Consider the following 72,089-nt stretch of genomic DNA (forward strand, 5'->3'; position numbering starts at 1 on the left):
AAAAATATGCTAATACATATTATTAAATACGTATTTAATTTTATTTGTCTCCTGGTATTGTAGGAGTTTTTCTCTCCCTTAATTCTTTCTCTCAACAATCTCTTTAATACATGTAGTTCAGAGGAGATGGCCTTTTGTGTTGGGATACATCTACCCACAGGTCTCTCACATTTTTGCAAGTCTTGAGAACATGGCTCTAACTGCCCTTTGTTCTGGACCACTTTTCATAGACATTTGTATTGCAAATAACCTTGAAAGATAGAGTGACTGCCTCCAGAGCAAAGGGCAGGATTCTTCCTAACCATTAGGAAAGATTCCAGTCTCCTAAGCTCATTCTTTACCTATTACAAACCCACTGCATGTGCAAGTGTTTCCTGATCTTGGTGTCACTCTGGGGAAATTGGTACTTGAGGAACCAGTGCAAAAAGAAAAAAACAAAAAAACAAACAAAAAAAACCCCTGACAGTCTGGATACTGCTTTTTTGTCAGAAGTAAACTGTCCTCAGTCTCTAGCCGAGGAATTTCGTATGTTTTGCAGCACCCTTAAAAGTGTATCTGGCTAATTTACTAGATTGCAAGTAGATAAAGTCCTTCACATTTCACAGTGTATAGGTGATTTTCACACTTAGATAGGAAGTCTTATGACAGGTAATGTATCTCAACACATCATGGGTTTCAATAACAATAATAAAACTCCAGTTTAATAAAGCAGAATGACTTCTTATTCTAGTAATATTTGACTTTAATGCAATTAAACATATTTACGTAAAGAGAAAATATCAATCTGAAGAGATAAGGAGGGAGAACTTCTCAAAAATAAACAACAGAAGACAGCCACTTTTAGAAGTAAAGTAAGCTGCAACCAAGGAGAAAATTTCAATGCGAGAGTTTATCCTGGGCAAAGAACTCAACTGCTCCCATTAGCAAGAATGTCTCTACTGCGGAGATTAGATACATTAGGATAGGTTTTTACAGGCTATTTTCTTTTATGGGTTGGCTGACACAGTCTGTTCATAGGCTATCTGAAGTCTTCAACAACTACCTTCCCCTTACCTTTTTCTTCTACAGAAGCTAGAAATCTTGCAGCCAAGTGTAACCATGTGATACAATTAAGAATAATGGAATGTATATAGAATTGCTTAGTAAGGGAGTCTTTCTAAAAAAATAAAAAGTCTTATTAAAAAGTCTTTTGTTATTAATCTTTCCATGATTTTCATGCTTAGGAAAAGGAAATGAATCATATTAGAATGTACATTTATAAGTTTAGAGTGAAAAAGCAAGAAAATAAAAAAAGTCCAAGTTGTCAATGTTACCTTTGAGCATCTGTTACATGACGATGCTGATGTCCTACAACTTTAATTACTGTTGAGGTTTTTGTTGATTGGATCCAAAGAAAATCCTGATACAAATAAACAAATAAACTAAATAATGAGAAGGCCAACAGAGTCTTCTCTTTTTTTTAAATTTTGCCTAGGAAACATATTTGGAAATGTACTATAGCCTATTTTCACCCACATCCAAACTCATACCCACAAAAACATGCATACCAAATGAAAAGCAAATCTAATATTAAAATTATAGTACGGTTATTTGAGTACATCTAGTAAAAGAATGTATTCTTAAATCTTTATTATTGTTATTTCTCCATAGATCATCACTGACTTGCATCAGCCATTGGATTTGGATTTGTGAACCTCCAACTGGGCTACCTCAGCATAAATAAATAAGATAAAATCAATATTATTTTCTTGCTGCTCGTGTAAATTTCTTTTATAGAAGAAAAAAAAGTGCTGGTCAGAAGATACATGATCTGGTCCCATTATATTTATATATTTCATTTTACAACATTATAACTATATATATATAACCATACACATATTATGTGTACATATAGAAATATATATTAGTGTACTGTGGCTGCCATAACAAATACTACAGAATGTGTGGCTCAAACAACAGAAAAATACTTTTTCACAGTTGTAGAGGTGGCAAGCCCAAGATTAACGTGCCTACAAGGTGGATTTCTTCTGAGGCCTCCCTCACCAGCTTGCAGGTGGCCACCTTCTCGTCCTATGTCCTTACATGGTCTTTCTCTTGCTCCAGCGCCTCTGGTGTCTTCCTTCTTCTTATAAGGACACCAGTCATGTTGGATTAGGGATCCACCCTAAGTCCCCTATTCTAAATCAAAGACCTATCTCTAAATACAGTGACATTCTGAGGAACTGGGGGTTAGGGTTTCAACATAAGAATTTTGGGAGGACACAGTCCAGCTCATAACAATACATATTCTTTTTTTTTTTTTTTTTCTAACCTCCAACTCTTCTAGAGGTAGTAATTCTTTCATTTTTCCTAGGTCTTATTAACTTTGAATAAATGTGAAAATTACAACATGATGCCTAAAAAGTTGAAGTACAAAGCATGGGCTATGGTGATACCCACATTGTGAGTTCTTGGAGTGTCGTCATCAAGACAGGGTGTCCCTAAAATCATCCAAATCATTCTCTTTCTACCAAAATTCTAATGTACAAATTTTAGAAAACATATAAAATTTCCATGCTACAGTGTGCCTTTGAGTAAGAAGTCCTACTGCAATCACCCTGCATAAACAAAGCAATTAGCTTTCTCCAATTTTGTTTCTCCTACCTTCAAATTAAGTTCATTTGCATTTTGTACTCCACTAATGTACGTTCATTTCAGTACTTTCCATAGTTCAGCAGCAATAGATAGAAGCAATACAGTAATATATCAACTGACTTATACAATCATTTTTTTATTTTTGTAGGACATAAGGTGACCACTAAATAACAAGTAGTTTGGTGATTACATTCCATCAAGCAGTTTTTATTTCTGTTGTCTGCTTGAATAGTCTCTTCTGTCTGAGATAAATAAGAACTATCTACTTAAAATCCCTTCCAATGACAATTGAATTGGTCACCTGGAAACTGAAAAGAAAGAAAAATAAAACATTCAATGAAAACAAGCTGTTTAGGTAGCTCAGTACCTAAAGTTTTTAAATTTTAAAAAATCGCATGTATAATAATAGTAACCCTGTTTTAAAATACATGAGGTTTTTGGTAGGAAGTATTGTAGGAGTTGCTCTTTTTCTTAAGATCTTAATACTAGGCAAAGCAATTTTATATGAATAAATGAAGACATATAGACTGAATTTTTGCAGTAGTCTCTTAAGTAGATAGTTAAGATGTCAGAAATGATTATGAACTTGAGACTTTATATATGCCTTTAATTTTTTTCATTTCTAAGATTGAGGTATGAATTTAACAACCATGAGAATAAGTGTCAACCCATGTGAACACAACTAAAAACAAAGCAGACATAAATACTGTGGAAATATTAAAATTCTTATATTTTAAAAGGGTCTAAAATAAACTGAATTCATCCAGACTTTTCGTTATCACTTGATGGTTGCTTGCCATGAATACTGGTTTACTCTACAACTATGACTAATGTATCTTTCTCCTCTGACAGAAGCAGGGTGTCATTAAACACACACACCGTATACACACAAACACTTTGAACTAAAACCAGAAGTAATTAGTTCCAGTTCTTTTTCTGTCAGTTACCTAGTCTGAAATCTTTGTCAAATCAAAAATTAACAATCATAAAGATGATAAACAAAAAACTAAGAAGCAAATAAAATAATCTGGACCTTAGTTACTTCATTTTAAAAATAATAGAGTATTCTCAGGTTATATCAAAATTCCATTCATATTCAAAATTCACAATCATAAAAGAGATACAGCAAATATTCTCTTAATACACTCCATGGCCAATTATTTTAATCCCTTCTTTGAATATACCCTAAAGGGTCTGGCTTTGTCATAGTAGCGTGCAGTATGAATCCATGCCCTGGCAGAAACAGAGCCCATCTCATGTGGCACAAGATTCTTTCACAAAGGGAATGTTTTTAGAAGTGTCTACAGGAGTAAAGAAACTAACTAAGAATGTTGAAGCAGCCAGGGTCTACCAACAGCAGAAAGCCATTTACAGCCACCTTAAGACTGAAGCAACAAAAGCAAATAGTATCACTATTTCACTTGTGAAAGTTGCATATACCAGGATAAAATTACTTATGTCAGACTCAGACAAAATAGGCCAGGAAGGCTGAAAGGAAAGGAGGTTCATGCTTGCATATCTGAGATAGGAACTGTTTCCAAGACCTTTCTAAACACCCTGTGTTCCTTCACCCCTCATCTGCATTGATAAGGTTTATCACTAGACATTCTTTAAGACCACATTAAGTCCGATAAGATGTTCTCAGAAGAACACTTGCCCAGTAGCAGCATCTCATCAATGGACTGATAACTCTGGCTTTGAATTTCTTGAACCAATGAACTTTGTTTCTAAGCACTTTATGTAAATCTCTTTTTGCTAGTAAAAGCTCCCCTTATTCTCCCCTCACCCTCTCACTGAATATGCTGGTGGCTTGCCATTCCATGCACTCTGGATTATAACTGCTATTTCTCCTTCCCAAGTAAACACAACACACTTACAGATAATTTTCTCTGGTGTCTATTTCTAGGTTGACATAATTTGTTATCAGAAGTACAATTACCTTTGTAGGATGTTGGCGACTCCCGGAACTGGATGAGGTCCCCACAATTGAGCCATTTGTGCTCTCTGCTTCCATGGTTTGCCTATCTTTTGCCAAGGTATCTCTTCTCTTAGCTTGAGCTCCCTCCCTTTGGTAGCATCTCCCTATTGACTTAACTCAGGATCTGATTGGGTTAAGGAGGCTTAATGAAGGATCTTTCATCCCTTCTGGGACTATAGAATACTTTTTTGTCTTTTCTGGCAAGTCCTTTCTAGTACAAAGATAGTTTGCCTTTCCAGTAAGTGTACTTTGGTTTTATTTTATTCTAACTTTTTTGTGTATGCTTATACTTGCAATTGTTGGACACCAATCCAAACCCCAAACATTCCCAAACAGGGTTTATAAGGTTGTACTTTTGCTCAAGAGAGAATTATAAGAAGCAGAGGGGACAGGGCGTGGTGGCTTACACCTGTAATCCTAAACTCTGGTTGGCCGAGGAAGGCAGATTGTTTGAGCTCTGGAGTTCGAGACCAGCCTGAGCAAGAGCAAGACCACGTCTCTACTAAAAAATAGAAAGAAATTTTCTGGACAACTAAATATATATAGAAAAAATTAGCTGGGCATGGTGGCGCATGCCTGTAGTCCCAGCTACTCGGGAGGCTGAGGCAGAAGGATTGCTTGAGCCCAGGAGTTTGAGGTTGCTGTGAGCTAGGCTGACGCCATGGCACTCTAGCCCAGGCAACAGAGTGAGACTCTGTCTCAAAAAAAAAAAAAAAAAAAAAAAAAAAACAAGAAGCAGAAGGGGATGCCAAAGTATGAAATAATGGTCCCCCCTGGAACCCCTGTAGGCTATATATTAAAAAATTATGGTCCTCTGTCATGTACATTTTTAAATCAATGGAAAGAGGACACCAAAACTAATTTGGATTTTCAATGGCCATCCTGGTTCAAGTTTCTCAAACTTATCTTTCTTAGAACAAAATTAGAAGACTGCAGTCCTAAAATTAATAATCTGAGTGGGAAGCATATTTTATACTGGCACCGCAAGTCTTCTAAGCACTTTCAGGATTCTAAAATTGCCTCTCTATAAGATAGTACATGGACCTGGTTATGCCTGGCCTTGTGCTGTTTACAACAGCCTGGATGCCACTCGATAAAACTCTCCCTCCTCTGGTTCTGCGACACCTCCAATTGGACAGAAGACCTATAGTTTATACTTTGTTCCCTATAGTTCACCTATTGACATAAAGAACAAAATTCCAACTGATTTCAGTGCTAAAACCCCACCCCAAAGTAAACATGGAATGTATGTTATATATATGTTTACTCACTGCACATACACTTGACTTCCCTCATAAATATTCATAGATTTTTCCCCAAGCCTGCTAAATATGTATGTAAAACAGACCCTGTAAGGCAAATACCAGCTTCCCCACTCTTTCGAAGCACACTTCCATTTTACACCAGAGGCTGCATCTCCCCGATCTGCAGATTGTATTTGTAATAGAAAATAAAGCTATCCCTTTTTCCTCTGCAGATCTCATAGTCTTTGTTAATACAAGGCCTGGCAAAACCCTCCATGAGGCTATTCTTCTGGCTTTTCCTAAAGTCTTAGACTGGAATAAAACCCAGGCCTGTACCCAAGAACCTAATAAGCTACTTTACAACTATTACAGTCAGATCCAGGTTGTATAAAAAAAAAAATATTCTGGATTATCTATGGATGTTGAATCTACTTGAATAGCTAGCTCTTAATTCCATGTTTGTGAAATGCTTTTCTGAAGAACTCTTCCAGCTTGTCAGAAGAACTTACATGGAGTGCAAAACTATGTCTACTTCTGATCTAGTTATTTGGCAAATCAGCTTGCCTGCACCCTTGAGGGCACTACTGAAAAGGAAACCACAAAAATTCTTAATCTCCAATTAGAGCAGATGAAGGCTCCCAGACAGAACACTGGGAGAAAACCTACTGGGCTATGCCAGGGCTGTAAGAAGTCAGGCCCCTGGAAAAGAGATGCCACAAATGGTAGAGACTCCCTTTCTCATCAACTTTAATGGATTTGTAGGGAATTATGAGGAGTGAAAAAAAAACCAAATCAGTATAAAAATGTATATACTGTATAATACTGCTGGGCATCAGAAAGCAATACCCCAAAGACCAGCACTTGAACATGCAGAGATGCCTTAGAAGCTGCCTTAGAATCAAGATTCCTTCAATTGTTGCCTCTACCACCATCCACAAAGCACAGGAAAGAACTTTCTTTGGAATTTTCTTTTCTGACCAAGAAGGCTCCTTTCCAAAAGAAATACAATCCACTTAAATCCCCTCTGTAGAGATCTCATCACATAACTAGGAAAGATCTACTACTAGAGAAGAGAAGAAGCTGGGAGTCATCACCATGCCCAGACAGACTTTTTAATCTATTCTTCTGAGGGCAGCTCCCAGAGATTACCTAGGGAACTTTATCTGCATAGTAAGACAACCCTTATCCCAATGCAACTCTACCCCTCATTGTTCTTAGATGTCTGCCTCCCACCTCCTCTGTCCCTGTATTCTCCCTAATGATTTACTAGCCCTCAAATGTGTTGTCTCCATTCCTCAACTCCCCTTCCTTTCTCCCCCACCTGGAGACCTCTCTCAATGAATAGGCACTGAGGAATTACCAGGGCTCTTCCCATTTCTCTCAATTACCTGGATGAAACCATTCTTCAAATTGGGAATAAAGTCTTCATCAATTCTTAACCCCACCAGCCTTAATTATCCCCACCTCAGGGTAATACAAATAGTGGAAGTTTCCAACAAGCCTTTACTGCTTTTGTTTCACAGCCCATTCCTTTTTGTCTTGGCCCTGTCCAAGACAACAATCCTTTTTTTGCTTCATCTTAATTCTTCCCCAACCATCTTCTTGGATGTGATTTTCTAGAAAAATGCCATGCTGGAATTTCTTCTTTTCTGAACGTGGGAAAAGAATTTTAGAATTTGACAAACTGTACTGTGCTAACTCTACCCTGGATTCCTCTGACTCTACGAATTTCCTCATTTGTTATGTCATTCAGAAAACAAAAATAATGCCACCCCTGCACTGATGAATCAAACACCTGTTGCTTTATGGGCAGAATCTGAAGAGCAAATTTCTAACAAACTAAAAGAGATATTTATAAATCCTCCAGCTCTAGGTCATCTTAAGTATAAACTCTCTTTTTTTCCCTTTTGCTCATAAAAAGGAAGGAAACGCTCTGGGGATCTTAACCCAAAAGCATGGAGGCTGAGACCAACCTCTAGAAATCTCTCTTAAACTCACCTCCCACTGAGCCTTCCTGCCAGCAGACTGACTTCTTATGAGCTTCCCACTTGTCCCTCATGTCACTCATGCTGCAATAACCTTAACCCTGTGGCTCTCCTGCCATCTCCTTCAGATGAGACACCACGTGACTGCTTACATCTGTCAGACTAGCTTTTAACTCCTCAGGAGGGTCTACAAGAGACTCTCCATGGACAAGGCTGAGTTGCTCTGGTTTACAGATGGCTATTTTACAGAATGACTCTGGTAAGTACTGTGTGGGCTGTGCAATCACTACTTCCTTTGAAGTTGTGCAAACAGCTCCTCTGCCTTTAGACACTTCAGCCCAGCAGGCACAACTACTTGCCCTCACTTCAGCCTTCCTCCTTGGTGAGGGGAGGTTTGTTCATGTTTACACATTCAGTAGGTATGCCTTTGGAGTTGCTTATGATTTTGGAATGCTATGGAAGCAAAGAGTCTTCCTCACTTTCAATGGAGACAAAAGAAAGAACTAGCCGTATGTAAAAGAATCATTAGGTGCAATACAGCTACCTGCTGCTCTAGCCATTATCAGAGGTTCAGGCCATTCAAACCTAGACTTTATGGAATCTAGAGAAAATCACCTTGCTGACAACACAGAAAAGAATGCTGCTCTTAAAGGTCCTACTGATTGAATCTCTGTCATGGCCCATCTAGAAAGATTCCCAAAATTTGATCTTAAAACAATTACCAAAGATGCACAGACCTGGTCACCAGAAGCTGAAAAACGAAATTGGAAAAATGACAGCTGCTGGTTTAATGCTAAAGAGGAACTCTGATTTGAACCGAATAAAATACCTATCCTGCCAGACTCCAAGAAATTTCTGTTATTAACTATTGTGTATTGTTTAGCACATTGGGTTATAGAAAATATGATTACTTTTATGAAATAATTCTTGTACAGTAACATCAATAAAGAGGCCAAAAAATGCCCCACCTGTCCTAAATTCAAAGCCCCTGGTCTTCAACCTCCCTGATGAGCCATTTGCAGTTTGCCAGATGGACTTTATCCAGTTACCCCTCTCACATGATACAATTATGTTTCAGTTTTGATCTGTATATTCTCCCATTAGGTTGAAGCCTTCCCCTACAAATGAACCACTGCCTCAGCAGTAGCTGAAGTTTTATTAGAAAAGATCATTCCTACCTAAGGAAACTCCCTCAAACACCACAGCAACCAAGGAACTCATTTTATTAGAGAAGTTATAAAGCCAGTGTGTGCCACCCTTCTCCAGCACTTTCATTGTGCTTATCATCCTCAGTTCCCTGAGCTAGTTGAACGTATCAATAGTGCTCTTAAAACCCAACTGACAAAGTGTGTGGAAACCTTACACTTGCCTTGGCCAAAAGACCTACTAATAGTACATCTGAATTTAAGGGCTACTCCCTTTGGATTACATAAATTATCACTATTCAAGACACTTACTGGACAAATTATGCATTTGGCCCCAACATCTTTTGACCCAAAATTAATAAAAAGTGACATTCTTCAGTATTTTAAAAGTATAATTGAAGCCAGGGGTAAAAATTATAGCCTGGTAGAACAATCTTTCCATTGTATGCTCTCAAGAAACAAAGACCTAAAATACCATAACCTACAACCAGGAGATTTTGTCTACATTTACAAAAAGTGTCCCTCAGCCCTCACTGGAAAGGCCCATATCAGGTCCTGTTCAGCAACCCTTGACTGCCAAGGTGGAAGGAAGTGATTCCTGGATACGTGTATTTTATCTAAAGAAAACATCAGCTCCTGAGTGGAACTGCACTTCTATGGACAAATTAAAACTAACAATTTCTAGAATTTGAAGCAGACAGTATCTACATAGATGACTTTTTCCTAAGATATCTGGACCAGCCTATATACCCTTTCCTCATTTTTATTTCTTATTTTATTTTTTCTCCACAAGGATAATTCCCTTGTTTGCATTTTCTAGTCTGATGTCATGGGGGAAAACTCTTTGGGTCTCTGTAACAGATGTAAGAAATTATTGGGACTGATTTTGAGAGGCAGCACTATTAGCAATATGTATTAATATAACCAACCCCTAGCTGAATTCTAGCATGTATAAAAACTCATAGATGGAAGGATCGCCTGTGCTCCTATTGGATATATGTACTTTTTTGGATGAGGTACCTCAATATCAGCTTTCAATGTTTAGACACTTGGATAACAGGAAGCCAATGTATATCAGAATATTTGACTGCTCCATTGTCAATACATAATAATCTAAAAGTTACCACTGGGATGATTATTACACTAGCCCCCTCCCATTACAATAAAGAGTTAAACGTGAGTTACTTGGCAGGTTATGGGTTCTGGATTTGATTCCTTTGGCAGATCTTTTGTATGGTGTAGCCACTAATAAAAAAAAGATAAGAAATGTATCCGATATACTAGGAATTCTTGCAGACGCCACTGCAAAGGCTATTGCTGCACATCAGCACTCATTAGCCTCTCTTGCAAGGGAAGTGATAGATAACAGAATTGCTCTTGTTTATCTACTAGCTGAACAAGGTAGTGGCTGTGCTGTCGCTAATGCTATATGTTGTACCCGGATAAACTCCTCTGGGAAAGTTGAGACTCAGTTACGTAAAATAAGAAAACAAGCCACAGTTCTCCATGGTCCTTTGATCTGCTCTCTTGTTTGCCTTTAAGTCTGGGTTCATGGCTCAAAAACATCAGGAAAACTAGAATTGTCATATTGCTGTAATATTTGCTCTATATTTGTCTTTTTAAACTGTTTGCCTGCTGTCTGTCAAATCTTTACAGGAATACAATTCCTGACAGAATATTATTAGTCCAGCACCTCGAGATGATAGCCAATGACTATGGAGAAACAATATCAAATTTAAGGATGAAATCCAGACAAACTAAGTCTGAGAGCTTCTCCTTCTGGCCTCCTTGTTGCTAAAATGTGACTAAAAGGGTCTTGATGCTGACTTCTGGCTGCTCATCACCTCCCCTCAATATGGAAAAAGACCAATAAACTGGAAAAGGTCCTTCCTATCACTTAGGGACACTTAAAACCTAACAAAACTTAATTGATAAGTGAGGCTTTCAGTGAAAGATCTTGATAGATAGTGGAAAATGAGAAAGTGCAGATACTACGACAAACTCACTTTTGTTAAGCCCTCACAAAATAAGGCCAGAAAAGCACAAAGAAGAGGAGGGTCAGGCTTGCATGTCTGAGATGACATTTTTTTTCTGAGAACTTTCTAAAAAACCTTTTAAATCCTTCACAAAACTCCTGCTTTGAAAAGATTTATCACTAGACATTCAGTAGGACTGTAGTAATTCAAATAAGATGTTCTTTGAAGAACACTTATCTAGTAAGGGCATCTCTACCAATGAACTGACAGCTCTGGCTTTGGAACTCTGGCACCAGTCAACTCTATTCCTGAACAGGTTATGTAAATCTCTTTTGCTAATAAATGCTCCTCTTACCCTCCCTCTTACCCTTCCCTCGCTGAATGCATTGGTGGCTTTGCCATTCCATGCATTCTACATTGTAATCTTTATTTCTTATTCCCAAGTAAACCTAACATATTTAGAGATATTTTCTTTGGTGTTTATTTTTAGGTTGACACATAGTGGGCTAGAAATATTATAGAGACACTGCTGCTGCCAGCAAAGAACTTCCAGAGCAGAGAAGGCATAGAAATAAATATCCTGATATTTTCCCTTTTTGCCCTCCAATCTTCAGTTAGAATCTTCCATTGGTTGAATCCCAATCTGAAGTCAGCTACAAAGAATAACCTGATGATACCATTGACAGGGATCAACCTATCTGGAAACAAATTAAGAAATAGAAACGTAGGTGATGAATCCAGGGTAGGGGAGGAGGGGTAAGTCAAATGATGAAAACTAGTATATTTGGCAAAATCACAATTCTAGTAAATTCCTTTCACCTGTTACTCCACATCTGCATCATTCATCTGTGTTTGGCTGAAGGAAAAGCTAAAAACTACAATGTGTAGAAGCATTTAGAGGAGAGATACAAGATAGCTGACTAGAGACATCAGCTGCCGGATTGTCTCAGAAAGAAGAAGAGAAAAATTTTAGATGAAAAGGGGGAAAAAAACATAGATTAGGTAAAATGCCAAGGGAATACTGCTAGAACCTAACTGAGATTCCATGGGAAGCAGTTGCAGAGCAGAACATGAAGGAACAGCCTCAAACCTTCCTCTTAAAGACTGTAGGAGACCAGGAGGTGCTCACACTGTGATCTCCCTGCTCTCCGGCCCTCCCTGGTGCTGCTCTCCTGTCTGCTGTGTCAGAGCAGGGCTCACCCCAAAGTGGAGGGACAGCAAACCTGCTTGAGCACCCGATAGGCAACTGGGGCCCAGAATGCTTCTCCCTGGCAGGGTAAGGAATTGATTTTCTGGGACCCAGGGATAGGCCCACAGTCCAGACCCCATATCCTAGGACTTATCATGTTCCTCAGGGGCATGGAGGGGAGATTTGTGAACTAATCTCAAGAGACAAGGGGGCCCTCGTGGGCAGAGCTGAGAGGACAGTGCAGTGTGGATCTGAGTCACAGCATACTTGCGAAGCACCTCTCCCCCGGTAGGAAAGCTATGCTCATTGCTGGGGAGACTCCTGCCTGCTGACACATGCCTGGGATCCACTGCAGATAAGGGGAGTGGGGAGTAGAGTGAAACCCACTCCTGACAGGCAGACTGTGAATCTCAGACAGCCCTGCCCCCACAAGCAGACTTTCTGGCTTGGTGGAGCACTTCAGCCCCTCTCTGGTGGATATTATCAGCAGGCTGGGAGGGGCCTTCCACCTCTGCCCAGACAGCTACTTCGATGGCTTTTGTGGAGCCCGAGGGCAGGCTCACCTGCCCAGCCCTGCCCAGCCTTGATCCCCAACCCACCTCTGCTGTGGTGGAGAGTAAGGACTTACATGGAAGTTCCAGGGCCCCACTCGTTACCTGGGACATTTGAGTGCTTCTCCTGAGGGGCTAGAGCCAGTCGCAGGTCCCAAAAACAACACTGCAGCTTGTTCTTTCTGGCAAGCACCTCCTATTGGCAGGGAGGTCAATTTGCACAGGGCTTTTACTGCATTTACTGACTCAGTCATAAAGGATGTAGTTGATTCTTACCCACAAGCATCACCTACTGTCTCAGAGATTAAACTGGGCATGCCACTAATTCATACTGTAAAGAAGACCACAGGGCCAGGGAAAGAGAAAGGCCTTAAAATACCTCCATTCTCATTCATCAAAAGACAGAGACTCTGCCCACGCACATAGCTCACCACCACTACAGCTTACAAATAAGTAGCAACTGAGAAAACCACCACACTAATGATGTGTATAACCAAGACATCCGTCCAGAACCTAGATCATCATCAAAGCACTCACAAGCAAAGCCAGAGGTTGTTACCCAACATATGCGATAGACACGTCCCTATGAGTGAGGGGGGAAGAAGCCCCATCTAAACAAAAGAAAATCCAAAAATAAGAAGTGATAGCCATTCCAGATAAGGAATCAACATAAGAACTCTGGAAGTATGAAAAATCACAGAGAAAGGACACCCCCAAAGAGGCACACCAGCTCACTAGCAATGGATCCCAACTAAAATGAAAATATGGAAATGACAGATAAAGAATTCCTAATGTGCATTGTAAGGAAGCTCAATGAATGCAAGAGAAAATGGAAAGCCAACTCAAAGAAACCAGAAAAACAGCTCAGCAAGTGAATGTAGAACTTACTGAAGAAATAGACATATGAAAAGAAATAGAACTTCTAGAAATGAAAAATTCATTTAAGGAAGTACAAACTCAAAAGTAACACAAAGCACTTACTTCAATTTCTGTGCTGGTTATGGTTGGATTCTGTCACATGTGAAAGAATCTATCAACTAATAGTACTCTAAAAAGATAGCGCTGTGTTATGCATTCACATAAGTGATACCCATAAGGTAGTTGAATTCTTGTGTTGAGATTTTATGGTTGAGTTATGCAGTTGTTGCTTTTTTTTTTTTTTCCAATATCCTATGTTTCCACTATCCTCATTACTAGGATTCCTTCTACAGGCCTGGGTATAGACTGACAATATTTATTGCTTTCCAGGATATTTCCATTTTACACCCATTTGTTTGGATTAATTATTTAAAACATGTATCTCCTTTTACTCTCTAATGGGTTCCAGACTGGACAATAAATTATATGTTCATTCTTGACAAAGATTCTTTCCTTGATTAAACTCTACTCAGACTCCTTGGACTCCTCTCAACTAGGCCCTGAATTTAGGCTTCTGTGTTCATCTCTGCATTGCCTAATTTTAGCAAGAATCCTGCTAAGTTACTTTAGTCAGAATGCCCCATCTTCAATATCTGATCACCCTTAATATCTAACTGGACTCCTTCTCTTCCACCATTCTCCAGGTGACATCTAACCACACTGGTCTACCTTCAGCAAGAATCCTGTTAGGTCAGCTTACACAGAATCCTCCTTTAAGCTTGATGTTTTTCTTGGTAATTTTCTATCTGCTGACCCCCACTCTGTTCCTTGCCTACAAATTCCCACTTTTTCCTACATTCAGAGTTTTAGTAGCCCCCCTTGAACAAAATATGCCTTACCGTTCTGTTCTTTGAAAAAGTGTCATGAATATTTTTTTTTCTTTAACACTACATCCATAATAGAAGATGAAACTCCTGTTGTCACTTCTGAATTATATCAGAAGGAAAGGATAAAACCAGAAAAAGGACATGTTCTCAAGCCCTAAAAGATATTTCTTGGAGGTTGAACAGAAGACCTTGTTTGATATCCTGGTGGCAAAATCTTCATCTTGTCACATGCAAGACGAGCTGGAAAACAAGCTTTTTATTCTGATTGAGAATGTGTTCAGCTGTATCATTAAAGGTTCCATTGATAGATAAGAATGGGAGAAATTATAATGGCAATACCCAAGGTACTTCTCAATTTCAAAAACCAATAGGTCCAATTTATTAGCAAACCTATTTATCTGATTCATCAACATGTTATTATGTATGTCTCAACTCCCTGGATTGTATTATCTTTTAATGTATAATCTATTGTCTTTGATTAGAAAAAAGGTGCCTTGAGGGCAGGGAATACTTTCTTTACCTTTGTACGTCTGTATATGTCCTGGAATAAGCCCTTATAGATTTGTCAGTTAAGATAAAAATATGCATGTAGACATTTTACCAAGATGTTAACTGAAAAATTTAAATTGTAATGCAACAAATATTTTTGAGGATATAATAAAAGTATAAAACATCTTTATAGAAACTATAGAAAAAATAAAACAGAAGTTTGTATCTTGTTCATTATTTTCTATTTTCTCCTCTCCAGGGAAGCCCTAAATGTTTGGAATTGTCAATATTTGGGAATGGCAAAGCTTTGTGTAATGGGAAAATGCTATTAGAATGAGTTAAGGTCAACATTTTTCCCCCAAGGTGTACACCAATTTTATAGGTTAGATTGAGAATTTAATGAGAAATGTATAACTGCTTAGCCTTCTATAAATATCTATGATTATTTGTATTTCTAGGCTGGTCTTTACTTTTGTTTGACTGAAGTTCAGCTATTTATATGGAAAAAGAAGAGGTGTCATGTTTTTATGAAAAAAACCTCTCTAATTCAACAACCTTCTACATGTATCCTTTATTTGCAACCAATCCCCTAAAAATACAATGATTTGTAAATGTATGGGAAAAATAAATTATTAGAAATCTTGCCTTAAACTATGTTGTTTTACAAAAAACAAAAAAACCTGAGTACCGCATTTTAAAATCTTTGAATTAAGGAAATCAATTGTGTAGCTTAAGAATAGAAGGCAGATCTTATAATAAATAATTTGAAGTGCTTACAAACATCAGTTTCAGATTCAGATAGACTTTGCAGTGTCATTTCTTACTTTGTCCTATGTGATCTTTCCCAAAGTTTACTTTATCCTGTATCACCTCGCTAAACTTGACCTTCCTTTTTGATTGAAAGGGCTTATTGATTGGGCCATGAAAGAATAAAAAGGTTAAGGTGTATTAAAAAAAATCTAGCATGAAATAAGTCTTTAATAAATACTTACTGTGATTATTACGTCAATAACCCAGATAATGATCATTATAATTTATGCAAATTTTATTAAGAAACACACATAAACTCTTGAATATTATCTGCAAACTCTCTGAAATAGCTTTGTCCTACTAAGCAGACATATGAGGGCACTCATTTATGCAAGCAATAGCAATTAACCAAGCATTCCAATTCTATTACAGAGTCTTATATTCTTCATCAGAAATACGGGAGGAGGATATGCTCTCTTGATTTCTGAAAAAAGGCATCATCCCATGCTTACTTCAGAAGATTGATTGGGTGTGGATGCTTCATTTCCCCTAGAAGAGATCAAATTAGCAATTAACTCATTCACAGGTACAAACAGGCTGAGCTTAGAGAAGCTTTATAAGGTCTAATCTAATGAAAACTTAGCAATTGCAGTAATAATCAATGAGGTTAAATAAAAGGATTGCCCTGAATCAGGAAAAGCCTCATTATAAGTATGTATTTTACCCAGGAACAACCAAACCAAACATTGCGTGTTCTCACGTGTAAGTGGGGACTAAGCAGTGGGTATGTATGGTCATACAGAATGACTAAATGGACATTGGGGATTCAGAAGGGAAAAGGTGATGGGGTGAGGGCTGAAAAATCAACTAGTGGTTGCAATGTACACTATTCAGGTGGCAGGTATCTTAAAAGCCTAGACTTCTGCACCGTGCAGTTCAGCCATGTGATAACAATCCACTTGTATCCCCTAAATCTATTGAAATATAACAAATTTTAAAAAAATGTTAAGTATATATTTCAACAAGAGTTAGGGTGGGCTTGTTATTTTGTAAGTTTTAAAAATTATTTTTGAAGGTACATTGGTTTCTACAGTATACTTGCAACATAAAGTTGAACATATATGGAAGGGAAATTGTCATTTCAGCTTATTACTATTGAACAAAATAGCAACTTTTGTTGCCATGTGATAAATAAATTGCATTGTAAGTTTCCTTGTCAGTCAGAGCAAATTTCAAATTTAGAAAAGAGAGAGAGAAAGAGAGAAGAAAAAAGAAAAATAAAAAAGAAAGTTTCTAAAGTTGACAAGAACTGAAAATGAGTAAATTACTCTTCAACAAAATTTGAAGACAAAAATGTTCACAGCTGATTGCTGATACTTAAATTATAACATACAGTTAACTTTAAATTGTAATTTTGGTTAAACTCAGAGCATATAATTTGGTATGTATTTACAAGATAAAATAATTCAATTTAAAACTCAAGTTGTGCTTCATTCTACCTTTATTAATTTTTTATTCCTCATCAACATCCTATATTGATTGTCACCTTAATATGTTTAGCTTTCTTTCTCCTAATCCTCACTGGGTAAAGTCAGTTCAGTCAATTAAATTCCTAACCCCATTTCTCCACCAAGAGATTTCCCTCATTCTCTCCCATAATTAGTGTATTTTTCTCTTTGAGTTATAAATCCTCCAATTTCCTTTCTCTCATTTTAGTATTTTTATTTTGGAATTAATTATCCCATTCTAATGAAGCTTCCCTGATTTTTTAAGCCTTCAAAGTCTCTGACATAATATAAAGCTGTAAAATCAAATAACTTACTGCTGGCCTCTGCGATATCCATTTCTCTAGGCTGAATAATGCTCTCAGTGGGATAAAAAGGTGAGCATTGAAGTAGGTCAGGGATTTCCTTACAAATAGCATCACCACTCTATTGCTCCACTATAGAAAATAACAAGAGCATGTTTTTATCTGATTGTGAAGCCCTTGGCGTCTTCTGTACACTTTCAAGGCTGCAGGCCACAGTGGAATAGGTTGAATTAATCTCTTTAGGTTTCAGCTTATTTATCAAAAAGGAAGAAGGCTGTATGCTAAAGTCTTAGGTCAAGCCCTCTGCTTTCACCACTATCTTCCACCTTCATACAACTAAGACGGGACTTAATAACATCTTTACACATTGAATAATGCTTTGCAGCTGCCTTATGATGACAGAACACAGCAAGACATTGTGTAAATGTTGAAAGATATAATATCATTAATCCAAGTTTGAATCCAGTAGCTAGAGAGCAGAAAGATATAACAGTCTATAGGAAGTTCCCTGAAAAATGAGGTGTGTAATTTGTTCATTTTTTTCTAATATACATATATACACATATACTGTGTGTGTATACATATGTATATATTGCATATACATTTAAAATAAATATAAATTCAGGTTTCAGCCAAAGTCCTAATTCAGAACTCTAAGAACAGACATGAGACACCATCTAACCAAAATATTTCTTGAAAATGATTAAATAGTGTTAAATTGTATGTTATTTTTCAGATCTTTGGGTGATTTCCCATTTGTTCTCTAGGGTAATTCGGTTCAGATTTCCTAAGTATAGGCAGTGGAAACTAATGGCGTACTTGTCAGAGATCTGGTTGTTAATGCTAACAAAGTAGTTGTGGCCTTGGACAAATATACCAAGTTATCAAGATTTATCTTGGTCAAACTACCAAGATTCTTTTAAGACTGAATTCCTCCTTTCCCTTGTCCCCAAGGCCAGTCCCGAATCATCGATTTATCTATTTCTATCATTTTCTTCCTTTTCTTTATCTGTGACTTTCTGGAAACAGTTATTGAAAATCTACTGACTAGATTTTTCTACATGTAAAAATAAGGAATAAAACATACTGCCTGCCTAAAAAAACCCCTGAGGTTAATAAGGTATATAGTCACCATTAAAAAAAGTCTTATCAATTTTTAAGCACTAAATGCTTTTGTACAGTAGAAAAGTGAATAACCGGATTGGCTAAAATTATATATGAGAATCAGAAATTATTCACAAAAACAGGGTCAGTTATGAGGATAATTTGGAATTAACTACAAAGTTTGTTAAAATGCAGCTTTCTGGGCCTAGAAAGTGTAGGTGGAATCCCTGAATCTGCATATTTAACAGGCAATATACAGAATGATAATGATAATAGCTAACTCAAGATTGAATACCTGTTAATAATGAATGTCGTTCCGGTCTAGCTACTGATCACAATTTGATAGACCCGGATTCGAGGTCTATCATATTCACTGAGTAAGTATGTTAGCAATGGAAGAGAAGAACTACCAGGCAGAGATATCAGGAAGGACTTGCAGAAAAGTATTGTGCCAGCAGACTGTTGTTACAGTGGTGTTAAGTAACGGCCACCCCTAATCTCGGTGATTTATTATAGCAATGGTTCATTCTAGATTGAGGATGCTTCCCTCCAGGTTGTGCTGTGGGCTGCAGTGGCCAGGCTCTGCGAGACCTTATTCTAGGGGCAAGGCTGAATGGGCAGCTGCTACTTGAGGGAAGCTCTAAGTTCTTATGCCAATTTTTAGAAGCTCAAGGGACAAGCACAATCATACCTTTGTGTCAGGTGAGCTGACATCATACTGGCCAAGACCACTATTAGTAAGATGGTGTTATGTGTCAGGTTCAGTCAGAAGATAGAATATATAGACCAGTTATTCAAAGATAATTTAATAAGAAGAATTTCTAAGGAGGTATAGAGATGTTAACTAGATAACATCAAGTCACTGCCCCTGTGCCCAAGAAAACCAAGAGAGGAGTTCCAAATAATTAGAATTGACAAACACAGACATGGGCGCTGATTATGGACTAAATTGTGTCCTCCCAGGATTCAAAGGTAAAAATCTTAACCTTCTCTGTGACTGTATTTGGAGACAGGGCCTTTAAGAGGATAATTAAATGTGGTCATAAGGGTGGGATTAAAATTCAATAGGACTAGTGTCCTTATAAGAAGAGGAAGAGACTTAAGAAGTGTGCACATACAGAGAAAAAGCCATGTGAGGACACAGAGGGAAGGTGGCTGTCTGCAAGCCAGAAGGAGAGGCCTCACCAGAAACCAGCCATGCTGGCTCCTTGATCTTGCACTTCCGGCTTCCATAATTGTGAGCAAATAAAATTCTGTTAAGCCTCCTGGTCTGTGACATTTTGCTATGGCAGGCTGGGTTGACAGATCCAGGCCCTGGGGAGCTGAAATTTAGACTTCTGGGACAGAGGTCCTGCTCGTTTGAATTCTGAAGAGCAGTTCCTTGGGCATGTGACATGATTTTTGAAGACGGGTAAATATCTTGATAATATAAAAAAAATTTCAATATTTAGTTAAGTTATATAGGGTCAACATTATTCTGTAAAATTGATTTTTTTGAAGTTATAATAGCTCCATTTCCCTTGAAAGAATGAGTCTTTTCAAAAGTTACCTTTAAAAATTATTAAATTTTAAAAATAGATATTATATTTTTGTTTTATTCAAAGAAACTAAATTGATATCAGAAACAAGAAAATAAAAGAACACAGAAAGAAATAAGAATAGTAATAATTTAGGTAGGAATACCTAACACTTCAAATATTACTAGTGCTAACAATAACAATAATAATTAGATATATCTTTCTGTTTTATTTTTGAAAAAAATAATTGCTTTTATTTTATTTGCTACTGATACGTATTTGTACATATTTATGGGGTACGCGTGCTATTTTGTTACATGCATAGAATGTGTAATGATGAAGTCAAGGTTTTTGGAATATCCATGACCTCAATTATTTATCATTTCTGTGTGTTGGGAACATTTTAAGCCCTCTCTTCTAGTTATTAATATTTTGAAACATAAAATGCTGTAGTCACTCTATCAAATATCAGAAATCATTACTTCTAACTGTATGTTTGCACTCATTAACCAACTTCTCTTCATCACCTGCTCTCCCTCCGCTGCATATACACACCTTCCCAGCCCTGATATCCATCATTCTATTCTCTATTTCCTTGAGATCAACATTTTTAGCTCCCTCTTAGGAGTGAGAACACGTGCTATTTGTCTTTTTGTGCCTGGCTTACTTCACTTAGCATTATTACCACCAGTTCCATCCATGTTGCTGCAAATGATATGATTTCATTCTTTTTTATGGCTGAGTAGTATTTCACTGTGTGTATATACCACATTTTCTTTGTCCATTTTTCTATTTATCAACATTTAGGTAGATTCCATATCTTGCTAGTGTGAATAGTGCCGCAATAAGCAGTGCGGTTTCTCTGTCATGGCAAGGGTGTAGTTGTCCCTTTGCTATGCTGAGGTATATCTTTCTTCTGAATAAGACATATTAAAATAAGTCAGACAAGCAAATTAAATGAAATGAAAAGATAAATGTTTAAAAATTCAGGCAAAGGATTTTACTGATAATAAATACATGCAGCCTAAATGATAATAGGACCAAGTGGGAAGATTTAAAGGAAGCTACTAGAGCATTCATTGTTCTCCGCTGGTGGAATCCTACTAATGAATCAGTAAGCCACTAAAGTAACAAGGTTTACATCTGCAAAGTCTGCAAAAGGAGTCATACAAATAATGTTCAAATATAATGCAGACAATTGTAAATTTTTGAATGGTTTTTAAAATATGATTTTAAAACTATGACTATAAAAATTTATAATTGCCAATATCTACAGCACATTAGAGCCTACATTTGGGAGTCTCAGCAAAGCCTTATTCTATGTGTCCAAGTGTACATAGCAAATGATTCAGAGAGCTGTAAATCATCAGGTTAACTGCAGTGAATTACAGAGTTTAAATATTTTATACCAAACTCACTTATAAAAACAAGTTTGGATTAAATGTTAGACAACCCTGCTTATAAAAGTCCTTTCCCAACCAAATATTTACTGTCTGGTTAAGTACTTGTCATCCAGGTGCTGGAATACCACTGGTTCCTCTCTTGATTCTCCCTCCATCCCTCCACCCTCCCCTCTTCTTGGTTACTTTCCTCTCATCTCAGACTCCCATCGAGAGACACAATTTTGTCTGTTTTTGTCTTACAAAGACTTTGCAAGCTCTCTTTTGTTGCTTTGTTTCCCACTTCATTCAAATCCCATATAAAGTAAGTTATCACAAAATATTTTAGAACAAAGACAATTTTCTTTAAAGCAATGATGGCACTAAAGAGTGGTACCCTGGAACCAGCTGTGCATGTCTTCCCAACTCTACGTCCAGTGGTGCCACTTTGGCAGCTATAAATCAGTGCTTGAGTAGAGGCAAAGGGAAGCAGAGGCAGTATTTAGATAATTGAAATGAGCAAATGCAGGCTTTTTATTTCCCGTGAAGATTCAGTTACTTAACATTTACTAGTGTAGCACTAGAGCCATTTGTTGTTATGAAATATTAACAATGATGGATGAAAACATCAACATTTGAAGGTTTGTTTTAGACTGATATTCTAAACATTTTATATCTTTAAACTAATTAGTACAAGGAATAATCATGTGAAGTAAGTAGTAGAATTCTTCTTATTATGAGATGATGATATTGAGGTCAGAGATGTTGGATCTCACTCAAGGTAATCCTTCCAGTAAGTGCTGGTGTAGCCATATAGAACAACCTCACCCAAACTCTCATCATGAGCTTAGAATATTGGAAAGAGAATATCTGGAAGTCATAAGACCTGAGTGTAAGTTCCTGTGTTCCGTTCTTGCTCATTGGCCTTGTGCATTTTGTATTCTCTAATCTGAACCTATAAATAAAAAGGCCAGTCTTACAGGATTGTTTATAATAAAGTTATAGCATGGTTCATTAATCTAAAATGTATGATGCATTTGAAATGTTAGCTACTATTTAAACTTTTTCATTTTTCTTTTGCCCATTAGTCCCAGTTATACCATTTGTTCTCCCCTTCTTATACAAAAGTGTGTAATGATTTTGGACACATGAAAACTAGAATTTTCTTATTTTCCAAAGTTTTTGGTATTTGCAGTGGGTTTCAGCTGTAAGTCAGTTCCTCAACTATATGATGACAGTTACAATATTTCCCTAAATAATATATTTTTAAATGAAAATATGAAATATTTAAGTGACTGTTTTGAGTATTGTATGAATAAAATTTTATAACTATTTTTTTCCAATACCAGCTATATTGGGGTATGAGTGACAGATAAACATTGTATGTATTTAAGGTGTACAATGTGAGGTTTGGATATATGTATACATTGTGAAATGATTACCACAATCAAGCTAATGAACATTTCCGTCACCTCACATAGTTACATTTGTGTGTATATGAGTGTGTGTATGTTCGCTGAGAACATCTGAGGTCTACTCTTTTAGCAAATTTCAAGTATGCAACATGTTATTATTAAGTATAGTCACCACGCTGCCCTTGGGTCTCCAGAACTTACTGATCTTATAACGAAAAAAGTTTGTAGCCATCAATGACTCCCTATTCCCCTCCTGACCCTCACTCAGCCTCTGGTAACCACAACTCTACTGTTTATATGACTTCAATCTTTTTAAAATTCCACATATGAGTGAGGTAATATAGATAATAAGCATGTGGCTTATTTCACTTAGCATAATGTCCTCCGGGTTTTTCCACGTTGTTGCAAACAGCAGGATTTTCTTCCTTTTTACAGTTGAATAATATTTCATATGTATGTGTGTGTGTACTGCATGTTCTTGATCCATTTAATCTGTCAGTGGACATTTAGGTTGTTTCCATATCTTTCTTGGCTATTATAAATAATGCTACAATGAACATGGGAGTCTGATATATATCTATTTGACATACTGATTTCATTCCCTTTGGATATATACCCAGAAGTGGGCTTACTTGATCATATAGTAGTAACATTTTTAATTTTTTGAGGAAATTTTCTATTGTTTTCCAAATGGCTATACCAATTTACATTCCCACCAACAGTGTATAAACGTTCCCTTTCTCCAGACACTTGCCAACACTTGTTAGCATTGAGTATTTTTTTTTTCTTTTTGTAATGGGGTTTCATTCTGTCACCTAGGCTGGAATGTAGTGGTACAATCACAGCTCACTGCAGCCTTGAACTCCCAGGCTCAAGTAATCCTTCTGGCTCAGCCTCCCGAGTATCCGGGGCTACAGGCATGCACCGTCACACTTGGCTAATTTTTATTTTTTGTGTAGATAGAGTCTTGCTATGTTGCCCAGGCTGGTAACAAAATCCTGGCCTTAAGCATTCCTCTAGCCTTGGGTTCCTAAAGTGCTGAGATGACAAATGTGAGTCACTGTGCCTGGACTTCTTTTGACCTTTTGGTAGTAGTCATCATAACAAGTGTGAGGTAATATCTCATTGTAGTTTTGCTTGCATTTCCCTAATGATTAATGATGTTGAGTACATTTTCATATATACCTGTTGGATATTTATATATATTTTTGGGAAATTATTTATTCGGATCCTTTGCTCATTTTTTTAATTAAGTTATTTTCGTTTTCTGCTGTTGGGTTTTTTTTTCTTTTACATATTTTGATATAAAGCCCTTATTGGATATATGGGTTGTAAATAATTTCTCCCATTCTGCACATCACATCCCTTTGGTGACTGTTTCCTTTGCTTCATGGAAAGTTTTCAGTTTGATTCAGTCCTACCTGTTTATTTTTGTTTTGGTTGTCTGTATTTTTTGGGTTACATTCAAAAATTCATTGCCAAAACAAAGGTCAAGAAGTTTATCCCTATTCTTTCTTCTTGGAGTTCAGTGGTTTAAACTCTTACATTTAAGTCTTCAATTCATTTAGAGTTGATTTTTGAGTATAATGTAAGGTAAGGGCCCAAATTTATTATTTTGAATGTGTATATCCAATTTGCCCAAAACGATCAGTTGAAGAGACTATCCTTTTCCCATTGCATATTCTGGTGACTTTGTCCAATATTAGCTGACTATATGTGTATAGGTTAATTTCTGAGCTCTCTATTCATTACCATTGGTCTATGTACATGTTTTTATTTCAACATATTCTAGGGGTACTTATGATTAGATTACATATATTGCCTTTGCCCCCCTGGGTCAGAGTTTCAGGCATGTCCATCCCCCAGACGGTGTGCATATACCCATTATCTCCTCCTCATACCTACCTTCCTAACATCTAGTGAATGTTGCTACTATATGTGCACATAAGTGTTGATAAGTTAATATCAATTTGATAATGACTCCATGTGGTGCTTGTTATTCAGTTCTTGTAATACTTCACTTAGTAGAATGGGCTACAGCTCTATCCAGAATAACACAATGCTAGATCACCATTGTTTTTTGTGGCTGAGTAGAACTCCATGGTGTACATATACCACATTTTATTCCACTCATGTATTGATGGGCACTTGGGTTGTTTCTACATCTTTGCAATTGTGAATTGTGCTGCTATAAACATTCTAATGCACATGAATTTTTAATAGAATGTCTTTTTTTCCTTTGGGTAGATGCCCAGTAATGGCATTTCTGGATCAAATGGTGCTTCTAATTTTAGATCTTTGCGATATCTCCATATTGCTTTCCACAGAGGTTGCAATAGTTTGCAGTCCCCATGGGAGTGGATGAGTGTTCCTATCTTTCTTCATCCACTCCAACATTTCCTGTTTTAGGATTTTTTTTGATAAAAGCCATTGTTACTGGAGTTAAGTGTTATCTCATTGTGGTTTTGATTTGCATTTCCCTGATGATTAGAGATGTTGAGCATTTTTTCATATGTTTGTTGGCCATTAGTCTATCTTCTTATGAAAAATTTCTGTTCATGTGCTTTGCCCACTTTTTAATGGGGTTGTTTGTGTTTTTCTTGCTGATTTTCCTGAGTTCTGTATAGATTCTAGTTATGAGCCCTTTATCACATAAAGAGAAAATGAATTAGCAAATTAATCACTGAGTTGCTATTGGACTTCTCTAATCCTAAAGAATTTTCCTAGCTATACAAAGAATGTACTTGAATTCTACAAATTTGAATTTTTTACCAGAAAACTCAACTAAGCAAATGAATTTTTATCTGTTGACATTTAATCAATCTAGAAGTTTTTGTTTATATGAATCATTATACACATTGGAATATTTTTTTTGCCTCTTTCAATGAAAATCAACCACAGTATGCTCTTTAGGAATAACATCATTAGTCAGACATAAGACATTTCAGACATGTGAAATGGAGAGTAAAGGAGGAAGAGGGGGAAATGCCTTAGTATAATTAATTGATTTTGTTTACAGATTTTTATTAGTATTAATAATTTCTAAATGAAATTCATTTATTTCAAAAATGATTCAGTTTTTATATAAAGGGATTATTTTAAACAAAGATTACTTAAGGCTAAGAGAACATTCCTATTCTGTGTTTTATGTTTACTGCATAGTATGGTATATAAATGAACAGTTAAGTATTCATCCATGTGGATAATATTAATATGACAGATAAATATATACACCTACTGTAGGGTATGGAATATTTTACAATCCACTTTGTGCCTCCAAAAATAAAAACAATGAACTATGTCTTCAATACAGCTTATAAAACATATAAATGTGCATTCATGATGAGATGTAAAAATGAATATATTTCTATTAAAAACTAAGCATATGAAGCACAAACGATGTTCTATCAGGAGAGAGAAATACAACATCATAGAGAAGTTGATGTTTAGCTGGTGGAAAGATGGTTACAATTTCCTCTAAAAACTTGGAGCAAATGAAGAGGTTGGGAAAATCATGTTAGTTAAAGGATAAACATTCAAGTTCTATATAAAGATTTGTAATGAATTCAGCAAGGCTACATTAAAGATGAAAAGTGAAATGTGGCAGAAAACATAAAAAGCAAATCAAATGGACTATTGTACATAAACATCTTTCTCAGTCATTTTAGCTGAATATAGACATAGGATTCTCATATGAATTTGCAGAAAATCTATTTGAATCTCTTAAAATTTCTAAAATTATAGTTTTCTTTCAATCCCAGAAGAAACATTTATGGACACATTTTTAACAGAGCAATAAAATAGCTTTTTTCAGTAAGATCTCTTACACTTTTCTATAATCAACATGCAACTTATCAAATGACCTGTATAATCAGCTTACTTGTGATTTATTTGTATCAAAATGTGATTATAGCCAGGCATGATGGCATGTTCCTGTAGTCCCAGTTACTCAGAAGGCTGAGGCAGGAGGACCTCTTGAGGTCAGGTGTCCAAGGCTGCAGTCACTATGATTATGCCTATGAATAGCCACTGCATTCCATTCAGCTGGGGCAGCAGAGCAAGATCTTATCTCTTTAAAAATCATTTTTTAAATGATTATAAGTCCCAAAGCTTCATTTTAACCTGAAATCGGACAACATCCTATTGTAGATCTTTTTAATAGAACATTTGAAAGATAAATATTGTCACACCATGTAGATGTCCAAATTTACCCATAGCATGGATGAAGGACTTGCTGGAAACCACAGTAAAGTAGAAAGTATGAATCTCAATCAGCTTTGCCATGTGTTTACTCTAAATGTATAAAGCTGAGTAATTTGCAGAGTATTCTGTTAAAGTTATGGCCTTAATTTGTGCATGTTGAATAAAAGCTTCACAAATAATTTATTTCAAGTGTTATTATTCTCCATGATATATACTAGAAAAAATGGCCTTAATTTGTACACGTTGAATAAAAGCTTCACAAATAATTTATTTCAAGTGTTATTATTCTCCATGATATATACTAGAAAAAATAATCAATAAACTTGATCAATCCAGTTTTAGTTACAGTGGATTTTATTAAATAAACCAATTTTGAATTTACTTTAAAAATAAGATAATACTTATAGCTTTCCATTGTTCATTTATTTGAAAAATTGCTGCTATAAGAACAGATGGTTTGGGATGTGACAGCAAGTTCCCATCATTATAACTTAATTGACATAAAAAGAAACTTTAAAAGAAAATTTCAAAATGTGTAAGATTAATGCAGGAGGATAATTGAGCCATTTTTAACAGAAATAAAAATGGTGACATCACTGTAGCAAACTTTACTTGAAAGTGAAGTGTACAGGTTAAAAAAATACTTGAAAGTTACCACCTTCATTCTTGATAACTACTTTATTTTTATCCTCTGAATTATATCATACCTTGAAGTACACTTTAAGAAAACAAAAAATCTGGAAAACATGATTATTTAAAGCTAAAATGTATTCATTATTAGCCACAGACCATTGACCATAGACTTTTAGAAATGATTGAAAACTGGAAATTCTTCTCTACATAGTAAATGTTAAGTAACTATTTTATCTGGTATGGAATATCAGCTCCTGTCTCATTCTGCTTCTGGGAGGAAGTGTGGGAGAGGAAGGGGAATTTCTAGGCTGCCCAGAGTCATGCCAGAATGTTATAACGTTTAACTAATTTCTTAATCTGTTGTTGCTAATGATTTTTTTGTGTGTTGGTACTTTTACGTGTTTGATTTCCTCTTATTGTGTAATATCCTATATTGCCTCTGTGACTTTCTTCTTGTTGCTTCTTGTTTCTATAATTCTTCCCCCTTCTTCATCTGTTTATTAGGCACTATTTATTTTTGAGGTCCCCAACTCTAATATCACATCTTTTCTAATACTCTGAGTATTCAGTGATGACTAACTTTTAAATGAATAAATCATTCTCTCTCTCGTCCTTATATTCAAAATCTATATACAAATATAGAGCCATAGGACAGTGTGAAAAAATCTGAAAGTCTCCAGGTTGCAGACTAGAAACTATTCAATGGGAGAGATTCTGGCCCCCACCTCCAATCTTCCACATTTATGAGATGTTTGCTTTCTGTTTAAAGAAATTTTTTTTGTAATTTGAAAATTTCTTGTGTATCTTATTTATTTTGACCCACATTTATTTAAGGGAGCAGATAGTTAGCTGGGAACCTCTTAACAACATGAACCATGTCCCACTATTCCATTTATTGACCTTATTGTAAGTGTACAATATTGAAGAAAGAAAGAACATAAATTAAGTCACTACATAGAGTGATAATGAAATTTAGGAGATGCATTTCAGAACAGGATTCAAAATCCAGCTTCTTATTAGCTTTGTAAATTTGAGATGAATATTAAAATATCTAATTCTCAGTTTCCTGAAGAGTAAACATAAGGAGTTATAGTCATGTGTCTATTAACAATGAAGATGTGTTCTGAGAAATGCATTGTCAGGTAAATTCATCGTTGTGTGAACAGCATAGAGTGTATTTATACAAACGTACATGGCATAACCTGCTACACATGTGGGTTACGTGGTATAGCCTATTGCTCCTAGGCTACAAACCTACACAGTATGTTATTGTACTGAATACTGTAGGTAATTGTGACACAATGGGAAGTATACGTGTACCTAAATATATGTAAATATAGAAAAGGTACAGTAAAAATATGGTGTAAGTGATAAAAAAATGGTACAGCTGTGTAGGGTGTCTATCAGAATGGAGCTTACAGGACTGGAAGTTGCTCTGAGTGAGTCAGTGAATGAGTGGAGTGAATGGGAAACCCTAGGACGTTGCTGAATGCTACTGTAGACTTTATGAACACTGTACACTTAGGCCACACTAAATTTATGTAAATATTTTTCTTCAATAATAAATTAAACTTAACTTACTAAAACTGTAAATTTAAATTTTTTAAAAACTTTTTGACTCCTTTGTAATAACACTTAGCTTAAAACACAAACATACTGTAAAGCTGTACAAAAATATTTTCTTTCTTTTTATACTCTTCCAGTAGATAAAGTATATAAAGTACTACCCTTGCAGTATTATAGAATTGTAATTTTAGACACATTTTTACAACAAAATAGAGTTATGTCACATTAAAATAGAGGTATTTATTAATATATGGTTTTGAATATAGAGAAATATGTATCACAATATTGGAAAAGCATAGAAAAGATATAAAAAATTTTACATGGCTAGTTATTTTCCTTATTTTTAATTCCTTTTCATTCTTTTAATTACCAAAAGAGTTAATCTGGTTGTTGTATTGAATAAAAAGTCTGTATTTAGTGTTCAAATTCAAAAGTAGATATGCTCTCATCTGTGTTCCAAAGTGTATTGTTTTTATAGACCATGCTGGTCTGGTAAAAAGATTATAAAATACTGCTATACTATGTGATTAAATAGTATATTATTCTTTTCCATTCTTTTCCTTTTGACCATTCTGTATTTTTCAGTTCCCTAATTGCATTGTTACTAATAGTTTCTCACTCTGTTTTCTTTTGTTTCCTTGAAAAGAATCACATATCAATAGGTTTCATTTACCCCCAGGTGTCTCTCTAAGAGGGTTTTATTTATTCATGTGCTACCATATAAGCCTAACCTTTAGCACATTATTTTCTTTCATATTTACAGATCAACATTTGTAAATAAGGATGACTTTCTTTTCAGTTCATGTTAAATAAATTCTGGATAGAGTGTAATTAAAAGCTCCTATTCTATTTTATTGTACTTCTGAGAAGTCAGGACTTTATTAAATATGTGACTTTTATTTGTATACCAGGAAAATGAATTAGAAGAGTAAAAGTGTTTCTATACTGTGATTTTATTGTACATTTATTCAACTCACAGAAAACTTCATGCTGTAACTACTTAACAAAAATGAAAACGTGGTGAATTTAAATATTCAAGTATTTAAAATAATTCTAATTGTTTAATGTAAATAAACCTTGGAAAAAGATTTAGTGAATTTACTGAGTGTATTATTTAGCATAAGCCTAATACTACAGAAATCCTGTTGTTGACATACACTTTTTGTTCCTACTAAACACAATAAAGAAGTTTTTATTTTTATCATCAATTAGAATATTCAATATCATTCTTAGACATTAAAAAAGACTTTAATCTGAATCAATATATTTCATAAAAATAGAAATTTGAAATATCATTATCATCCTGAAAATGATTAAAATAAAATCCTTTGTGTAAAATTATACTTATTAAAATATTTATTATACTAACATTTTTAATTCCTTCTTAATGGTTATGATTATCTTAGCTTTATGTTTAAATTTTTTGCACATTGAAAGGAGATTTGGGGCCTGTAAAAGTACATAAATGAATAGTTCATGGTACCTACACCTATTAATTAAAGCTTGTATTTGGATAAGAACTACCCTAATATTTCATGTAGGATGTACTTTTATGTATTGTATGTATTTTATAATACATTAAAATTTTTTCTTTAATTTAACTGATAGCTATATTAGAAACATACTACTTCAGTATGCATGAAAAATATTTTAGTAGTAATTTTAACTTTATAAAATGTATTTGTAAATGCCATTTTATTTATGATCATAAACTTTTGCAAAATTACTCAGCAGGTTATAGGCATCAATTCTAAAAATATGAGGCTATGTGATGGGTTGGGAAAATAACATACTATTTTTTCCCCTATAAATATATCTTTCTATTTTTTTCTATTATTCCAGATGATCAACCAACAGCTGCTGATTGCATCAGCTGTCCTTTATTTTGGTTGATAAATGAAGTATTTTTTTGATTTTAAAATCCACCATTATCATGTCTATACCAATAAATTTAAAAAAAAATAAACTTTTAATTCTCTTACAACTATATTAGTATGAGAAAAAAATACATATATATATATTTCAAGCATTCTGACAATTGTGCCAATATGAAAGGTATATTACTCCCATTTTAAAAAGTTTTTAAGTTTTTTTTTTTATTTCAGAATATTATGGGGGTACAAAAGTTTACATTACGTATATTGCCCTTGCCACCCCTCCCCCCCATCAGAGATTCAAGCGTGTCCATCCCCAGACAGTGCGCATGGCACTCACTATGTAGGTATACACCCATCCCCTCCCCCCAACATCTGCCCGACACCTGATCAATGTTATTCCTAAATGTGCTCTTAGGTGATGATCAGTGAAACCAATTTGATGGTGAGTACATGTGGTGCTTATTTTTCCGTTCTTGGGATACTTCACTTAGTAGAATGGGTTCCAGCTCTATCCAGGAAAATACAAGAGGTGCTATATCACCATTGTTTCTTATATTTTAAGTTTAAATGAAAGATCCATTAGCAACTGACTATGATTATTATTATTGTTATTATCATAATCATTTTTTTTTCCTTTTGGGAATGAGTGCATAAGTTGCTCATATATTACAAACTCCATCAAATAGATAAATATTTGTATTATGTAATTGTTATAAAGACATCTGCTTTTAATCTTAAACCTGAAGCTTATTTGAGTGATCTCAATTAATTATCAGCTGACCACTTGGAAAAAACTAATGATCTCTATAATGATTGGTGATATTCATTGCGCTGGTAATGCATTGAATTGTTCTAGAAATACTGTGTGTGTTACTGTCATATCTTCTCATTATTTTTGATTACTATAAAATCTTGATCAAACCTCTATCGAGCTATTAATTGATGGGAGTGTCCCTATGGGAAGATGATGTCATTTTTACCAATATTTATACTTCATGTATTCTCAAAGTCCTAATGAGGAACTTCATTTATTTATTCATTTTTGTAACTATCTTCTTTTTATCTTTGTTGTTTCCATATTTCACTTCATATCCTTTCAGTTAATAAGGTTTTAATTATAGAACCATTAAGCTTGCAATAATTTCTTTGTTTTTTTTGTATATAAAAAATGTTTGCCCATTACCGTAATAATTTTGTGCATTCTAATCAAAATTTTATTGTGCCCAGAATTTTGTTATGTCTACCTAACATTCTATCCTTTGATATTGATTACAAAAATATAGGGGGAGTTCAAATTTTTGTTTTAAATGTAGACTCATAAGAAATAAAATTTCCTTGAACAAAATTGGAGTGAACAAACCTTTCAATTTGTTGGATATAATGTACACTTTCTTATTTAATATACTGGATTATTTTCTGAAATAATTCAGTATATTTTAAAAACATATATTATACAACAGAGGATTTATTTACTTGCTATCTTTCAGAAATCCCTCATTAGTCAGACATTCGCAATATCTATTTTCCCATTCAAGTAGAGTTTATAAACTCAAAGACTAGAATAGCATTTTTTTTTACTTTTTTTTTTTTAATATTAAATAGAGACTGGGGTCTTGCTGTTGCTCAGGCTGGTCTTGAACTCCTGAGCTCAAGCAATCCCCCACCCCCATAGCCCCCGCCCAGAGTGCTAGGATTACAGTCATGAGCCACCAAGCCAGCCAAATAGCATTGTTTTTTAAACATGCTTTTTGACAGGGAATTAACTTGATATTTGTATGAATATCAGTGTTTTTTATTTCATGTAGATTTTAATACAGGTATTTTTGAATGGGACCACATGATCAAATGTAAGTTTAGATTATAGCAACTTGATAAAGTATCTGATCAGTGTTTCTCGGGTTTTGTTTTGCTTTGTTTATTTTGTCTATTTAGAACTTTTCATCTTTATTGGTACCCAACGAAAAAAAATAACCATATAATGAAGAAAATACAAGGATATTAGAGTAAATTGTGCCAGTGTGTTTATACACAAATCTACTTTAGCAAGAAAAAGAGAAATTATTCATATTTCTAGGAGTGTAATATATATTTTCACACATATATATTTAAATAATAGACACAAAATTGTGTTGCATTACTACACTTTATCTGTCAGGAAGACTATTTTTTTGAACCCCTCATCACTTTTTCAGACTCCTTCTAATAACTCAAGTCTGACCATTAAGCATTTCATTTTTCTGACCAACATCTTTGCTTCAGGGATAGATAAACATTAGGAATATACAGGAACACTTTTGCTGAGAGGCGAGCTTTTCATTCCGGGAGCAAATATGGAGCCAAAACTTGCAAGAAGCTACCATGTGAAGCCCCTACAAAAGGTAAAAGAGCTAAGAGAAGGACACAAAATGATAATATTTTAAGTCACTGCATCCAGCTATACTAACTGAAGGCTACAAATGTGAGCAACTAAGTTTCTTTTCTTTTCTTTTCTTTTTTTTTTGAGACAAGAGTCTCGCTCTGGTGCCCGGGCTAGAGTGAGTGCCGTGGCGTCAGCCTAGCTCACAGCAACCTCAAACTCCTGGGCTTAAGCGATCCTCCTGCCTCAGCCTCCCAAATAGCTGGGACTATAGGCATGCACCACCATGCCCGGCTAATTTTTCTATATATCTTTTTAGCTGTCCATATAATTTTTTCTTATTTTTAGTAGAGGCGGGGTCTTGCTCTTGCTCAGGCTGGTCTCGAACTCCTGAGCTCAAACAATCCGCCCGCCTAAGCCTCCCAGAGTGCTAGGATTACAGGCGTGAGCCACCACGCCCGGCCTAAGTTTCTTTTCACTTAAACTCTTTGAGTTGATTTGCAGGTGAGATTCCCTTAACTGATATTCTAAGGTTAGCCATAAAAGAAAATAAACAAAAGTAAAAAAATGTGGCAAATTAAAGTTTTTAACTGAAGGTTAGCAGTCATCAATGCAATGTCCTACAGATCATTGCCTAAATAAATAGCAAATTAAAAAATATGTATCTACATATTCTTTCAAAAACATTTATTAAACCCCAGCATAAGATAACCAGTACACAAAACAGGTAAAAACATAGGCCATAGGATCTTTATTTCTTTTGAGTCAATTTAGTGCTAAATGTTGTTTTCTTTTTCTTTTATTTTTTTTCTTTAGTCTCAAATATACTTTTTAACAAATAGATCTCAGATGAACATAAAAGGGGATGTTAGATTACAAGCCAGTATGGCCCGCTGTGTTGGCTCATGCCTGTTGTCCCAGCACTTTGGGAGTCTGAGGCAGGGGCACTACTTGATACCAGGAGTTCAAGACCAGCCTGGCCAGCACAGTGATACCCTGTCTCTACAAAAAATAAAACAAATTAGCCAGGAGTGGTGGCACATGCCTGTAGTCCCAACTACTAAGGAAGTTGAAGTGGGAGGATCACTTGAGCCCAGGAAGTGGAGATTACAGTGAGCTATGAGTGCCGCTGCACTCCTGTCAGAGTGACAAAGCAAGATCCTGCCTAAAAATAATTAAAAAAAAAAAAAGAAAGAAAGAAAGAATTACTAACCAATTTGCACTGAAGACCCAAAGACTTATTTACATGGTGGGACTCTGAAGGCAGTAGAATTAATGTGCCCCCAGCTCAGGGTTATCTCCCGCACTGATTAGTTATCATAAATGAACTTTCTCCATTAGAAATTCCTAATTTTGGTTTAAAGCATTAATTCTCTTGGAGTCTGATCCACTCTTGTCTTCTAGGACAGTGTTATATATCTAATTACCTACTAGTATCTCGAGCTAAATTTCTAATAAACGTCTAATGCAACTTCTAATGGTTTCTCTTCACATGCTGTCCCAAACTTCCTCTGCGAGGATGGCTGAAGACAGTGCATCCAAACTCTGTTACATTGCCTGGAAGTCTGAACTGCTAAGGCAGCATGTAGTCAAAAAAAAAGATTAAAGAAAAAATTAAGGACAGAAGTTCAGGGCTATTGAGTTGGCATGCAACCATTCATCTGGTTTATTTTGTTTATTTGTTTATTTTTTCTATTAATGATCCTCTTTTATCACATGAATTAATATTCCAAAGATATTGACTGGAATTTGCAGTTTGATTTTTATTGTGGGGTAGGATTATTAATACCTCCAGGATAAAATCTGCAGAGTGATTAGTATACTTTAAAAGTCAATTGTCACTGGTTTGCTGTATCATTTAGTTTTCCCGATAGCCTTTAAAGGTAGTTATATTTTTCCCTTGGTCAAATTAGGAAACTTAGATTCAGAGAAGCAGAAATTAAAAATCACTGCTTTTGGTGAATCAGCAGAGACAAACTGTGGTGTTTCTCATAACAGTTTTATGAAAACAGCATTGGAAGTGGACACAGCAGCTCCAAAATAAACCTAGCCCATGACCTTTTGGATTGCATCTTATAGCATTCTGTAAGGACTGCGGGCTCCAAAAGTATAATGAGGGAGCCAGAAAGGGAAATTACTCTCTCTTTTATTTCTTCTCAAAACTAAGCATCCTGCACCTGCCCTGAAATCCTTCCCATTTTACAAAAATAAAAAAAATTACATGGGTAGTAGCGTAAAGTGGGTAAGATAAGGTGCAGAACTTTCCCATTGTGTTTATACCCTTTTGGACTACAATTTTTTTTTCCTTTTTTCCTTTCCTCCATCTTTCCTTCTTTTGTGTTTTTTCAATAGCATTGCAATCTTGAGAGAAGGGAGGTTTTTTTTTTTTCTTTTTTCAGCTTTCTAGAGATTTATTTTATCCCACTCTTATTTAATGATGTATTAAATACAAATGATGTGTAACAAAATACACAATCTCAAATGTTCAGTATGAATTTTAACAACCCTATCCACCAGTGCAGCAGGATATTACTTCATGCCCTCCACCCTTTTATTTCTGAGACAGAGTCTTGCTCTGTTGCCCCGGATAGAGTAGAGTGCAGTGGCATCATCACAGCTCGCTGCAACCTCAAACTCCTGGGCTCACGTGATCCCCCTGCCTTACCCAAGAAGGGAGTTAAAAAAGATCAACAAGAAAAACTAAAACAAATGTCTGCATCTGCACTTTTACTAATTTTCTTTTATTTTCATAAATTTTAGAACTCTCTACCTGTATGCCCAATTCATTATTTTCACAAATGTGAAATAAATGCAAAAAAGAAAAATAGATAATTGAAGAATTAACATGAATGGAGATGCAGAGTGCTAATTTTAATGGAATTATTATATTCCATTAGCTCATGTGAACCACAACAAAGTGAAAAAGATAAACACAGAAACTAAATATGTTGCAATAATAGTAATCTTAAAAAGCTATGACACAGGAATGTTTTAAATGTTCTTTTAGGCAGAAAGTAACAACTGATCTTATTTTAGCAAATAGATTTAAATTATCTAGTATTAATCAGAATAGACATGGTTATTAATTTAACCTCAAAGGCACTTGAGAATAAGTTTTTTTCCCCTTTGGAAATTCCCAGTTTGTTTGAGTCAATATCTCCTAAAAATTCCACCTTCAGATGCCTTAGCATGCTTTGTAACCCTAAATTCAAAGTTAAAACAACTAAAATATTATATTTATATTTTCTCATTATATCACAGCCTGTCACATCACTTATGGTATATTACTTAATGATAAATAGTGCCATAAATGAAATTGCATGCCATAAAATATCATAATAGCGTAAATAAAACAGGGAACTCAGTGGGTTCATTTTATTTTCCTTGAACCATTTACCAAGCATTGCTATTATCTTCAGTGACAGAAACTGGTGATGACAAAAGCCTTGCATTTTCTGCTGCTGAGCTGAAAATACAGATTAGGAAACAGGCAGTGTTTTTTTATAATTTTATTTGGAGGTATATAATCATTCTGGTTTTTGCAAGGGTGATTACAGCCATTTTGACATCAAGCAAGGCAAAAATAAATAAACAAATAAATAAATAATTTACTTTTTTGTGCAAAAGCTAAATGAAGCTGTAGAAAATCATTAAATCTTGTCCTCTTTCTCTAACCAGAACCGAACCTAAATATGGCAAAGAGATATGAATCAAGGTCTTAGACGAAATTCAAGTTAGTTTTCTTCAATAATCGTTCTTTCAGTCACTCACTGACTCATCTACTCAGCAAATGCTAATGAGTGTTTTCCAAGCGCGAGGTACTGGGGCTGCAGGTACCTAGCATCATTTTATTCTCAGTCCTTGCCTTCAAGAAACCTGCAGGGGTCAGTCCAAGCTTTGGGGTGTGAAAAAAAGGGTGGTGTTTACCTGGTGTTTACCACCAGAGTTCTGAATGGTGAAAGGTCTTTGACCAGCCTTTGAGGTGGCACAAGGCAGGGTAAAGAGTGGTCATAGGGAGGCTGAAGTGACAGGGAAGAGAGATGTGCAATTCACCCTGAGGTCACTGTAAGGTTATTTACAGACTTTAAACAGAGGAGTGATAGGGTAGCATCAACATTTTATAAATATTATCACTGCAATATGGAAAAATGTCAGGATAAAGCCAAGCAAGAAGACCACTTATAGCCTCTTATCGGGGGGAAATTATTGACACAAACTGGGGACAGAGGGAATGGAATGCTGCAGACACAGTGAACATTGTTTCAAGAAATCACTTTGTTTAAAACGATGTGTCTTGCTTTCATTTCTCCTTCAGAAACTTTATCCCACATCTTTGGGTTGGAATATCAAGGGACAGAAAAATTAACATTTTAACTTTTTTAGAGTGAATCTTCGATTACACCCAAAAGTTATTAAATAAACTTTCAGATTCCCTTCTTTTTTTCTTATTTTAGCAATCCATCTTTCCATATTACTCTGCTTTCTAATAGTTTAATAAAAATCTTTTAATGAACACTGGCAAACCATTTAGACCAAAGTCTAAAAGTTTTTATCCTTGGTGCCAAGCACAGGGCCTTGCACTTACAAAGTTTTTCATAAATATTAAATTTAGGCATGTGTGAATTATTTAATAGATGTTATTAAATTGGTTACAGTGAATCTCCCCTCAAGAATTTGGTAATAACAGGAGTAAGATGGGTTTCTGAAGTTAGATGGGTGAGATATGGAAAATCACATTAAAGGGACAGAAAAAAATACATCCAGGTGACTAAGAGTAGATTGTATCCTGAGCAAATTCATTTATTGTCTCTCAATATTTATTTCCTAGAAATTGTTCTAGGCACAGATATAAAGTGGATATGAGACTAAATCAAATGTTAGACAGATTAAAAAATTCTTATTAGGATACTTTGCTCACAAGTGACAAAGGTCCAACTGAAAATTAAAAGAAAGAAAGAGACAGGGAAAGGAAAAGAGAGAGAGAGACAGAGAGAGAGAGAGAAAGAGAGAGACAGAGAGAAAATGCAATGAAGTAATTTTTAAGATTTTTTTATCCTGGAAGTGACAATACCATATGGTAGACTTTGGGCTGTCTGAGACTAGTTGCTCAAACAATGCTATAGGCCTTTCTCTCTCTCCACACTTTGCACAAACTTCCCCATGGATGGTAGCCATGATGGTTCTTCAATATTCATATCTCATCAGTTTATCTGCCCTAAGAAGGGTACTTCCTTTCTTAGAAACCTGATTTTTAAAAAGTCCTAGGCAGATATTAGTTTAATCAGCTTGTTCTACATACACATTTTTTAGTCTATCACAATGACCGGCCAGCTCTCCATTTACATGGATAGAGAAAACTTGATTATTAGAAAACAATGTGTTAGTTTCAGCTACCTGGAAAATAGATTCTCAAACACAAATCTGGCAGTGCCCATCAAGTGGTGAGGCTGACTGATGTCATCCTTCTTGTAGAAATGGATGCATCCAAGTATAATCAAATGCCTAAATGCTCTTATAATGCAGCTAGTGGTAGAGTTTGCAGATTCTTTTCTTGGTAAACCTTTAAGTTTGAGTTCTTTCTTTGTCACTAACTTCTAGAGTAAACTTGGGCAGTTTATATTTTCATTTTATTTTCATCAAAATTTAGTAACTTACATCTCTTTACTTAATATGGTTATTAATTTATATACTAGCAGCTATGGAGGAGACTGCAGAAACCACGTTAGCCCCAAATATTATGTTTTTAAGGAAAACAGAGTGATAGCAGAGAAACATAACTTGTATTATTGTGCACATCTTTTAAAACATAATTTTCCTAAGCCAAGTAATCTTTATTTTCTTTAAGATAACATTCTCTCGAACATAGATTTTTCAATTTCCTAGGATTGTTGCAAATTTTTTCTCAGCAGAACTGGCAAAAGCTACCCTGTTACTACTGAACATATTAGGATGTTTCCCTATCTCGGGGCTTTTGCACTTGCTCTTCCCACTTTGGGAATCTCTGTCTCTGAGATTCCTTTTTGTCTGAATCCCTTGCTATCTTCTTATGTTGACTCAAATATCACCAGATGAGAGAGTCTTTCTTCACCATTCTATTTAAAATTGCCACTGTCCCCTACCTCTGTACAGAGGGCTATTACATCTGAAATCATCTAAGAATTAAGTATTATATATTAATAAAACTGTATTAGATTTCCATAAAAAGTCCTAGATAGACTAAACAATTTATGGAGCATTCAGACAAAAATGGAATATAGTGTTCCTATAAAAAGTCATGATAGATACCCATGTGTTAATTTCTAGGATGTATTGCTACCTTGTTTTAGTATGCTTCCATTTGTTTATAAAACTTAAATGTATACATATATACTCATACTTATGCATACACACATCTAAAGACATATACTATTTTTGCAAAACAAACACAATGGCTTTTGGAATGGGAGGCTTTTTATAAAGATGCATGCATTGCTTTCCCACTAAAAAACTATTTAAAAATAAAATAGAGCATTTTATTCACCCATTACAAAGGATTTATTGAATAACTGTTATGTGCTCTGGACTGTGAAAGTCGAGCAATTGACGTTCATAGTGTTGGCTGCAAGCTGGTAACTCTCACGTAAGTCTCAGATATAAATTCTAATGCCCAACATATTATTAACATGTTATCTGAAGACATAACCTGGAATCCCCATTCTTGTCTAGGAGATACCATCTAAGAAGGAGGAAAGTTCATAAATAAGTAAGTGAAATACATGAAGTCTTAGGTGGTTGTGAAGATAACAATAACCAGAAAAGTAAGAGAAGGGGAATAGTGACTTTAAAGAGGTAGAGGACAGTGGTAAATTCAGACAGAATGGATACGAAAGGATGTCTGAACTGGAGAAATTTGAGTCAGGACCTAAGGAATGTGACAGATCAAGACATAAAGAAATGTAGAGGGTGGATATTCCAGGGGAGGGATAAATGCAAAAACCTTGAGACAGGAACATACATAAATATTAAAGAAAGTACAATAGGAATGGTAGCTATAGACAAATTCCTTGAGAGCAATGTTAGAGCATTCTTGGGAAATCTTACAGCGTTTGCTTAGAGAACAGCCTGCTCCGATATTGGGCTAGACTACCTAAATCGGGCCAGAAGGACCTTCTATATGATCCAGTCTAATGTGATAGGATTCTATGATATGATCAGGGCAATAGAATCACTTACCAATAAAGTGTAATTTCTTTTATTTCACCTTATTCTATTGCTCTGTTGGTTCCCTGCAAGTGAACTCATTGGAAAGTGTTGCTTTATTGAGAACTATGCAGTTAAGCTTTGCTAGGTCCATGGCATAATTGCATACAAACTGCAATGCAAAATTTTCTTTTAGATAAATCATAAGATATACGGTTGCCACTTTAATGCTTTTTTCCAGTTGAAAAAACATTCATTGAGATAATATTGACTATTTCTATATCAGCTGCAATAATATTATGAAGTTGTATTATGTTGCTACATCAATACTGAGTTTATTTCATTTTGAACATGTTTAACATATTGTAAAGACAGGACCAATGTTGCATTTTGGGCTCTTAAAATTTCTCCCTGAAAAAAAAATGATTTAAAATGGAAATTGTCTATGTATGCTACATGCTTTATTAAATGCACTGTTAACATTTTTCCACACCTAATATAAATGAAAAAATATTTGTATGAGAGATTGCAATGTGCTTCTTAGTACTGCTTTCCAAATACTACTAACCATGCCTGGCCAACAAAGAAAGGTTATTGATAATCTTCAAAATTTTTCTCAGACCTTTACAACAACTACAGAGACACACACACAAAAATTTTAACCAGGATATTTTCATGAAAAAAGCTTAAAAAAAATAAAAATTGAACTTTTTCTGGTGCCTATAAGTTGATAAATTAGAACTTTAATAGTATGCTATAATTTTTGTTGCCTTCCAAAACAAAAAGAGTTCTTAAAGAAAAAGAATTCATAAATTAGAATGTCAGTGCCATTAGAATTATTTATAAAAGTGTAAGAACAAAGTACAGTTGAATTTGCTTTCAGAGTATGCATTATTTTAAAATAAAATAGAAAAAGCGCACTCTAAATGTGACTCAGAATCTCAACCTTATCAATAAAGTTGACAAATTTCCCAAAAGATTTGTAAAAGTGCATGTGTATTTTGTATTAGGAGATGACAGGGCTGCCCTGGATGAGAAACATCAATCCCAGAAAATAAGGAGATGCTGATTGCCACAGATTCTGAAGGGACTTAACGGAGGTAGAACAGCCATTCTCTGCACTGCAATAAAGGCATCCACAAGGGACAACACATCTAAAATCCGAAGGAAACACAATTCAGGCAAAGTGGACTATGAGACACAGTGCAAGCTAATACACTTGTCAACAATATTTGATTTTTCCTCCTTTGGAGGAGTGGAAGGAAGTGGATATCACATTACAGGGAGTGAGGGAAAGGCAGCACTACAGATTACCCAACGATTTTAGAAATGAGGAAAATGACCTTTAAAACTAATATTTCCATGTCAATGCATAATGAATCATAGGAGAAATATGCAAATTCATCTTTCAAATTTTGAATGAATTAGTCATTTCCAGAGTGTTACTTAGAGGCTATATTTCTCATTATAAATGACTCGATTTTCCTTTTAATGTTGCTCCCCAGTCAGGTGAGTTTTGTCCCTGTGGTTCTACCCTTGACATAGAGACACCTCTCATCCTGAAATGCTCAGAATCATCCCCTAGACTTTGGTATAGTTATTCAAGAACTAGAGATACAGTTACTTGGACTTTCTCTGCAGATGCACTGTCGACTATCACCCTGGCTACCCAAAACTTTTCCACTGAAATTTGCATTTATTGCATATTTAAGACCAAATTCCCTGGTCGATCCTTTAAAAATTAATAATAAGCAAATGGATTTTATAAGGCAATAATTTTTAAAGTCAAAGACATAAAGCAAAAATAAATGATCTTTTTTTACTAGTAAATTGTTACACACTCGTTCTGTTATTTGAAATAGGATATCGTCACCTTGTCATTTTTGGAAAATGCTCAAGCTTAAGTACATTAAATGTAGAGGACTATTTGATATATTTGAAGTTTTATTTATTCTTTTCTTCCATGCTTATTCTTAAAATCAATCAATATGGACCTAAAGTATCAAAGAAATAGATTATGCTAATCAATATGATTTTTGAGGTGTCTCTGCTAGTCACTTGAACAAAGTCATTTCTGTGATGCAGGACATAACTACACTTGTCAAATTAGCTGCATCACTCTACTTTGTTTTATACAAAATGATGTCAATTACAATCATAGAAATATAATTTATAGAAAGAAAAATAGCTTTCAACACTAATGGCATTTCAACCCTCCTGTACTAAATACCAACGGCCAGATGACATTCATGGCAAAATGCTGTTGATAAAATATGTGGACTGAGACAATAATTTATATTAAATTTCTTGACCTATTTCACTTTCCTGGCTGAAGCTCATTTCTCTAGGAACTTGTAAGAACAATATTCAACATTTTGTTTTGTACAATTCTGTGAAATCTGTACAATTCATTCAGATACATAAACTGTATGTTTATATATCTGATATATACATAATACATATGTAGTTTATGTATCAGAGTATACATATTTGTATACATTAGAACTTTGAGGTTTTACCAAATGTATAATGCAATATTATATATGAGATAATATCCCTAAACTTAGATATCCTTTAGAAACATAATTTTAATGGATGCATGCTATACCAGCATTTAAATGCACCATAATTTTTAAATAATTTCAAAGTTTTAAAAGATTTGATAATTTTAAATTTGTCACCATTTTAGCTAATGCTTCAATGATCAAGTTTATTCATATCTTTTTAAAATTTTCCAAACATTTCCTGAGGATAATCCTTAAAAGTGGATTTAAAAAAAGAATGAATAATTAAAATATGTGTATGCATTTGGCTAAATTCCCCTCCAGAAAACTTGTTATACATTATAATCCCATGAGCAGTTTATATAAGCTCCTCTTTACCTTATATTTGCAATAATGTACATTTTCATTTAGAAATGATATTGCATATATTTTAATGTTAATTTTCTTTGTTTTGGTTACTATGAAGATTTTAAATATATTTCCAATGGACATTATATTGCTTTTTTATTATAATATAATGATGAAAAAGAAAATGTAATTTTTCTTTTATTGATTGTATAGGTTTTGGGGAAAACACGGAAATCAACATCACTGAAATTTACATCCAGTTTAACACAATAAGAGAATATTATAAAACTAAAATGAAAAGTGTGAACCACTTATATATGAGCAGGGTAGACACTCAAACTTTAACTTATTACACAGAATGTGGGTGAGGATGAGAGAATTAATGGACGCTAAATGTATTGTCTTATTCGGAAGCATACAACTGATACTGACTCAAGGTAAGAAGAAATCATCTTGTTATAAGAGTAATTATGATAAAAATATAAAAAAAGATGTTTATCAAATTAAAGCTTAAATGTTAAAATGATTACAACAAAAACAACTTGATAGGTAGAAAACTTAATGAAGATGCATGATTAAGTGTAATCATATCAGTAATGACAGAAAATATTAATGTGGTGTATTTCCTTGTAGAATAGCAAAAAATCTCAGTTGGGTGAAAAACAATCATTTAAATGACACCCAAACCAAAATCATCCAGGTTGCATATAACTTGCTAGAAGCAGATTTTAAAATGTATATGAATTGGTTAATTTTTGGAGGAATGATAAGTTATCTAAATTGACTCAAGAAGAGGAAGAATATTGGAACATGTAACTGCACAGTGCATTTTAAAACTAATAAGATATCTCCTAAAAAATGATGCCATATTTATAATAATTCAATAACAAGTCTTATAAATGTTTTAGAGAAGAAATAATCTGAAATTATATAAACTGGGAATATAGAAAAAATTAGACATCTTTTCAAACTCAGTCAGTGAGTCTAGTAAAACCATTATACTGAAACTGCGGCAGCATTAAGTAAAGACTTTCACAAAGACCCACACACACTGTAGGCCAATCTCACTTATGACAATAAATATAAAAATCCAAAATAAAACTTTAAAAATTAAATAATATAAAATAATCAAATAAAATTATTCACAAGAAATCAAGACTGTGATAGGAAAGCTATAAATAAAATGTACCAACTAGATAGAAAATGCATTTATGCAATTATTAATAATTTATTTGACAGATTAACAGAGGTAAATGTCTTTCAGTAGTCAGAGTATAGCAATTTTTTGGAAGTTAAAATTATTATAAAAATAAATGTTATTACAATAGAGATAGATAGAATCTTCCATCAATTGATAAGTCATCCACATTTGCCTTAAAATAAATATCATCTTCTAAATTAAACCTGAAAAGCCAAATGCCTATCGTTTCTCCTCTTTAAGATACTAGCAAATGTTCCAGTTATTGCAATAAGACAAGAAGAAACAGAGTAGAGAGTGAGGTCTATAAATATTGAAAACAAAAAGACAAATCGGATATTGTTTCCAAAAGTTATAATCCTTGACTTACAAAATTTATTTAAAACATCAGAATCAAAGAAAGCTTAATTTTCAAGTTTAGAGTTTTAAATATAAACCATCATTTCTTTGGGAAAAATTCCAGTTTTTAATATGAAGTTAAAATAATTCAATATACCGTACACAGAAATAAAATCAAAAGAGTTAGTTTTTTTTTAATTATACATATATTGGAGAAAATTATGGAATACAATGTTGAAGGGAAAGCCTTCTAGAAATGCAAGACACAAATTACAGATATTTTGGAAATGAGGAAAAGGGATTGCCTGAGTATACTGTATCATGTTAAAGCACATAAGGCTAAAATGTTCATGACTATTTGGGAAACCCCTTTGTGGTTTTTGTTTGTTTGTTTTTGTTTTTTTATGCAAGTCAAGTCCATTCTTCATCTAGTGAGTTTTTACCTAATGAGTTTTTTTTCCTTATTTCAGCATATCACAGGGATGCAAATGTTTAGGTTAGGTTATATTGCCTTTGCCCTGTCTGAGTGAGAGCTCCAAGCATACCCATCCCCCAGACTGTTCACACAACACTCACTAGGTGTGAATATACCCATCCCCCACCTTTCACCTGCCCAATACCCGATGAATGTTATTAATGTATGTGCAAATAAATGTTGCACAGTTATACTAACTTGATGGTGAGTACGTGTGGTGCTTGTTTTTCCATTCTTGTGATACTTCACATAGTAGAATGGGCTCCAGCTCTATCCAGGATAATACAAGAGATGCTACATCACCATTGTTTTTATGCCTGAGTAGTACTCCATGGTATACATATACTACATTTTATTAATCCACTTATGTATTGATAAGCACTTAGGCTATATCCACATCTTTGCAATTATAAATTGTGCTGCTATAAACATTCCAGTGCACATGACTTTTTCATAGACTGTCGTTTTTTCCTTTGGGTAGATGCCCAGGAATGGGATTGCTGGCTCAAATGGTGATTCTACTTGTAGTTCTTTGAAGTATCTACATATAGCTTTCCACAGAGGTTATATTAGTTTGCAGTCCCATCAGCAGTGTATGAGTGTTTCTATCTCTCCACATCCATGCCAATATTTATGGTTTTGGGACTTTTTGATAAAGCCATTTTCACTGGAGTTAAGTGATATCTCATTGCAGTTTTCATTTCCATTTCCCTGATGATTCGAGATGTTGAGCATTTTTTCATAAGTTTGTTGGTCATTAGTCTATCTTTTTTTGAAAAGTTTCTGTTCATGTCCTTTGCCCGCTTTTTGATTGGGTTGTTTGATTTTTTTCTTGCTGATTTTCCTGAGTTCTATATAAATTCTTGTTATCAGCCCTTTATCAGATGTGTAACATGTGAATATTTTCTCCCATTCTGTAGGTTGTCTATTTGCTCTCGTGATAGTTTTCTTGGCTGTGCAGAATCTTTTTAATTTGATCAGGTCCCATTTATTTATTTTTGTTGTTGTTGTGATTGCCTTTGGGGTCTTCTTCATAAATTCTTTACCTAGGCCAATGCCTATAAGAATTATTCCAACATTTTTTTTCTAGAATTTTTATAGTTTCATGCCTTAGGTTTAAGTCTGTTATCCACCATGAGTTGATTTTCATGAGATGTGAGAGGTGCAGATCCTGTTTCAGACTTCTACATGTGGCTATCCAATATTCCCAGCACCACTTATTGAATAAGGATTCTTTTCTCCAGTATATGTTTTTGTCTGCTTTGTCAGATATTAGATGGCCATATGAGGATGGCTTTATATCGGGGTTCTCAGTCCTGTTCCATTGGTCAATGTCCCTGTTCGTGTGCCAGTACCATGCTGTTTTAGTTACTATAGCTTTGTATTATAGCTTGAAGTCTGGTAAATTGATCCCTCCCAATTTGCTCTTTTTGCTTAAGATTGCTTTTGCTGTACAGGGTCTTCTCTGTGTAGAATTATTTTTTTTTTAGATCTGCAAAAAATGATTTTGGTATTTTAATAGGGATTGCATTGAATGTACAGATCACTTTGTGTAGTAGAGACATTTTAACAATGTTGATTCTGCGAACCCATGAGCATGGTATGGTTTTCCACCTCTGTTTACATCCTCTGCTATTTCCTTCCTCAGAGTTTTGCAATTCTCCCTGTGGACTTATTTCACCTCTTTAGTTAAATATATTCCTAGATATTTTACTTTCTTTGTTGCTATTGTGACGGGTATTGAGTCTTAGATTTGGCTCTCAGTTTGAGTGTTGTTTATGTATGTGAATGCTACTGATTTGTGTACATTGATTTTGTAACCTGAGACTTTGCTGAATTTGTTTCTCAATTCCCGTAGTCTCATGGCAGAATCTTTGGGGTTTTCTAGATATAAGATCCTATTGTCAGCAAAGAGTGATAGTTTGACTTCTTCTGCCCCTTTTTGGATGCCCTTGATTTCCTTCTCTTGTCTGATTGCTCTGGCTAGGACTTCCCGCACTATGTTGAATAGAAGCAGCGACAGAGGGCAACCTTGTCTGTTTCCAGTTCTAAGTGGGAATGCTTTAAATTTTTCACCATTTAGTATGATGTTGGCTGTGGGTTTGTCATATGTGGTACTGACAGGTGGGACAGTTGAGGCATCGTGGAATTATAATACTGGAAATGATTTTTAAATATTGAATGCAAATTAAGTTACTGGAGAAACATGGCTATACTAGGTCCAGAAGCTCTAAAGTACTTTGGTCCAAACCCTTTCATATGTGCCCAAATTCTTTCTCTCTTGACCCCCTTTTCTGTTTGCTTCCCAGAACATTTTCAAGTACCTCTCTAGAGTGTCTCCCAAAACAGAGTTTTCAGAACTATTAAGTAGGCTCCACTTTTAAAAGGACAAACTACAGTTTAGTAACAGTCTGTTTTTCTCATAATAATTTAACAAAAAAAGGAATCATATGTTGGATTTGAACAAAAACAAAGCATGCTCACACTTATTATCTAAAAGAGACATATAATAATGTAGCTAGTTTATTGCTACTAATAGCGAAAGCTGGGTTGTATATATAGAGAGAGAAGCCCTCAGAATTTGGAGAATATTGGTATATATTGGGAAGCTGAATCTACTGTTGATAATTACTCATAATTTCAAAATTCTCCAAGTCTTCTGTATTTGAGAACTTTTAGATACAGAACCAAATTGTCTTTTAAAGCACAATGGACCCAAACAATCTCATATTTATATTTAACTAAGTTAGATATTTTTGTAGTTTAAAGAGAGTTTCTACACCATTGTCTTATAAATATTTCAGGAACAAACCAGGGAGTCATATTTAATATAAGCACTATCTACAGCATGTAAGCAGAAGGCTTCAGCAAACCATATAGAGCAAAGAAAGTACTCACATCCAGAAAAACTATTGGTTGATTTAGGAATAAAGAAAACATATTTATTTTTTAAAGGGATGACTTAGAGTTTATTTCACATGAAATCCAGAAGCCTCATATTATGAGAAAGTAAAGATAATTGAAAAGTTTTGATATGCTGATCAATTGTTATTGATTCTATCCCCAATATCTGCTGTGTTAAACGTACTGAACCTTATTTAAGAGTAAAGTGTGACCTGGTGAAACAAATGAGTAGTGATTGAACTGGAATGCCGCTATTCACATTTTCAGAGAGATGATTGATAGAAACTCTAGATATGATTCAATCTTATGAAAGAGTGGTTGTCAGTAATCCTGTGACCATCAGCTGTACAAAACATAACTCATTCAGGGGCATCTGGAATATTTTTTTTTCCATCAGAATTTAGAATTTCAACTACATATGGGGTTTCTTAGTGCTTAATATCTTTATTTTTGAATGCTCACAGGTTTTTTAAATTTTAAAAAAAGAAAGCCTAATTTACCAAAAAAATTCATGATATCATACATTCTGATAGAACAGGTGTAGAAAAATAGAAGCAATAAAATTGGCAGTGTATCTTCTCATACATGTTGATGTATCTTATTTAACCAAGTTTCTGCCAGCATCATTCCTAAAATACATAATTAAACTTTACTGAGTAGCCACTCTTTGACAATGACGTACTAATGACTATTTTAGTATTTATACAGATGCCTTTCCATTTATTTACATGGCATGTCTATAAAAAGAGAAAAACATAGGAAGGTAAAAGAGAGATGTATATAGGGCGCCTACTTTCAACTAGTTTTATCTTCACGCATGACTAAAAACATAAATTGCTAAAGTATGTCTACTTTTTTAGTGTGAAAATTATTATTATAATCACATTCATCACAGAGAGCCAAAACTGACAGCTTGATAAAATAATATGTATTGAATTGGTTCATTAAAGGTGTTTTCTTGACAAGTAAAAGCAAAAATTTGGAGAAATTTAATTGAATAATTTCATGGAAGAAGTTTCATCTAAGTTAGGTTATTAATTCTCAAAATGTTCAATTTCAAATTTTTGCCGAATAATGTGTATTTGTTTAGAAAAATTATAATCTTTTGCTATATTCAGCTAGTATAGTTTCTTAACAGTGTATCATTTGGAAATAAAGTATCATAAAATAATTTAGGATTTGAAATGTTCCAGTGACTTACTATATTCTGGCTGGGCTTGTTAAAAGTGTCAACTTCAAGAATTTGGAAAACAGAATGAGATTTTATACATATAAGTAAAACAGCCATTTATTTATCACATTGCACATCAAAATAGTAATATATGTACTCTGAAAATACTGGTATAAAATTCATTTTTTTTTATTTTCAGCATTTGAGGGTACCTTAAGATTAGTTCGATAATGAAATGGAATTTAAATCGAAAGACTTCAATATCACTTGCTTAATAGTATTTAGAGTAATGATTAAAAAATGCTAACACTCAGCATTATCTCTTTGTCTATTAGTGTTCTGTGTATATTAGTTGACCTTCTCAGTTCTAACAGAAATCTATTTGCATATTTTACAGATGTGGAGAAAAAAAGCACAGAGCAGTTATATCACACAGTTAATAAAATTATATAAACAAATGTGTGTTAGGTAGTATATCCAAGTACATATATATATATATATATATATAAAATGAGTTACAAATAAATCAAATACAATCAAATTCTAGAATTAAAAGTTATTATAGTTAATAAGCACATTGTCCCCAATACGGATTAGTACATTTCTATATTCTGGGGAATTAAAAAAGGTTAATTTGTGAATTGCCATTCTAAATTTAAAGAAAATTAGGATTCAAAATACATACATGTATCTTACAAATGTACATGAATTCCTTGCAGTGTCCAGAGTATGTATAAGAATGCATAAAGATCATAGAAATGGCACTTCCCCAGTAGTAAGGGAGGGTGTCCAACTTTATTAGAATTTGACGGAGAACTGAGCTAAAGTTTGTACAAGATTATCAAGATTTAAGTAAAAGTCGAATTTTATCATTGCCCTTTTACCATATCTTAAATAGTTTAACACAAAACATGCATATAAATTTATTCAACAAACTTTGGATATGAAACCAGAATTCTGGTTCCTTTGTATTTTAACCTGCTATTAGTAGCTTGGTATTAACTGTTTTGCAAAAAAAAAAAAAAAAAAAATTAGTCCAAAATGCATCTCTACCATTTCTAGTATGAATTTCTTTACAGTGAGGTTAGGAGTTAGACACTGCAAAGCAATTTAAAAGTAGCAACTTCCTAAGTATTTTATATTCCAAACTTTAATGGTTGCCCTGTCCAAAAATTCATCAATGATCTGTTGTAGACTTAAGCCCTTCAAAAACATTTAATTCAGTATCATGGCAACAAATATGTTCATTGCAAACCTATATTTCATAGATTTACATAATATTTCATTTGATCATTTTATCACAAAAACAAGTGTGATTGGCATAAACATGTTTGAGAGCAAGAGTCTGACTCTATGCATGGGACTAGTTTTCTAACAGAGTGTTTGGAATACTGTAGGGATCAGTCATTGGGCATTTCCAGCTAAATGGAGGCCTTGAGTGTGAGTTGGTTAGGTGAAAGTTAGGTAATACACCTTATCTCTTTGTCTCTCCATTCTTCTTTTTTCAATTTATACCTCAGAAAGGAGTGTAAATTTTACCCGAATTATATAAAAAAGTGTGATGTAACTGTAATGAGAAAAATAAATACTTTCTATGAAAAGTTTTCATAAAAACCAAAGCTATTCTGTTCACCTCTAGTCTTGAAGAAATTAGTACAGAGTAGCAAATATTAAACATGATTATACTGATATGTATCTACTGAGTGTATAAAATTGTTGTAGTAAGATGAAACACCATAATATGTGTATAGAGCTAAGTTTATATATCCGATTATTTTTATTTTTATCCTTATTTACAAACAAAGCATTAGACTTTGGAAAATAACTAGGCAAATTGAGAACTCTTTTGATATGTATTTTTGAAATTTTATTTATTTTTAAATTGACAAATAATTGTATATATTTAGTATGTGTGGTTATTTTCTAAAGGATTGCAAAAAGAGACTTGCAAATGCCTTCTATCTTTGTAGTGCCACAATTATAGAGAAGCAAATTTTGCCTACAAATATCTAACAATCTGGATTCTCGGCAAGATGGTGGACTAGAAATAGCCCACAGGCGCTGGTTTCAAGGACGGGATCCAAAGTTGCAGGTGGATGCTCGCCTATGGATGGACCGTCTTGGTGAGAGCATTGTGAATCATCAGAGAAGTGATAGGGGACATTCAGAGTAAAGGAGAAGGTAACAGGGTGATCTACTTGGCAAGATCAGAAGGTACCTGTGGGAGGCATCCGCACGTGGGGAAGGAGAGGAGGAGAGATGGCTAGGCCTCCACAGCCCGGCATGGACACTGGCCCAAGCTGTGAGGGGCCCTCCCCACCACTGCAGATGTCCAGACCAATCAGGTGTCTGCCTGGAGACTGTGCGGTGACACTACACAGGAGAATGAGCATAATAGGGACCCAGTGGCTTCCATTCCTGGGTTGCTGCAACTGATGCCAGTCAAAGCATCAGGTCTCTATTATCAATTTTAGTTGACACTTACTCAAATTCTTGGAACTTCAAATATCAGTGTTAATTGTAAAAAGAAAGTGAAAACTACCTAGTAGGGTTTTTTTGAGAAAAATGATTTAAAGAAGTAAAATTATATTAAATTGCTAAAGTTAACATAAAAATGCAACATATAGTTTTGTTATAAATATCTAAATAAATCCTTCAATATTTCAGGGATTTTATACTTTTTTCAATTGTTTATATATCTCCAATGTATAGATAATTCTCATTTCTTTTTATGGGTGATTAACACTCAAAATTTTCTTCTAGGAAGTCTTGGTGAAAGACTAAGCCCCTTCCACAATTAAACCCCAAATGACAACATATTCTTTGTTTTTAGGGTCCCAGCATTGAGGAATGACCATTCTGTGGAAGGACTGGCATTAGCAACACCCAGTGTCAAAAGGCAACAGTGCCCATGTGTCTTTATACAGTGTCTTGTACATGGTTTGGTTTCATTCTCAGTGTCAGCCACCATAATTGCTAGGCATTATTGTGACATTATTCAGCTGATTATTTTCATAGCTATCCCTTCAAATTGCCTTTTTTGGCTTCATAATTACTTTTTAACTAATAACTGTCCCAGATACACAATTTGTGTTTGAGGACTTTACAAGTAAGCAAATTGTAAATGGCTGCATAGAATAAAAACAAAATTAACAACAACAACAACAACAACAAAAACACTCTCCTCAAGGCTAGTAGACTTGGTATCAAGCCCAAGGTGCATCGCTAACTTTACCCATGACCTCAGGAAAATTCCTGGACCACTATTTTTTAATATGTGAAATAAAGAATTGCCTAGAATACATCACTGATGAGTATGCTTTGTAATCAGCTTGACTATTTTCTGTGCAATCCTTAAAATTTATAATTCTAGTTTTAGTTTATATGCTGTAGTTTCCTGAGAAAATGGCAGGTAACTTTAAAAATGCAATGAAATTAATCATAAGAAATGAAGGAACTTCAGAAGATTTATTACAGTAAATTATTTTTTTTTAAAAGCCTGGCTTAAGAAGGAGAGAGCAAGGGAGAGAGAAATAAAGAGATAAAGAGAAAGATGGGGTGGATATTCCCTCAAACACATTAGTATGGCTAATATCAGGATGTCTAAATATCATGGCTCTGCATTTCAACCTTGATGATAGATGCCAGTCTGGAAATTTATATGAAATTAATATTTCTTTCAATGGTGCCCTAAGTTAGTCACCTGGACACCTAAAATTGGTCATTCACTACCCTACCAGAACATAGTCCACGATTTTGATTTTTGCAATGCTCATATTAGTACATGTAATCAAAACATGTTGATATCTTACTTTAGTTTTATTCCCACAGAGAGAAATGTGCATAAAATGGCAATGCATGAATTAAAGTTGCAGATAAAAAATAGTGCCAAGTTTTGAGAAAATAAAATCATTTCAGGAATTTCTCATCTATCTTTGGTCATCCCAAGAGCATGGACATTTTACACTAACAAAGAATGACATTTTATAGTACTAGCGAGGGCAGGGAACAGAGGACAGCTAGTCTTCTCTGTATATTCAGGGCAAACTCAGGGGGTACTAGGTAAATAATGCACAGGAAGAAATAAATGAATTTGAGTTCTAGCTTTCCCCTAGCTCGCTCTGTGACTTTGGAAAAGTCATTTTTCCTCTCTGAGTCACAGTTTTCCCATTTGTAAAACAAGAATGATAATAATGTCTATTTCTAATGCCTGTGTTTACTTTACGGTTGAAACAAAATAATGCAGGGGAACCCATTTTGTAAACTTTAATGCACTGCGTCACAAAAAGATAGCATTTAAAACTTGGAAAGGTGTTTCTTCCCCGCTCCTTCTCAAATATTCCAGGATATTACCATTTAGTGGCTTAAAAAGGCACAAATAATTGATTGACATTCTACTTTTCAGTGAAGAAGTAATCTAGTTGTCAAAATGATTTCTTTTTCTTTCCTCAGAATACTCTCTAAGAATGTGGGACTGTTTATAGAGTATTATTAAGTGGTGTAAGGAAGACTTCCCTCGCCCATAGTAGATTTCCCAGCGGCATGAACCTTCTATACGTTACTTATGTAGGTGGGGCTCAGTGCAGTCTCTGAGAAACACAGCAGCAGGTACTTAATAAATATTTCAAATTACACAGAATACACTGAAAGTGTCTGGTAATAAAGTGCTTTTAAACACACTAAAAGTTATAGAAAGTCCAATATATTGTTTAAAGAACAAAGAAAACCACAATTAAATTTTAAAATGTCAGAAATCTCTTCGGCAATTATCCCCCAGAAAATCTGTGATTGACATTTTGATTGTGTATCTAAAATCTAAGCAGCTTAATGCCTTATACTCAGATGGAAAAAGTGGAGGAATGCATAGAATTGTGATTCTCAGGGTCTCCTCCCTCCACTGTATGCAAATCCCTTAGTGGCGTATAAATGACTTCACAGCCAAGGTTCTCACAGTGAATAATTTACTTTCCCTCCATATTCTTTATGGTGCTATATACACTCTTTATGAGACAGCAATAAAATTCAGTAGGTTTCTTTATTTGACCAACTTTGTGCGTTCAGGGAAGCAACACATATACCCTTAACTGCTTCTATAGTAAGTCTCTGTTTTTATTGCACAGCTGAAGAATACAGTTTTCTTTTAAGTCAAATCTTACTGCTAATGAAGTTATCATATAGATGATATATGGACTAGTAATTTGCTAATTTATAATAAAATAAAATCAATGATAAAACTATACAGAGCATAATTTATTGTCATGAGACTACAGACGGTATTTTAATGGTCTCAAAATGTATTAGGAATATCTGTGTGCCTATCAGTTGTCATTTTACCAAAATATATAAAGAAATGATAATTACTGGGGAGTTCTGACTGATGAATTTGGTGAGTAAGCCAGCTTTTGCAGAACCTGTACAACCATGAACATGCAATTTTCATTCAAATGCAATATCCCCATACCTCTTAAAATATCTCCCATGTCCTTCTTTTCGTGCCTGCCTGCCTACCTGAGAATGTGATGAGAAGGGACCAGACGGGGGATTATGTAGCCTGGCAGAAAACACTATCAGCCAACATCAGTCTGAGGAATTTGCCATCCAGTTAATGACAACGTGCTCTTATATGGCTGCAGATTCTCCCTATTTTGTGTCATGGGAGGCCCCTAAGTAGACCTGTTTTTCGTTTTGTTTTGTTTTGTTTTTTAGAATAAATAGATTATAAAAGATGTGCTATATCCCATCCTAGAGTGATGCTAAAGAATTTAAAATCTCCATTAGTGCCTGATCATTCCCAACCCATTTCTACCTGCCTGCCTGCCTGAAAAAAAAAAAAAAAAGGAAGGGAGAGAGAGAGAAGAAATTGCATACATACAAACACACACACACGTACACACAGGTCAAGAATTCTAGGAAGTAAAGCACACTGAAAAATCACAGACTTTTGGTGATAGAAAACCTACCTTCAAATCCTGTTTCTTCTACTAATGTTGTAGCTTTGTGCAAGTTACTTGATTTTTCTGAATATCATATGGATGTAGTGGGGATTAAATTAGTTATCACATAAAACTCATTTTGCATAGTTTCTCTTCACAAAGTATAATAACTTTCCTCAAATACTGTTCAGAAACTTTTTGTGGGTCACATAATTCTTGGTCCATATTTTCCTCCAGGCACTGGGGCAGTGACCGGACCTGCAGCTGCGCTATGTCTATCTCATTTTCTGCCCAGGAAATTCTCTAACTCCGCCGAGGTTTACACATGGGGAAACCCACGTAGTAATGCCAGCATGACGTGGGTGTATGAAGGAGCTAACAGTCAGTGGGGCAGCCCTTGAATGAGGAAGTCTGATGGCAGGTGGGAAAGCTCATCCTCCTTTTCCTTCTGAGGCTGAAGCTGCATGTCTCATTAGAAGGTTCTGGTAGAATCAAACCTCAGTTGCTCACAGTGTGTCAAGTAGAGAATTCACCATTTTCTGCTTCCTATATAGTTTTCTCCCCAGTCATTCTCCTACTCCCTGGAATGACTTCTTAAATTAAATTACTGCAAATGAAACCACCCTGTACAAATCAACAAAAGGACGTGAGGCAAAAACTGTGGTAAGGACCTAAAACTTGGCAAAGGCACAGGCGTAGCTAAAAATGATGACAATAACCAGCCACTGTCCCCTCCTTTGCTTGATAATAGTCAGCCACTGTCCGTTCCCCTGATTAAGTCTCTGTAATTGCTACTCTGGAGTCATAAAGACTTAACTTTCTCCAGAGATAACATCACCTTTTCAAAACCTAAAGGTAGTCTCTGAGATATCATCCAAGCCCGCATTCCAGTGGCTTGGCTGACCCACCGAGACCAGCGGCCCATACCTAGGAACTGATTCAGCGGGCATTGCAGCTCCTACCCAAGAACTGACTCAGCAAAGAAGACAATTTCTACACCCCTGTGGTCCTGCCCCAAACCCAGCCAATTAGAAGACCCAATTGCCAAGACCTTTGTCCTCCAAACTGTCTTTAAAAACCCTTTCTTCCCAATTTTTGAGGAGATGGATGTGAGAAATTCCTTCCATCTCCTAGCATTGGCGCCTGCGATATTAAACTTTCTTTGCTGTAATCCCGCTGTCTTGGTGTATTGGCTTCCTCTAGAGCAGCGGGCAATGAACCTGGTTGGGCTGTAACACATACAAGCCTTTGTTTCCGTCTCTGCTTTCTTGGACTGGGGTATATTTCTGGCCAAGACAAAATTATCAATATTCTTAAATTATTTCTAGAGACAATGGATTGGAGGCTAATGAGAACTAGAGAGTATATTGATTGCAAATTAGTAATCAATCTTCTCCACCAATGTTTGTGGCCCTTCACAAAGTGATTTGGCAGCACCTCACATTAACAGATAGAGTCCATGCAACTCCCTTTGAGAACAGAACAGTGAGAAATATGATGTTGCGGCCAGTACACACTAGAGTCAAACTGTCAGAGTGAGGCTTCCTCTCTCTTGCTGTGCCTGGGAACCCTACAGCTACCACCAGATGCATGAGTCTATGGTAGTTATATGGATGATGAGAAATACCTGGCCAAGCCCTCTCCTTGTCACCTGAGATAGCATCAACCAACAAAGAGACACACGAATAAGGGTAATGAGGCCATTCTATGCCACCCAGGCCTGGCTGAGCCGCCGGTTGGGCACAGAGATAGCAGTGTTGATTCATACTCAAAAAAAAAAAAAAAAAAAAAAAGTAGTATTTTAGCCAGAGAATTGTGAAGAAATTAATATAAATGTTGCCATTACACTAATTTTGGGTGTAATTACTATGCAGCAAAATCTCACTAATACAGAGAGAGTCCATATTGATCACTATTGCTTTTTTTCCCACATCAAGTAAGATCCTTTAATTTAATTTATTCTTTTGAAAATGAGACTACTGCAATTTTATTGTACTTGACAGGTTAAGCTTCATTATACATTTTATGCCTTTTCCTGTATTTTTTTCTATTATTGTTCCATCTTGACTATTACAGATTAACTTCATAAATTTTCACATAATAATTTTAAAAAAGTTTTTATGTTTTTAATCACTGTTATGATGATCTCCATTTATACATATCTTGTAGTATACATTCTTTTGTAATTCTCTCCCATATTCTATCAAGGTTAGCCTGTGTGACCAGTATATTAATGCAGAATTGATGACATATCAATTTTTGAGATTAGTTTACAAAAGAAGACAGCAGCTTCTGTCTTGAGCTTACTCCTCTCTCTCTCTCTCTCTCTCTCTCTCTATATATATATATATATATTTATATTTATTATCTATATCATATATAGATGAAATACATGACATACATAATTTAGATTTTGTGCGTATCACTTCCACTCTGGGGGAAGCCAGGTACCTACTATGCCATGAAGACACACGGGCAGGGTAAGGAGAGGCCCACATTAGTGAAGAACTAAGGTTTCTTGCCAATAGCTGCTGAGAACCTGAGTCCTTCCACAACTATGTTGAGTAAATTTGGAAGTGGTTTACCCCAAGTTGAACCTTCTGATGATACTTCTACAATGAAACTTCATGAGACACCCCGATTCATGACCCACAGAAATTGTAAGGCAATTAATTGTTCACTGTTTGTTTTTACCTGCTCAGTTTGTGGGAGGGAGTGTAATTTGCTATATAGCAATAGATAACTAAAACAATGTTCAGCAGAGATGGGCCGTATGATGTAGATCAGATATTTGCCCTGTGTCTTCTTATGAAGCTTAATCTGTACAAGTAATTTTTAGTCCTGGGCTAATTCAGAAACTTTTCTTTATGGCAAGGAAATTCAGGCTCAAAATCTAATCAAACAACTGATCATCAGTGTACACACTCATCTGAATTGCAAGATAATCCTTAACATTCTTGATATTATGATGGCGTTTTTGTAAAACTCATTTTAGAAAAATCAAGGGAACAAAGTATTTGTTGAAGATATTAATAGAGTATTAGCAGGCGATTGCAGAGATCTGGTCACAGCCTTTTGGGACTTACATCTGTAATCAAAATTCTTAGGCTCTATTATTAAATACAAATGCATGCATGTGCCTGTGCATATGTGCATGCTTGTGAACTCACACACAAACACACACAATACATTGTAAATCTTTCAGTGTATACCTGTCAAGTCAGGGGACCCAACTTTTATTATTTTTATTATTCAGCTCATTTCTTGTAGACAGCTTAACCTTGGCTTGCTTGGACTTTCAATGCCTCATCAGAGCGTACTCTTTCTGGAAAATTACCCCTGCCATAGAGTTTTACCAGTCTTTTCAATGTACAAATCTGATGTACCCTGAGTGTCACTCTCCACTTATCCCAATCTTTGCTATTTAAAGGTATAGCCAACTAATTCCCACCAATCTGTTTATTCATGCAACCATTCCTGGATTTATCCTAGAGGTATAGATACTGTAATTTGTCGGTGAGTGAAATGTTTCTAGAAAAGTACTTCTCCTGGAATATTAGATTTTTCTTGTATATTTATATATTTATAGGCATATTCTTAGAGATAATTCTGTAATCTGAACTAGTGATTTTCAACAGCAGAAAAGTCAGTATTTCTTTTGGAGGGAAAGTAAAGAATGACAAGGAAATATTTCACTATAGTCAGCTATTTCATATCCCTGAAAGAAAAATAGGCCAGTACTTTGTGTGAGTGAGAAGATGAGTTGGGTAAGTGAGAAGCAGGTGGCCCATTGCCCATAGGAGTCTGTCTACATGCTGACAAAACCATTATTTCAGGAATCCCACTTCGTGAAATTAAAAAAAATAAATACAATATGTCTTGTTAATGTAAATGCCAAAGGTTGGTGACATTTTTGGAATTGTGCCACCAAACCATGAATGATGTGAAAATGCACGACGCTTGCTGAGTGCACTGCTGAGCTGTTGGCTCCGTCCCAGAGACAACCAGGTTGATGTATTCTGCTCGCAGAGAGACAGCGCACAGAACTATCTACAGCACCTTAAAATATCAAATGAAAAGCTTAAAATAGAAACTTTTGAATATTTTTCCATTTATGTCTACCTTTGTCTTGTCTTCCACTCACCCCAAGAATGTACCCAAGGCAGATTAAATCTCAAAGATAAAGAATTCATTTCCAGAATATGATTCCTTGGTACATTAAAAACAGCTTTTAAGATTCTATTTTCTGGTTACATGTTATTTTCCCTTATCATCCAACAACTATAATATTAAGGAAATTTATTGTGTAGCCCAGGGCCTTGGGAAGATAGGACCAAATACTATATGACTGTAGATTTGGGGATGCTATTTGCAGCTATCCAAATTATGTTAATTGAGGTATAGTTTACTACTTAAACCCTGTGAAGTACAGAAAATTAAATGTGCATGCCTCGCTGAAAATACGGTGAAAGAGCCACACCCTGAACAAGTAGAAAAATTACGTTCATATTTGAATGGTATTTTGATAACTGTATACAACTCTTTTTCTGAAGTTTTCTTGCCTACTTGCAGGCAGAATTATTCTCACAGTTGTGAGAATATACACTTTACACAAAACCCCATAAGAACCCTTAATTCATTACAGTATACATAGATTTTATATGACTTTTCCCCCAAGACAGTAACTAACTTGAAGACAAAGATTTATGTCTGTTATTACATCCCCCAACCATATCTCATTGCCCAATAATTTATTAGACACTCCAAAATATCCGACAAAGGTTAACTGCTACTTAAAACAATTCTAATTTAGGATCATAAGATATTATAAAATGTCTAAACATTGGATTTGTTAATGAGTGGTTAACTATCATCTATTTTTACTAATTTTATGAGCAGTACCAATTGCAGAGTGTTGAAGGAGGATTAGAAAATTAAAGAGTGAACTGGGAATGCATCAGCAAACAGCAACAGGAGGATGGGGGACAGGTGAGTCAGGGTCAGAGGTTGGAGCACAGGAGATGCCTGTGGAAGGGTGACAGACAGACCCACGGGGCCTGGCCCAGACATTACTACACGGCGTTTGGCAGGGGCTAAGCAAGAATCAGGGTACATATATGAAAACTACCCTCTCTTCAGTGAATTTGTTCACATTTGGCTGTGGCTCTAGTCACATGAGCTTTCTTGTTCCTGCTCATGTACTGAAACTGGTTTGCAGTCTTCCCAGAAGGATGGCAGCTCCTGTCTCTCACTTTAATAAATGAGTTCTCTATTTAAGTCAGCTAGAGTTGTTTAATGCAGCTTATGGCTAAGAATCTTGCTTTAGGTGGCCATGATGTCAGGTTTTTAAGCACAACTGAACTGTTTCAATTACTAGACCTGAGATACAATATAGGGATTATTCACAAGAAATGGGATATATATTTTGTTGATTCATTATGGTGTAATACACAATAGCTACCAAAATTTATTGCAGCTCATTTGTTGATAAAAAGGATGTGTAGTATAAATAAATTTGTGGGTGAAAGAATGAATATATGAATTGCCAGAGGGAAAAGAGGAAGAGTATTCTGTGCCACTCAGCTCACTCAAGTTACAGTTAAATCTTCCTCAAACTCTAAAATAACCCCACAGAGTATACAGAGCAATGAAGAAATATTCAGGGACTTGTTAGACAGGGAAGATTTAGTTTACTAATTAACTGAATCCAGTGTATTTACATGCTCTCGGGCAACAAGAAACTGAGCGCCGTATTTGCCAGGCTGGATGAAGTGTAATTTTACTTTTTTTCAGACTGAAACTGGAGTTCAGATCTGTGAAATATAGAAACTTATTAACACTTACAAGAAAAAGCTTCTTTCTTTGTCAGAAAGCAATTTCAATTTGTACAGAATATACTTATTCTTAAAATTGTTCTGGCTACCATTACCCCTCCCTGTCCAAGCTTGACCGTAGTGCCAGACTGCGGAAGGGTCTGGGATTTCACTTTACCTGCAGACTCACCAGTGAGCTTAATAGCGTTTCACATCCATCAAAAGTTTGATTTTGACACATTTTTTAATCACAAATCTCCCACTTCTTATTGGATACTTTCCACTTGGATATATTCAGACTAGATGAAATTAAATATAGTTTAAATCAACCTAATTCTCCCAGCAGTATAACAAATCCTTCTGATTTACTAGTTTATCCTTATAGTACCATACCTTTCTTATTTAGGCTTAGTACACTGAAAATGCATTTGATGTATTTCTCTTCTATGCTCTTCTTATCTAGTTGATGAATTCTCCCTGTACAATATGTCTCTCACCAGGATCCATAGTGATAATTCTGCTCTAGCAAGTTCATTGTGAAATGTTCCCCTAATTTTGCTTTTGCTGTTCATGGTTCTTGTTTAACTAGCCCCATGCATTCCCCAGAATGAAATATGATTTCTATAATTCATTTAACAATCTCCTTACTTTTCATTCACACCAACTTTTATAACCTACCATAAAAATACCCTCTTTATCCATCTGGACTGAAATAGTGGTCTTGTCTTCTGGCTGTTTAAATACTTGCACCACTTCTTTTGTGTAAACCCAGGTCAAGGACTCACTCCATGGTCTCATATATCTACTGGGAGATAATTTTTCCTTGATGTCTCTGCACATTTTGAATTAGGTGCTGTTCTGGACTATTTTTTCAGCAATGTTTCTATAGAAAACTACCTTGTAAGGTAGAGAATGTGTTTCTTTTCAGGGAAGAGAGATTTGTTCCCCAGCCAATATAACAAAGATAATGCCCCCTTTCAAGGCAAAGGTTAAGCAGATTTGCTAGCTGGGCTTTTTAAAGAATTGGGGCTTATTAAGCTCCAGGTTACTCATTTGTGACACAAATCTACTGTGCATGCAACACCCACCTGGGCCGCTCTGGATCATCCCCATGGAAAGCAAGAGGGATTGATGTGAAGATACATCTCATGTTGCCTGTTGTGATATGAATATCAATGACCTCTGCCTCTGACACAGGAGCCTTGTGTCTTTCACCAGCATCTATGAAACACTGACAGGCTAAGTTACTGGTTTGCAAGGGGAGTAAAATCTTAGCTCCTTCACAGTTTTTGGCACTATTCACAATGATAATCACTTATGCCATTTAGTTAGAACATAGGCCTATTTTGTAATTCTGTAGGTATATTTATTTCTCAAATGAATTTTAGATTTCTCAAAAGTAGTAAATGTAACATATATGAATAACCTAGCAAACAATATAGGAATCCAAGTTGTTTTTTTTTTCTTATTGTTTTGTTTGTTTCCCTACAATGGAATGCAGCATCTGTGAAAACAGGGACTTGTCTTATTTATCTCTTCAACCCTAGTGCCTGAAAAAGTACCAGGAAAAAAAGTATATGCTTTTAAAAAAATGTGATAATGATCAGAAAATCCAATTTTCTAAACTTGTCTGGGGAAAAAAACCCTAACTTTTTAAGATTAAATTAAAAATTAAATTACTGGTAGCAAAGATTTTTCAGGAAACTTGATTTGAGTAATAAGATATTTTGTTTGGAGTATGCAATGGTTTCACTTCCTGGGAATGGCTAAGATTTGCCAAGAGGCTTTTTCCAGGAAGGAGGAAAAAAGTGGTTTTGAATAGAGTATGTGTTGTATCCATGAGGACAAAATCCAATAGAATTACATGCATCTGTGTAACAGAAACAGCCTGTGGTTCTCCAGTATCCATTCTGTCTTAGTAGGTGAACTTCCAGTATTTAACTACGCACAGTGTCTTTCAGAGTAAAGACTACATTACCCAGCATACCTTGCAATTAGGTGTTACTTTTTACTAAGTTGAAGATAATGGGGTAAAATTGGATTGCCTGTGTGATATCCAAATAGTGTCCTGAAAATCATGCCTTTCCTGATGTTCTTCCTTCATTGTTTGTTGGAATGAGGATGTGATAGCTTTAGCCAAGACAAATTTTGGAATTGTGCAATCTTGGATCATACAGTTGACCCTTGAACAACATAGGGGTTAGGGGTGCCTATCCCTGAGCAATTGAAAATCTGCATATAACTTTTGACCCTATTTACTATTGACCCTATTGCTGTTTACCCTTACTGATAACATAAACAGTTGATTAACACATAGTTTGTATGTTATATGTGTTATATACTATATTGTTACAATAAAGTAAGCTAGAAAAAAGAAAATATTAGGAAAATCATAAGGAAAATTTTTATTTGCTATTCAATAAGTAGAAGTGAGTCATTATAAAGGTCTAACGTCTCATTGTCTTCATGTCAAGTAGACTAAGGAGGAAGAGGAAGAGGATGGGTTGGTCTTGTTGTCTCAGAGCCGGCAGAGGTAGCAGAGGTAGCAGAGGTGGAGGAGGTGGAAGTGAAGGCAGGAGAGGCAGTTTTTGCTTTTTCATTTCTCTAAAAATGTTTCCATATGGTGTCCACCCTCCTTCCACCATTTCCTTTAGTTTCAGTGCCCACATCATAGAAGAGTTCTTGTTGTAAATGAAGACAAAAGCAGACTGGAATAATCAGAACCCTTCTGATAGGCTGTCTAATGTGAACTTGTTTTCTGGCACTGTTTCCTCCGTGTCTTTTCCATCTGATGCTGGTTTGGAAGCACTCTTCTCCATCAAGGTTATTAATTCCTCTGGAGTGCTATCTGTTAGCTCTTGAATTTCTCCAAGTTCCATATCTTGAAACTCTTCACCTCCCACCTTTTTTTGCCATATCCACAATTGTTTTCATGATTTCCTTGATTGTCTTTATTGTAAATTCTGTGAAGTCATGCACAACAGCTACATACTATTTTCTCCAGCAGGAATTTATTGTTTTGAACTTGATGGCTTTCACAGCATTTTCTATAACAATGGTGATATCTTCGATGGTGTAATCCTTCCACACATTCATTATGTTCTCTCTATTGAAGTTCTCTTCCATAGCGTTGAGAGTCTTTTCCATAGAGTACCTTGTGTAATGAGACTTCAAGGTCCTTATGAACTCCTGATCTAAAGGCTGAACTAGAGATACTATGTTTGGGGGCAAGTAAACCACTCAACACCTTCAGTGTTGAACTCATGGGATGCCAGGCAGCCAGAAAAATTGTCCAATATTAAAGGAATCTTAAAAGTCAGCCTCTTACTGGCAAGATACTTCCTGACTTTGGGAACAAATCATCAACACAATCAACACAGAAAAAAAGGTCCTCTTTGTTCAGGCCTTCTTCTTGTACAATCAAAATACTGACAGCAGCCTTTTCAAGTCTCAGCAGATAGCAGCTTTATAGACAAGGGCAGTTTTGGTCATAAACTCAACTGCATTTGCACAATAGTAGAGTTAGCCTATCCCTTCCTGTCTTAAATCCTGGTGCTTGCTTCTCTTCCTTACTAGTGAATGTCTTTTGTGGCATTTCTTTTTTCCAGAGTAGGTCAATTTTATCTGCATTAAAAAGATGTTCGGTCAGATATCCTTTTTTATGATTTTCTTACTGGCATCTAGGAAATCACCTGCTGCCTCTTAGTTGGCAGAAGCTGCTTCTCCTGTTATCTTGACATTTTTTAAGCCAGAGCTCTTTCTAGAATTATCAAACTATCCTTTGCTGGAATTAAATTATCCACTTTTAGATCCTTAACCTTCCTTTTGCTTTAAGTTTTCATATAGTAACTTCATTTTTTCTCCATTTATATTAGAGTCCCCAGGTATGCCTTTCTTACACCAATTGTGCACTCACATAAAAGCTGCATTTTCAATACAAGTTAAAAGGTATTTCATAAAATGTGGAAAAATGTGGAAAAATGTACCTACTGGCATAGCTATAGTGATGGCTTCACTAATTTTCCTTTCTGTTTTTACAATGGTCCTTACACTGGATTGAATTATCTTGAAATGGCAGGCAACCACAGCTGCAGAACTCAATCTATGGTACATATAGAAAAAGGCAACATTTTTGTACTTTCTCTGCTTCTTGGAGCACTTCCTGCATCACTAATGGCACTTTCTATGACTCCCTGGTGTTAGTCAGGGTTTACAGTATTTCACTAAACATGATGAAAAATACACAAAAACTGTAAGAAATCCTTTTTTACTGCAATATGCAATTTACTGGAGAGATGAACTGCTCATACAGAGATGATTAGCATTGCAAGGCATTTTAAGCAGATACTTGCAACACTTGAGCTCACCTCAATAGCAACAGGAGGTGGCTATGAAATTATTATAGTAGTACAATATGTACTACAGTTAATTTTATGCAGTTATGATTTAATACTCCATTTTTCTGTTTATTTACATCTCTCTAGACTGCAAATGGCACCATGTACAGTCTGTAAGTGTGTGTGTATGTTTTGGTAGATTTTAATTTTTTAAAAATAAAATGTGTATATTTTATGATAGTAAATGATAAAATAGACTAGTATCCACATATATTTTATGTATTCATGACATACCTTTTTCTTTTTCCAATATTTCTAGGCTTTGTAGTTCATTTGTGAGTTGTTTCAAATTGTTGCAACCCCTCCCCCAATTTTTCCTATATATTGGAAAAAAAATCCTGCACAGTTCAAGCCTGTGTTTTTCCAGGGTCAACTGTATGTATGTTATTTCTAAGCCTCAGTAACTTCATCCATAACATTGGAACAATTTTAGGATTGTTTTTGATATTAAGCAAGATATAAGTAAAGCCATTTACTATGTTCATGGCACATAGGAAATACTACCAGCATATTTACTATTACTATTATTGAAGCTATTTCTTTTAAGATAGTAAACAATATAGGAGGTGCTTGGCCTTCCAAGAACTTCAATATTAACCCTTGATTTTATTCTTCTGTATTAAATTTCTACAAGTGAGAAAAAAATTCCATTGTCTAATCTATTATTACTAATCACTGTTAGCTTACATTTTTGTTTTGTTTTATTTTGTTCTTCTTCTTGATCATTCTCAATTTAACTTAATGTGAATTGATAATTTGGTCAATTTAAATTTAAGAATGGTTATTAATTTTCCAAACAAGAAAAAATAATTCAAAATTTGAAACTCATAATAATAATTTTAAGTTATTCAGCATTTTCTATGTGAAGACATTACTTAAAACCACCAGAATATGCCAATTTTACAAGGTAATTCCTTTTTTTAAGTGAGACATGTACAATTGAGTCTTAGAAAGATAAAATAATTAGCCCAATGAAGCAAGCTAATCAAAGACAGACAATCCATATACATCACCATAGCTTAACCTTGGCTCGTTATTGACAGGGTTTCTACTATATTTCAGACAGGTAGAGTGTGATCAGAATAGCTTTTATGAATGTAGCCTCAAGGAGGCAACAGAGCCGTCTCTACAAAAACAAAAACAAAACTGCCTATTCCTTTTTAGAGCTGATTGCCTGGAGCAGCTATTAGTGCTGTTGTTTTGGACATCTTTGGTGAGACGTGCAATCACATTGTAAGTTATTGGTGTGCGGGTAGCCTTAACTGCTGAGGTTTCTTTGTGGACGGTTATGCTTGTGTTCTATGGCATCCCACTGAAATAAATCTTCTTTCCCGTGGATCCTTTCTCATTTACTGAAATGATGCCCAGAATTATTTTCCTGTAGATAGATCACTTTCAGACATGAGGAATGAAACAGGGAGAGGATTTTGTGACTAGCTGCGTTTTTGGTTTTTTTTTGCTTCCCGGAATCTTCAGTTATCAAAAAATTTTTCTTAATTTTGTGCTGCCCTACGTATATTTTTAAATTGATAAAAAGAAAACAAAAACCATCCCTTAAGTCCTTAAGTGCTTTGGTTTTCTCTCTCTCTCTCTCTGTATCATCTATCTATAAATACATTTTAATTCTGGTTCAACATTAAGAGTACAAGAGAAGACAAAAAATGATGAAGATTTTTTTTTTTTAATTCTTCAAAAGACAATCAACTAATGCAGTTTAAGTACATCCCATAAAATCCAGAAGCACAACGGACACGCGTCTTTTTCTGTTGGACTCACTTGCCTGCATGCTTCTCTCACGGACACGGAGGATCAGCTGGTCCCCAGGACTGCTCTGTGGGGAGTGCTGAGAGTCACACAGCCTTGAGTCCTTCAAATAAATGTAAGAGGCAGACTCCTCTCTTCCCAGGGAGAACTATTTGGAAAATAAATTATTTATCTTTCATAAGTCAAGATTCCATTTACTTCTGGTGCCCTTTTGGAGGTGAGAGGCAGAAAAAGCTGCAGCAGTTAACTTGTAAGAACTTAACTTGCCTTACCGTGCACAGTGACGTCAGGGAGCTTAGGCTGGAGACGTTGCAGGATAAGAGACGAATAATTTATTTTCATACTAATGTGTGAGAGGGGAAACCAAGAAAGGCTGGGTATTGGTAAATCTTAAATGATGATATTCAAATTAAACAGGGCACTGTAGCATCACCAAAGGGAGAGAATATTAATACAGAGACAAATGTCCAACTCATTTATTTCTTATTTGTGGATCAAATTTCCATTTATCTTAAATGCCTATTGTACCCTGGGCCTGTGATTTGAAACTATATTGATTGTATTTTTGATATGGAAGATGTTTATTTAACAATATGAACTTACAGACTGGTTCATAATTGGAAAAATGTTTGAGTAGAAAAATAACTGGAATAGTTTCCACCTCTGTTGCCCTCAGAACTTTACATTCTTTTCTATTAGCAACATAGCTTTGGGCGAGACAGGAAGAATGAGAGAAAAGTGGTCATAGAAAGATATATAGGAAGAGCAGTAAGGAAGTTCCAAATTGTGTTCCAGAATGTATTTTCTGAAGCAAGACAGTAGAAGAGGCAACTTTTTGCCCTGCCCAACATCTTTGGAATTGAAATATCATCTTTAATTTGAACTTTGTGAAAACAGTAAATATAATAAGGCATATGTTCTTTCACACATTCCCCTGATTTCTTCTTGTATCTTCAAAATATATGTACAATAATTAGTAAGATTCTATTACTTGGGCATTTTTAGTGAAATGAAAAAAAAAGGAGTTGATTTTCTTGTCTAATTTTGTTAAATCATACATCATTAGCACTTCCTTTTCTGACTTTGTCCTACTTTCTCTCTCTCTTTCCTCATTTTCTCCTACCCTCACCCTCTATTTCTTAACTACCAACACATCAATAGTTTCAGATAAGAGAAACAATAACTCAAAGTTTTATTTTATGGTGCTTGTTATCAGCTTATCTAAAATGAAAGAATTTGAAATGAAGAATTCTAATTAGGGACAAGATAATGCAAGTAAATTGAACATAAATTGTCTTTGCTGCCCACAACCTGCATAACAGTGCAGAATTTACCTTTATGAGCTACAGTCTTCTTATTTATAGTACAGAGATTATCATTTCTAACTTGCATAGTTTTTAATAGGGTTAAGCAAGGCAACATTTACAATGCCAGTTGAAGTTATGACAGAGGATATCTAGGTAGTTAGTAATATTACAAGATTTATCGAACCCTTGTTAAATGGCAAACCCTCTGCTATGTATTATCTTCAAATAGGAGGGCTGTCAGGAAAATATCCAGCAAATGGCTAACTACTTTCCAGACAGTCCTTGTATATCTCTTTTTTTCTTTATAATAATTGTAAGATACTGGAGCTGATATTACTCCCTTTATTAGATGAAGATATTGAAGTCTTAAAGTTTTCATTACTTGCCTAAGGTCATCAAAGATGGAACAAGCTTGACTCTAGGGCTCATTAGAAAATACTACACTTCATTATTCTATAGAACAACATAATAACATTTCTCCCCTATCATGCTGTTTATCATGCAGTCTAAAGTATAGTTACTGATGCTATGGTAATTTAAACCCCATATTTGTGGAAATTTGGTCTTTAAAACTCCTTCATAGAAACATAAAAATAAAATCAAAGAAGTAGTATAAAATAGCACAAATTTGCATAAACCTGGAGTTTGTATGATATATATTCTAGTCTGAGTATGGAGCACAATGTGAAACAATGTTGGTTTAGTCACCAACAATCCATTTCTTGGCTGGATTTCATAATGACTCATAGGCAAAAACATGATGTTTTATAGTCATATATTATGAATACTTATGAAAAATACCTGAGAGTTCTGTAAACAAAAATCTTTTAGTTCACCATTTGAGGACTAGTATGATTTAGCTTAAGTATACACACACAACCACACACACCCCTATATATTTGTTTTTCAAAGAGTTAATCTTCACAATTAAACAAATATTTTTAAATACCATATTTTTGCCATGTGCTGCAATAGGCAGAAAGCATAGTGGGGTGACAAAGACACAGTTGTGGAACTTACATTTGTGTGTTGGAGACAAGTGATATACTATTAAATAAATCAAAAAATAAGACAATTACATATTATGAAAAGTTCATCAAAGGAAATGCATTCATAGGCTGCACTGAGTAAATATAAAGCAGAGGGTTTTAGGTAGGATGGTCATGAAAGTGACTCATTCCAGAGGTGCTATGAAAGATATCTGAAGGATACGAAGGAGCCAGGTAGGTGAAGAACTAAAATATGATGAAGATAGAGGAGATAGGGAGTAAAGAACCTGTGAGTAAAGAAAGAAATTAGTATACTCTGGGAAGACAGAAAGACCAATGTGCCTGGACCATAGTGATTTTGAGATGATGTTAGAGAAATTTACAGGACCATAATTGTCTTAGCTTGGCTGCTATAACAATGTAAGACTGAGTGGCTTAAACAATAGAAATTTACCATTCTATAGGATGGAACGTCTAGAATCAGGGTGCCACCATGGTTAGGTTCTGGTGAAGTCACCTCCCCTGGTTTGCAGATGGCCACTTTCATGGTGTGTCCTCACCTGGTGGGGAGAGAAGGAGGTCCGGTCCCTTCTTCTTATAAGAACACTAATCCCGTCATGGGGGCTCTACCTTCATGACTTCACCTAAACCTAATGACCTCCCAAGGGCCAACCTCCAAATACCATTACACTGGCGATTAAGACTTCAACATATAAATTTTAGAGGGGACATGAACTCCATACCAATAATCATACAAGAATCTCAGACAAAGATATGGAAATGTTATTATATTCTCAAAAAATATAACGCACCAAGAATCCCAATTAGTTTAAACATGTAAGTTAATAGAATATACATATAATAGACTCACAAATTTTCATAATCTCAATCAAATCAGAAAATAAAATGTAGCTTTTCCTTAGTTTATATAGCCAGTCCAATCATCTGTGTCATCCCCCATTTTGCTAGGTAGCGAAGAAATGCACAATATAGAATTGCTGGGATGGTTGTGGGGAACAGGAACTTAATCTTTTCTAAACTTAATGTCGTTTTGACGAAATTAAGTTTGGCATACTAGTAACTTTTACTCATTTTTTCCCCTGCTTCTTCCGTAGCAATAGAATTTTGTTAGGGATATGGCAAGGGAAATTAGGAACAAGATTGCTCAGGCTCCTTGCAACTTCGGATTCCCAATGAGGCATGCATAAAATGATGTGTGCAACTTTTGACATTACCTTTTTTAAGGAAAACTGTTTGACCTCAAACCCTGCTTTACCCCTTCCTTTGAAATAAAAGGCATGATGGTTTGAAATCTTGTTGCAAATATGTAGATAAAAAAGATGCCCTAACACTTAGGGAAGAGAAGAGCTAAAGAATGAAGAATCAGGGTTCCTGAACTAACCCTATAGGACACATCTTCCTCACTAGTTGAGATCACTGATTTCTGTAGTGTTGCACAAACACGAATTCATGAACAAAATGTAGAGGTATATTTTATGTATGGATACATGAGATTTTATGTCCTCAGAAAGATGTGGCCTTGGGTTGATAGGGTTGGGGAGATGGGCTCACAGTTCTGCCATCAAGGGGAAGAGTGGCTATGAGTTGTCTTCTGTGTCTTCTCTCCAGGAGATGCCTCCAATCTAACCAGTAACTTATGGTTCTGCCTCAGTTGCCTTTTGAAATATGGATGGATAATTCTTAGGCAGTTATATCATAGTAGACTTGTTGGTTCAGTCCAACCTCAATACCTTCTATGGTACTGCAAACTCTACTGAGTCACAGCCGCATTCTCTAATGGTCCCTCTACTAAGCTATTCAAGCTACTTGGAATTCTCTCAGTCCTTGCCCATAAGTTCCCCATGCACTGACTCACAGATGAGTGCATTCTGTGTGGACCACAAAATATTTGCAATTTCTAGACTTGAAATAGCATGGTAACTGCAGGAGGCTTGTGAGCAATACCTGAGGCTCTCTCCGTGTCTAATCACTTTATGCTTATTTTACAGGGTGGCTGTCCTTGGCAATGGACTCTTTCAAAAAGGGTAATAGGGTTAGCTTTTCACTTCTTTCACTTTACATTTCTTTTATAATCACCTAATCTTCTCTGTCTCCACATGTGTGTGGGCGTGTGTGTGTGTGTGTGTGTGTGTGTGTGTGTGTGTCTGTGTGGACAGGGAACCAAAACACTCATAATTGACTACTTTATTCCCTCACCTTTT

This window comes from Lemur catta, chromosome 4, assembly GCF_020740605.2.
Source record: "Lemur catta isolate mLemCat1 chromosome 4, mLemCat1.pri, whole genome shotgun sequence".
Taxonomy (NCBI): Eukaryota; Metazoa; Chordata; class Mammalia; order Primates; family Lemuridae; genus Lemur; species Lemur catta.